This window comes from Vairimorpha necatrix, chromosome 7 (assembly GCF_036630325.1).
Source record: "Vairimorpha necatrix chromosome 7, complete sequence".
Taxonomy (NCBI): Eukaryota; Fungi; Microsporidia; family Nosematidae; genus Vairimorpha; species Vairimorpha necatrix.
Genome location: NC_088822.1, coordinates 299,271 through 371,359, shown reverse-complemented (window position 1 = coordinate 371,359; position 72,089 = coordinate 299,271). Strand labels below are relative to the sequence as shown.

Sequence of the window (72,089 nt, the reverse complement as noted above, 5' to 3'; positions counted from 1 at the left end):
CCTTTACTGTTATGCTATTCAGACCTCTATAGTCTACGCACATTCTCCATGTTTTGTCAGGCTTCGGTACCATCAGTATTCTGCTACACCAGGGACTTCTGCTTTCCCTTAAAATTCCAAGTCCTAGGAGTTTGTTGATTTCTTCATTTACGGCCTCTTCTTGTGATACTGGTATTCTTCCGTTCCTTTGGCAAATTATCTTCGTACTGTTCGTCTGTATACGATGACTACCTGCAGTGCAGAGGTTATAGTCGCTTATTTCTGTTTTGAAGACGTCCTCGTACTCTTTCAAAATTTTGTTCTCTTCTAAATCACATGCTGAGTTCAACATTTGGTTGATTCTATATTTTGGTGCATTTAGAATATCTAAAATCAGTTTTTTATTGTCGCATATTACATTTGCTCCTATTATAACATATTTTATGTCTTTGATTATTAAGGGTGAGAAGATCACACCTTTTCCATTGATTTCGATTATACAGTCTTTTAAATAGCCTTCTATTTTTAATATTTCTTTTCTCATACCTTTTACTACGCCATTATATCTAATAATCTTATTACGTTCTTCTTGTGGAATATCATTGTAATTTATGACCGAAACATCGGCCCCAGTGTCTAGTAGTACTTTCGTATTTTTATTAAAGAGACGGCTTTCCACAAAAAATGGGTTAAAACTATTTTGTATATGATGTAAATAAAATTCAATTTCTTTATTGTCATGATCTTTCTCGTCACTTTCGTATTCTTCCACGGCATTTATATTTTTTCTCTTCAAGTTGTTTCTTTCTCTATTGAGTATTATGGTAAGTGCTTTGCAATCTTTTGTGGAATGGTTACATTCCCCGTGGAGTGTGCACCGTTTATTAGCATGCCGCGGTAGTTTTTCATGGGTTATGTTTCTTTTAAATCCTTTTTCTTTGTAAAAATTAGTGTGGGGCCCTCTGCCCGCGTCGTCGTGTAGCTTAGTCCTAGCTAACATCTTATCGGGATATAAAATCCACGATATCTCCTCCGCCTTTTGTATAAATCCTTGCCACGTCTGGACCATAGTTTCGGTCTGGTATACAGAGCTTTTATCTCCATTGGTGATTTATTAATTACCATTTGGCACAAAGCGTCCAAATTTATAAGAGATCTCTCATATATTACAGTAGCTCCCTGTAGCATCTGCGAGTAATCTTCTCTCGTCTCCGGGACCATTATTGAAAGGAACCTGATTAGTGTTATATCGTTGTTCTTATACGATCCAAATCTTTTCTTTATTAAATGAAGTATTTCCTCTAAGCTGACTGTCTCCATTTTCCCGCCTAATGTCTGGGAAGCCCATGATAATGCTTTTCCCCTGAGCTTGCTCACCAATGCCGTTTTGAATTGATCATTGGTCCATTTCAAAACTTCCCCTACCAACATTATGTCTATCAGCCAGACATTTATATCCTCACCTGCTTCTCCTGTGAAGCATCCGACATTGTTTGTCGTTGTCGCCATGTCAAATGTTTTATTCGAATTTTCCATCCCCTCTTTCGGAAATGTTTTTAAATACTTTTTGTAGCCAATCAAATCTGTCCATTTGTAAGAATATGATTGGTCAGTATTTGATCGGCTACGACAATAATGTTATTTGTAAGAAGCAAAACGAACATATTCGACATTTTGTTTTTTTGTTCATTTCCGTATAAATTACGCCCTTTGTTAGTAATATCGTGAATTTTTGGTTTGCAACAAATAGATAGAAGTATTATATTCATTGCATGGTATCGTAGAATTTAACCGTAAGCGGATTTAAATTTTTTTCATTTCATATTGAAATTCGCTATATAGTATTTTGACTATAGACACATAAACTTAATTTCGTGCTGTATGCTCTATGAACATTCATTAAGTATTTACTCATGCATAGGTCTGTTAATACAAAAGACGAACTTTGTATAAATATATTTGATTAATATGTAATTTTTGTTTCGCAAAAACGTTCATTTATGTGATCACATTAGTTTTTGCTACTATAAGTTATTTTCTGAATTTTAATAGCAAATACATATGGTATAGATCAGGGGTCGGCAACGAAGCGCCCGTTTTTATTTTTCACATTGAGAAGAAATTATAAAAATTTAATATTTCATTTTTTGAAAATAAATTTGGCCAATTACATTTTTAATGCTAAATATTGGGATTTCATTATAAGGAGTTGATGTACTTTTCGTTAAGCAAAAAGATCTTTCAACAAAAATTTTCTTACATATTGTGATTATAACAATAATATTTTTATTTCAATTATAAAGTTCTTTAAAATTTATTTTGACAATAATTATGCCATAAAACATGCTAATGCAAAATTCAATAAATTTTCAAAATTTATTACAATTTTTTTTGCCCCTTTATGGAACCTTAAAAAAAAGAAGAAATTATCAATTCAATAATTTATGGGAAGAAGATTTTTTCTTTATAGAATTTTAAGGATGGTGTATTTGTTTATTGTACAACAAAAGCATTTCAATTTGCAAAAAAGTAATTTATAACGACACTTATATAGTTTGCATGAAAATATAAATATTGAATACCCACTGAAGTCAGAACTGCGAAAAAGTAAGTTGATATCTTTAAAATCAGCAATTGTAAACAGCAGAGATGTTTTACAAACCAAAAGAGCTTTCAAAGGCGGCCACTGTAGCTCCAATAAAAGTTGCACATCTCTTGGCTAAGAAAAAAACCCCCTTTACTGATGCAGAAAATATAAAAGAGGCCATGATAACAGCGTTTGATTCTCTTTTTTAAGATTTTGAAAACAAGACAGAAATTTTAAAAGCTATTAATATGTTGCAGTTATCAGCTAGAACTGCATCAAGGAGAATAGAATTAATTGCTAATAATTTAGAATCAGAATTAGATAAAGACTTAATAAATTGTATGTATTTCTCTTTTCAGCTTAAAAAATCTACCAATGTAGTTGACACAGCACAACTAATTGTTTCTATAAAAATGGTATATAATGACTTTTCAACTAAAGAGGAATTTTTAAAAATTCTACCTTTAACAAGCTCGTACAACGGGAAAAGACATTTTTCTATATTTAAAAAATTTATTGTCGATAAAAATATACCGCCTCGAAAACTTTCTTCTATTACTACTGATGGCGCACGAGCAATGGTCGGAAAAGAAAACGGATTTTTTGGTTTATGTAATAAAGAAGTTTTGTTCCCAAACAATTTTTCATATCACAGTAAAATTCATTAACAAGTTTTATTTTTAAAAAGTGTTAATTTTAATCATATTTTAATAATTGTTACTAAAATTATAAATTCGATAAGAGCCAAAGCAACTCAACATAGGCTGTTTAAGCTGCTTATGAATGAGGGAAATCAAGATTTTAAAAATTTAGTTCTTCATACAGAAGTGAGATGGCTTAGCCGAGGTAAAGTTCCGGACCGCTATATTAAGCTTTTACCTCAAATAAAGGATTTTTTTTGCAATGAGAAATGAAACTACTATAGAATTAGAAAGCAAAAGTTGGCTATTAGATCTTGGATTTTTAGCGGATATCACAATGAAATTTAACGAACTAAATTTAAAATTACAACAAAAGAATTCACATATTGCAGATATGATGAGCTAAATTAATTCTTTTGCAAAAAAGTTAGAACTTTTTAAAATACATTTAATGAAGAAATCCTTATCTCATTTTCAAAATACTAAGTTAATAATTGAAAAAATATATTTAAGTATTCATGAATTCGATCCTATATCGTACATAGGCTCAATAGATTTATTACTGATCGAGTTTTCATGAAGATTTATTGATTATTGATCATTTGAGAAAAATAATTCCATTTTTTGCTAATCCTTTATATGTTTTTGATTCTGATTTACCAGTAAAAATTTCTAATTTTTTGTATATAGTTAACATGGACGACTTAAAAATCGAAATTATTAATTTGAAGAATGATATAGTTTTAAAATCACATTATTTAGACAAGTACTTTCGGAAATTGGTTTCAGATAATAGTTTTCTCATTTTAAGAAAATGTGTACTAAAAATATTCATATTGTGGAACCACATATAATTGTGAAGCTCTTTTTTCGAATATGACGTATTTAAAATCAAAATATCGATCACAACTTACGGACAAACATTTAGATAACTGTTTAAGAGCTGCCAATTCATCTTATATCATTAATTATGACCAAATTGCAGATGACATGCAAAATCAAGTATCTCATTAAAAAGTATTGTTTCTAAGTATTTCTCTACACGTAGTTATTTTTTGTAATTTCTTCGAGATATAATCGAAAACAACATTTAAACCTCTTTTCGTAGTAATTAATAAGAAAATTGCTTCGCATTCTTGTTAAAACAATGTCTATTAAATCTATATAAAACCATTTAATTTTTTTTTTCGATTCTTCTAACCACTTAAGAAACTCTTGTAAAAAAAGTTTGATTATAATTTTCGTTTTAATATAAAAAATTTGGATCTAGTTTGTTATACGCCCGGATAGGGCGTATAACAACTAGGTTTTTAAAAATTTACCCTTATGAGAACGAGTGTGTCGCAGTTTGAAAGTTACGTACAAATTCGTAGAATGCCACCTAGAGAGATGATTTCTGTTCTGCGAGAACAAACCCTTCTTTTGACCAGTATGTCCTGTTCTGAGTGTTCATCTGGCATGGTTGAGAGATCAAAGAAAGGCCCGGACCTTATATGCTGGACTTGTGATAATAAAGTGTGCAGGCTCTACAGGACCACATAGAGCATTAGAACTGGATCCTTTTTTGAGTGATTTAAATTGCCATTGTCAGAGATCTTCGCTATGATTATGCTTTGGAGCGAAGGAAAACAGATTAAAGAGATTATTTTAGACCATGGATTCAGAAGAAACAGCATCGTGGCGGTTATAAACAAGCCGAGGACTATCCTTAAAGTATACTTTGAGGCGGATCCTATGAGATTGGGAGGTCCAGGTATTATTTGCCAGATCGACGAAAGCCAGTTCGTCCACAAGATCAAACATCATCATGGCAGAGCACCATCTAGTGGTGTGTGGGTTTGGGGGAGCGCAGACACCTCTTTCTCTCCTGCGAAGTGCTATATAGAGATTGTCCCAAATCGATCAGCTGGTGTTTTACTTCCGATCATTGCTAGGATATGTAGACCTGGCACAATCATTAACTCAGATGGCTGGGATCATATGCGAATATTGAAAGAGAGCTCGGGTTCCGTCATCTGGTCGTGAACCACAAGACAAATTTCGTTGATCCGATAACTGAAGCCCATACCCAAAACATTGAGTCGTTCTGCAAAAGATGAAGCTTGTGATTAAGAAAATATATGGTGTTCAAAAAGCACAACTTCCCGGTCTTATAGCTGAACTGATGTTCAGAGATGAGTTTAAGAAGACTGCGTTCATCAGAATTCTAGCTTTACTAGCCATAAGCTAAAAATAAAATAATTCTAAAACAAGCCTGTCTTTTTACAATGCTGCTTTTTTATTATCATGCTATAAAAGTTCTTTTCTCTTAAAAGCCCTAATTTTTTATTTTGGGCGTATACAAACTAGGTTTGGCTCCGGGCGCGTAGCAAACTAGATCCGAAAAAAGAAGGTAGATCTAAAGAAATTTATTTATAATTACTCTGTTGCAAAATTCGAGGATATTGGGACTACGCCATAGAAAGCGTCCTTAAACGATTCATTTGCTAAGTTTAAAGTGCTCACCGTTTCTGGAGCTGAACTAAATCATATTAGACCAGAGCTTTTTGTAAACAAACCCGTTGTTATTTTTCTAAACAACAGCTTTGGGCAGCCAATGGATCGAAAATAAAGATCATTGGAGAAAAGGTAATTAAAATAAAGATTGATGGGTGATATTAAAAGAAAAATTTATATAACAAGAGATATTACTATTCCATGTATCATAGGACATGCGTCACTGGATAAATACAAAATAAATTTAAGATTTGGGGATAATAGAATGGAAATCGAATCCGGCTTAGTGGCCAAAAATAAAGCCATGGGTTACAACAAGATCATCACAAAAGATGATAAACCAATACTTACACAGTTATACAAGTTAGGTGGTGCAGAAAGAAGACATATCCTCTAAAATAGTAAAAGAATTTCTGAACTTGGGAATCATAAGACCTATGAAAGTGCATGGAAAGTCCGATAATAATTTTCAAAAAAAAAAAATGAAGACTACAGGTTATGTGTGGGCTATAGAAGTTGAATGATGCGACTCTTAAAGATGCATACCCAATGCCACGAGTAGAAGAATTTATTAATGCATTAGAGGGCGCCACTTACTTCACAAAATTGGATGCAGAATCGGGATATCATCAACTTGATATGGCCTTGTATGATATCGAAAAACAGCCTTCGCCTGTAGAGAAGGATTATTTGAATTTACGAAAATGTCATTTGGGCTTGTCAATGGACCTGCTACATTTCAGCTGGTGAAGAATAACATTTTAAAAGAGTTCTTATATAAATTTGTTGCAGTATACATAGATGATATACTAATTTATAGTAAAACGAAAGAAGATCATAGGAGAGATGTCAAAAGGGTACTAGAAAAGCTTAATCCATATGACTAAAACTTAATAGGGAGAAGTGCGAATTCAAAATACACACTTAAAAATTCTAGGTTATGTTGTTTCTAAAGGGGGAATAAGTGTGGTTGGAGAAAGAGTTAAAAGCATTCGAGGATTACCAGTTCCTAAAAGTAAAAAGAAATTACAATCTTTCTTGGGGCTTGAGGTCGTCATGAGGGATGAATCCTCGTTTATAGTAGGCTTCTAGCAAGCTACTTATAATAGACTCCTTGCCTTGTTTGTTTATAAATAAATCGTTTATTGTTTGTGTCCTTTGTCTGCATCTCCTTTCCCTTTTTGTTGGGGTACAAAAATAATTTCTTGAAAAAATATTTAAGAAATTCCATTTGGGGAAATAGACGTTTTCATGTGATTGTAATGCCACATCCTGCCACCCCCTCCAAACTTTAGTGTTTTTACGGGGTTTTGCATTTTTTTAGTCCAACTTTTGCATTTTTTTTAGTCCAACTTTTGCATTTTTATAGTCCAACTTTTGCATTTTTATAGTCCAACTTTTGCATTTTCTATAGTCCAACTTTTGCATTTTTATAGTCCAACTTTTACATTTTTGTAGTCCAACTTTTGCATTTTTATAGTCCATTTTTTTTTATTTCAATGGCCTTTTTTTTGAAAAAAAACCCCCCCCAATGCCTAGAAAAGCGAGATCTTCGGTCACTCCTGATGTCTTAAAGCTCATTGAAAGACATATAAAAAACGAAAACTTGACCCTAAAAGATATTTCTACAACATTAGATTTAAGTTATAAAACAATTTATGGGATCCATAGGAAAATGTTAGAGGGAGAATCCATTGTTTCTACAGGTACAACAAATCGTTCTAAAGTTTCAGCTCATGGGGTTTTAAAGCCTATCGACATTGTGCTTAAAAACGTCATTGCACGTAGTAATGACAAGACTCTAAGTGAAATCAAGGAAGAACTTTATACAATAGCAAATGTTTCAATGTCTTTGTCAACTATTTCGAGAAAGTTGAAATATCTAAATATTACAAGAAAAAGACTGTCTCTAATTCCTGCAGAGCGTAATTCGCAGGACAAAATTGATAAAAGAGCAGAATATGCTATGGAAATATCGATATTCACTAGAAAATTCGATTTTTTGGATGAAACTGGATTTAATGCTCATACCACAAGGCATTATGGGTTTTCATATTGTTGATATTTATTTTTAAATTTTATAAACCCTAAACCCCTAATTTTTGATGAAGGACAACAATAAATCCATTGACATGGTGGAGAATGGGACATCAAAGCCCATGAACATGGTTATAACAAAACGTAACCTTCTTCAAGAATGTAAGAGACTTGGAATGATGTCTTTCTTCATCAACAAGAATGACGAAGATAAAATTGAATACATCATAGGAAGAGCAGAGTACGCCGTTATAGAATGGCATGAGGAGTTTCTAGAGTCGCGAAGAAAGTGCGCTCTAATGTATGAAAAATGGTTAGAGTCCGCCAAAGAAGTATTTGGTAAGAAAGAGATTTCCCTGGGTGAGATATACCGATTAAACCAGGATGAGAACGAAGGCATTGTAGCCTTTATAGAAAGGGTAAAAGAAAAGGCTAGTATCTATAAGTTGAGCGATTTAGATATTGTAGACATCATCGCAGAAGGACTGAATGCAGGTAATAACGATATAAAAAATATCTATGGTCAGTTAAATCAATAGGAGCTCGAGAACTCCAGAGAATTCATAGCATGGAAGAAGAAAAGAAAAAAGAGAAACAAGTAGACAAGAAGAACAACATAAATTCTCTTTTAGAAAGATTAAATGCTTTAAAAATTAACGAAAATTCTAGGTCTACAGGATGTTATAAATGCGGACGACGGGGTCATTACGCTAGGTCATGTCGAAAGTACCCAGAAAATGTGAGAAATAACGGAAAAGAGACCGATAGATCTAGGAGAATTAATGAGATAAGCGAAGATATTGCAGAAATTTTAAATAAAGAGAGTTTTATCTATGTTAAAGACGTAAAAGTTGCAGTTTTATTTGACACTGGTGCAAGATATAATTTTATGAGTTACTCAGTGATACAAAGACTATCACTCATACCTAAAGAACTGAATGAGGAAATAAAATTCTGGACCTGTTTGGAAGAACAATTTAGTATTAAACAATATGTTTCACTAGAATTTAAATATAAAAACATTAAATGTACGGCCGATTTCTATGTCCTCCCAAAGGTTAAATCTGAGAAAATTCTGATAGGAGTAAACACGATAAAGAAGGTGATGAACAAAGATAAATTTAAATATATTTGTGAAATAAAAACAAAAGAAGGATGTAAGGTTGTGGAAAAGGTATACCCTTTACCAAAAAAGCTAGAAGTTGAAGCGGATAAATCTATAAAGACACTCATTGAGAAAGGATACATTCGTAAGTCGAATTCCTCCTGGCTAAATAATCTTCGACCAGTAATAAAGCCTGATGGAAAGGTTAGAATAACGACTAATTTGGTGGCATTGAACAATCTCGTCGAACTGGATCGTTATTCGTTACCAAATATCGACGAAATATTATGCAATTTAAGAGGTATGAAGTTTTTTTCCACGATCGACCTGAAAGACGGATTTTTTCAGATACCATTAAGTGTTAGAGATAGACACAAAACAGCATTCCGATACAAGCATGTGCTATATGAGTGGACAGTAATGCCACAAGGATTTAAAAATAGCCCAGCTATTTTTCAACGATATATGGATCATGTTCTGAATAGTGAGCTCGGTAAGTCATGTTATTGCTATGTGGACGACATTCTAGTTTTTGGTAGGAATGAGATAGAACATGACGAGGCATATAAGAGAGTTACAGATATACTTAAACAATATAATTTGAATATAAATATGGACAAATCAATAGTCAAAAAAGAGGAAGTAAAATTTTTGGGCCACAAAATAACCTATAATAAAGTACTACCTTGTGTGAAACGAACACGGGCGCTCGAAGATCTAGAGCCTCCGAAAGATAAGAAGAAAGTACAGGAATTCCTAGGGCTGATAAATTACTATAGAAAATTCATCCCCAATTGTGCATTAATAGGCGGGCCCCTTTATGATTTGTTAAAGGGTGATAAGACGTTTTACTGGAGAGAAGCAGAAAACAATGCATTCCTAGCCCTCATAAATTCACTTAAAAATAGTACAGAATTGACACAACCAGATTTTAATAAGCACTTTAAATTAGAGACAGATGCGTCAAACAGTGGGATAGCTGCGATATTATCCCAAGAGTTCGAAGGTGAAGATAAAGCCGTAGCTTTTGCATCCAGAAGACTGCAGGAAACGGAAATAAAATACAGCATAAGTGAAAAGGAATGCCTAGCAATACTATGGGGCATGGAACATTTTAAGTATTTTTTGTATGGTACTGATTTTGAAGTCATAACGGACCATAAAGCCCTAGAGGCACTAAATAAAGGAGAAATAAAGTCGTTAAGAATACAAAGATGGTTGGAGAGAATTGCTAATTTTAGTTTTAAAATAAAGTATAAAAAAGGAAAGGAGATACCACACGTAGACTGTCTGAGCCGAAACCCTACCAATTGTTCAGCAGAAATTAGCCCTCTCCCACAATTAGATTCACAGCCTACGATAAATGAAGTTGAAAGAACAGTTTGCCTTGAAGAACAGATAGAGCAAATCCATAAAGAGCTCTTGCATAGAGGGATACAATCTATGAAGTATGAAATCGAGAAAAGGGGATTTAAGGTAAAAAACGTGGAAGAAGTGATAAGAAAGGTTATTAAAAGATGCACTATTTGTGCAAAATATAATCCAAAAAAGGACAGAAGATTCTTATATGTAACAGCATACGAGAAGGGGGAGAAGGTTGCCATTGATATTATTGGCCCTATTAATAACCAATACATTATCACCGGAATTGATTATTTTACAAGATACGGATTTGCTAAGATAATTAAATCGCGTGAAACCTCAAAAGTCGCAGAATTTATTAAAGAGATCAATGAAAAGTTAAAGATAAAAACATTAATTCTAGATCAATCTAAAGAAAATTTGGGAAATGCAGTTAAAAATTTATGTGCCGACAAAAATATTAGTCTGCATTATACCTCACCATTCCATCATCAATCAAATGGAAGGGTAGAGCGTTTTAACAGGACTTTACAGGACCTTATTTATAAGAATATTACCGGTAAACTACTGACACGAAGATTAATACATGCCTTACACGTATACAACACCACATTTCACACTGGAATTATAATGACTCCAACAGAAGCATGTAATGAAGAAAATGCTGAGAAATTGAAACAAACACAACTACGGCAAATATTAAAATTCAAAACAAAGCATGAAAGGAAACCAGCGGAATACAAATTCGAAAAGGGGGATGTTGTGATGATAAGGAACGAAGGCATAATTAAAAAAGGTGCTCCAAAATACTTAAACAGAGGAATGGTAGTTGACTCCCTTGATAATAACACTTACCTAATTGATGTTGGTTGTAGAAGATTTAAAAGGCATGCTGCACAGCTGAAATTAATAGTTGACGATATGTTTTAAGAAGGGGGATGTTGATATTTATTTTTAAATTTTATAAACCCCTAATTTTTGATGAAGGACAACAATAAATCCATTGACACATATAAAAATAAAAAAGCATTTAAAACAGTCCCTGCAAATCGAGGCAAAAATTTAAGTTGTCTTTGCGTAATTTCAAAATCGAATATTATAGCATACGAAATGAAAAGGGGCGCATATAATTCTGCTCTATTTGTCGAATTTATTGAAAGGCATCTTGTAGAATTTTTCCAAAGAAATTCTCAAAAGATTTTAATCATGGATAATGCTAAATTTCATCATTCAAGAGAAGTTTTAGGTAAGCTAAGAGAATTAGGCATATCTTATGTTTTTTTGCCTCCGTATATCCCACAGCTTAATCCCATTGAAGAGTTTTTTTCTATGATAAAATCAAGGTTTTGTGCTATAAGGAACTCAAATAATGCTGTTGAAACGGATTTGGAACAAGTGCTGAACGATGATTTCAGCCTTTCGTGTAATGGATTCTACACTAATATGTTAAATGGTTAGAAATGGCAAGGCAGAAAAACGAGTTTATCTAATTAAATGAGTTTGTAAATATTTTTTGCATAATTCTATTGATTTTTGATTTTTTATCAAATCTTGGTTTTTTTTCAAAAAATGGACTATAAAAATGCAAAAGTTGGACTAAAAAAATGCAAACCCCTGTAATATGAGTCCATCTACTATTCCCTTTCGGTTTAATCTAGTACCCCTTATTGCCGACACAAAATACTTTCATTCTCTTGCTCCATTTTGGTCCCAATTTTTTAGCATTATATATTCTTTTCCTAAAAATGTCTCCAACTTTTACCAAATAGATTTTTTCTTCGTTTAAGATACTAATATAATCATAATCTCTCTGTAATGGGTCATAAATGCTAAATCCATTAATGATTGAAAATGGAGAAGATTAAATCGTTTTATTATAATTATAATTAATTGCATTTTCTGCCTTTATAACTACTTCTCGTATATTTATACCTTCGTTGAAGCTCAGAGTGAATAAAATTCTTTTATTCGTTGATTCTTTAAGCCATTAGAGCTTGGTTATATGTGGGTATCAAGGTATGTAGAATTTTTTCTTTAATTAAATGATCTTGCGTTGTTTTACTTATGAACTGGCGCCTATTGTCTGATATTATAGATGCTGGTTTTCCAAAAGTTTTAATCCAATTTTCAAAGCATCAAAACATTGATTCTGAATTTATAGTGTATAAGAAATAAGGTTTAGTATATCGGGAATATATATCCGTCATAGTAAGAATATATCCTAACTCTTTCCTTTCTGAAGTAATTAAATTATCAAGACTAAAGGGGCCGAAAATATCATACTCCCCTTTTCAAATTTTCTTTGTGCTACTATATTAATAGTGATATACTTTTACGGATGCTTATTTTTATAAATTCCACAAATTTTACATTGGCTAATGGTATTTTTTATTTTTTTAAAGATTCGTTTTATATAGTAAAAGCGCTTTATATTGTAATATAGGGTAGAAATTCAACTATGAAATCCAAATTCATGCATAAATGATATAAATTTCTTTACATGATTAAATTTAACTATGTAGCGCTTTTCTTTATCAACTATAAAGTTACCACTTTGTCTCTGCGATAACATTCTTGGTTTATTTGATATTTTCTTCGTGATTATTGTTTTCATTATTTCCGATTCCAGTGAAATCTCTTGATAGGTAATCTGCAATACAATTTTTTTTCCATCTATATGATTTAGTAAAAAACTAAATTCATTTAACAACAATTTCCATCTATTAATTCTTGATGTTCTATATTATTTTCATAGATACAATTTTTACTATCAGCATAAATCTCTACATAAGATCCTTGGATTATGTTTTTTAAATTGAGCATAGATAAAACTATTGCCAAAAATTCCTTCTCAACAATACTGTAATTTAATTCTGGACCAGAAAATATTTTACTACAATATCTAATGATTTTATTCTTTTGTGTAGCGTACTTCCTAACCTATTTCGCTTGCGCCAACTTGTAATGTAAATTTACTATTGTAATCGGAAAATAATAACTTGTGATTACCTAGAATCCATTCTTTGATTTTGTCAATTTCCTTTCTCATTTCGGTCGTTACTTTGATTTTATATTCATTCTTGTTCTTTGACATATCGGTTAATTTATTAATCTTTATCGATAGATCTGGAATAAACTTTCTGTACCAGTTTATTACTCCTAACAGTTTTTGTATATCCTTTTTCGTTTTTATTTCTTTCTTAAATATTCTATTATTTAAATTTTAGTTTTTAGGAAAATCCCTTCGTGTTTTATTTTGTAATCCAAAATTCAGTTTATAGTTGATAAAATTTCGATTTCTTAAATTTATTTGGACATTTTTGCTGTATAATCTTTCTAGTATTTGTTCTAAGGAAATTAAATGACTTTTCTTTGTTTTATTATAAATCACAATATAATTTATAAAAACAAATACATTATCTAAATCTCCTAATATGTTTGAAATATTAATTTGAAATAATTTTGAGCGGGATTAATCCTAAAGGAACTTCTCTTGCATTTCCACTATTGTCCTAACAAAAAAAAACAATGTATATTTCTTGCTTTTTTCATCTATTTTTATCTGATTAAATTCGTTACTTAAATCAATCTGCATAAAAAATTTGTTAGATTCCAATATTGTTATACAATCCTCAATTTTGGTAATATGTATGGGTCATCTTGCAAGGCTTTAATTACTTCCTTATAATCTACTACTAAACGTAACTCCTTATTTTTCTTTTCTATGAAAAATGTAGAGCTCATTATATCAGAAGAACTCTTTTCAATTATATCTGCATCTTTAAGTCTTTTAATTTCCATTTTCGCCTTTTCAAAATATTTAAATGGAACTGTATAGGTAATCTTCTTTGTTTTTAAAACTGGTCGTATTACGTTAAACAAAGCTAGGTTTGCTTTCATAAAGGTTAATTTTTTGTTTTTTAATATAGAAATCTAATAGTTTATTAAACTGTTTGTTTTCGCTAACCTGACACAATTTCTTGACTATTTCTCTATCTAGCAATTCTTCCGCATTTCCCTACTTTTGTACCATGTCAATTCGTAGTCCATCTAATTCTACCGTTCCTTCGGCGTAATCTAACTTCGCACAATGAATGTCAAGAAATTCGTTTCTTAGAATAAAATTAACGGGTAATTTTTTCTAAAACGCAAAATTCTACTTCAAAGGGGTTTTTTTATCGTAACAATAGTATTGACCATTTCTTTTGATTCTTCTGCAACATTAGTTCCAATTATGATTTTAATTTTAACACATTCTTCTTTCTTTGAATTAAATTCATTAACTGCGCTTTATAAAATATGATTTCTCCTTGATCCCCATCTAGATTATTTTCACACTATTAGTACCTATTTTTTCTATTACAGTAATGTTTTCGAAACCTTGGCTACGTTGTTTTATAATCTCATTCTTATCCTTATTATCTGCAAATTCAGGCAATCTTTTTTTATTCTGTAAGGCGTAGCAACGCCTGGTATCATGAGTATAGTTACTCTTATGAAGTGAACACCATTTCGGGCTATTAAGTTGAGTATTTCTGCTATTATCAAAATTCTCTTTTTTCATAATGGGTATTGGGTTTCTCAGCTTAAGTTACAATTTCATTTAATATTAGAACAAGGTAATTATAAATTTCATAGATTTCCTTACTGATCATCTTTTGTCTTGTTAATTATAAATGCGTAAAATTTCCTAGTCCCTCGCAAAATACTTCTTTCATTTTATGCAGAGCCTCTCTTTTTTTAGATCATTATAATTTGAATAACTGTTTAGTCTTTCCTCATTTGTTTCTTTATATTCTGCGATACTAAAAAACTTATTTGGCTTGTATTATCTAATTCACGTATAGCATGTCTTTTTTGTTCCGGTGGGTAAAAAAATTTAACAGTTTTTCTTAATGCAATATAAGAATCTGATGGTAAATATTCCTTTCTTGGTTCGTGTGTACAATTTATGTAAGTCAAAGCCATTTGTTCGTTATTCCTATCATTTGCTTTAGCTAATATCTCAAAGTTTTGGAGTTATTTTATGGTTAAATCTTGTTGATTATCCTAAATGTTATCAATTTTTACTTACTCTTAACTGCAGTTCCTTGTTATTTTTTACAAATTCTGGATGTTCTTTTTCTTTCTTGTATTCTTTGACATGAGTTTTCTCGTTAAATTCAACTTGAGGGTCATGAGGGATGAACCCTCGTTATAAGTAGGCTTCCAGTAAGCTACTTGTAATAGGCTCCTTGGGCCTTATTTGTTTTTAGAAAAATCGTTTATTATTTGTGTTCTTTGTTTGCATCTCCTTTTCCTTTTTGTTGGAAAGAAAACTAATTTTTTCTAAAAATATTAAAGAAATTCCATTTTGGGAAAAATGGAAAATTATATGTGGTTGTAATACCACAGGGTTTTCAACTATTGCTTAAAGTTTATTAAAAACCATTCCACTACTAAGCAAGAGTTGCTAGCAGTTATAAAATCGATTCAATACTTCAGAAAAAATCTATTATTAGGAAACTTTACACTAAAAACGGATTATCAGGCTTTAAAATATTTGCTTATGTCTATGAACGTAAAAGCTAGGTTGGCTAGATGGTCATTACTGCCACAAGAATATGATTTCTATATTGAATACATTACATGATTATCAAACTATGAAGATCACCTAAGCAGAGAATTTGAAAAACATGAGGAGACTGTTTTAGAAATAAATTCAATACAAATGAAAAAAATTTAAACAGATAGGAGGTTAGTATTATTAAAGTTTTAACATGTTTTATTTGGGCATGGATTAAAACAGAATATGAAATATAATATTGGTCGAAAATTTACTTGGAAGAATATAGGCAGAGACATAGAAAATTACGTAGATAAATGTGTAATTTGTCAAAAAGAAAAGCCTCAGAGGAAATTTAGAGATATGGTGTCATTAGTAACAAAAACAATAGGAGAAATTCAGGAAATAGACATATTAGGGCCCTTGAGAGAAAACAAGCAAGGATATAAATTCTTATTGGCAATGATTGACCACTTTTCGAAAGTTGCTGAGGTGGTGCCGATTTATACAAAAGACATGAACACGGTTATTTATTTGGTTGATAAACATATAAACAGGGGGTATGGTATTCAAAAGGCCATTTTTTATAATAATGGCATAGAATTCAAAAATAATATATGTGAGGAATATGCGAAGACCAAAAAAATTCTATGGAAATATGGCTCCCCTTATAAACCTACAACCACGGGGCTTGTTCAGAAGTTTAATAGAAGTATAGCCATAAAATTAAGAAAGATTACAGAATTTGGGGAATTTTATTTGGGTAGAATGTGTCCCTAAAGTAGTCAGAGTCTATATGCAATCATGTCATGGGGCTATGGGGTGTGCACCGATAGAACTCTTAATAGGAAGAGCTTTAAATAAGATAGATATACAAGAAGAAATGCATTCTTTAAAAGATAAAAAACCCAAAAGGCGCAAACAATTAAAAACTTGGACGTTTTTAGACGAGAATACGCTACTAGTAAAAAAGCTAATTCCGGTGACAAGGATGCCATTAAGGTGGGAGATAGAGTTTGGTATTATTTAATTCTACCGTTTAGAAAATACTCAAACCAAAGTGGGAAGAAAAAGGAACGGTTGTAGAACCGCGATTCAATTCATTTAAAGCGTTGACTGAAAATGGAAAAAACGGTTATGGCAAGTTGAAATCACGGCAAGCTTTTAAAGGTATGTTAGTGTAGGAAATGTAACACATGTCAAATCCGGCAGTGGCCATTCTGAGATATTTGACATGTTGCTCTTTAAATATTTTATAATGAATGTGGAGCGCGAGCGTTGACCCCTCTAAAAACGTAAAAAAATAAGAAATAAAAAGAACACAAATAAATTTTTTAATTGAATGTTTAATATTAAATTTATTTTAAGCCTAGACATATGGAAAATTTGAGTACCTTCCTCAGTTTCACATTTCACTTTGTTGTTTGAATGAATTTCTATAATCTTAACTTCTTTAGAAAAAAATGAAGGTAATTTTAGTTTTTTTGTTTTGATATTATTATCAAAGTCTTTGGCTACAATGATTTTGTCACCAATTTCAAAAGTATATTTTGAGATATGAACCAACGAATGACGATCCATTCTTGCAAGATAATTTAATCAACTGAACCAGTTTCAGTTTGCTCTTTAAAAACACTATTCGACAAATCTCTTCCATTTTCTGTCTTGAGTATCATATAATTTCTTTTAAACTATCATCTGAAGACTCGTTCTCATCTTGCGTAAAAACAGAATTAAATCTTGGTATTTTTAAGACTAAATTAAATAGACATGCTTTGTCGCACTATGTTTGGCTAAATTGTAGTCGTAAACGACTTCATTTAGATGTTTGGCCATAACTTTTCATCTTCAGTTTTAGAATTATCAACGGCTAACAAACCTTCTTCAAATACATGTTTTTGGATTGTTCACGTTAAGGTTTGGTTAAACCTTTCTATTTGCCAGTTTGATTGTGGGCGACGGGGCCTACTATGTTTTTAGATAATAAAAAAAGTCTGAACAACGTTTATTTATATAGAAAGTGCAGAATTCCTTCCTTATCACTTTGAAGGATCTTGGGCAGACCAGTCATATTGTAAAATAAAAATTTAAGATTTTTTTGTAACCTCATCACCTGTTTTACTTTTCAATAAGAAGGCCCATGCAAACTTAGAATACACATCTATTATTGTTAAAATTCAACAATGCCCATTGTTAACCCCTTTTAAAGTGTCATATCGATGAAATCGATCATGGGTCGTTCCATCTGTTTAGAGGCCGTAATATATAATTGGCGCTCTTTATTTTTTAACGGTTGTGATTGTCCACATGTGATGCATTCGGAAACGATTTTTCTTATATTGTCCCTTAAAATTTTTTTAAAAAAGCTTATTGCATGATTCTTTGAATCGGTTAACGCCCCTGTGATGAAGCTGGTGAAAAGCTTTACATTAACTTCCATGGCTTGAAGCTGTTGACTATGAAAAACTTTGAGGTGGTCTCCATTAGCCTCGTCCCTTATATATAGCGCCCCATCTATAAGAAGGCAATTGCCAGCTTTTTGTTTCAACCATTTTTTTGTTGCTTTTCTAAAAAAAAACTTCATTGTCCCTGCCTTGTAAAATTAATGTTAAATTATGCATTCACTAGCATTTCTGGGGGAAAGAATCATTTTTAAGGGATAAGAAAAAATCTTTTTATTCATCAAATGTCATTTTGCAAGTGTTTTTTTATTGTTTATATTTCACATTATGTAGTAAGCTATGGCCGAGTGGTATGTGCGCTTGTTTCCTTCACATAGGCCGCAGGTCCGAATCCAGTTTAGTGCGTTTATTTAATTAAATAATATTAGATTTAGACAGGGGTTTTCGTCAGGAAACTCAGGGCCAACGCCTGCACGGCTTGTTAATCTTAGGGTTCAGCGCCGGCACAGGATGGAATCCTAGGGGTCAACGCTCGCGCGCCACAATAAATAACCCCGTGTTTTCATATCACCAATAAGATTTATATGACATGGGAAATTGACTTTGAACATTCTAATTATTCCTTATAAGTAAAAAACAATCAAAGTTTTCATAGTATTTTTTTAATACTCGTATATTTGTTTTAGGAAATTTGTTGATTCAATTGTTTAAGTTTGTTAATTTACAGTGTTTTCTTGTAGTGTAAATAAACATGTAAAATATAAATAAAATTTTTATGAGGGTAAATAAAAATGGACCTGCAACTTCTAGTATTCATATTCAACAATGTTAGTCTTAGTGAACAGCCGGGCATACACGTTGAAGAATTAGTCAATCTAAAAGACAATGTGGCCTATTCTATAAAGACTGATGGTCGAGGAGGAATAGAAATAAAATCAAAAGGGCCAAATGATATTGAATGGAGTGTGCCTAAGAAAATTGCTGTACATGAAAACGCCGGAGAATTACTTAATAGTGGAGCTCTTATTGTCAAGACAGAAGGTAATGAATACATACTTGCATATGCCCCAACGCCGAATGATTTTCAATTAAAACCAGAAAAAATTAATTATAATATACAAGAATACAATAAAATGTCTAATGACGAAAAAACAATCAAAGCTGTCTATAATTCCAAACCTAGATTTATAGAAGGAATACGGACCGACAAAAGGTCTACATTTTATGAGTATAAACCAACCATTCAACAAAAGAATGCAGCTTCTAGCCCGCAAACGAAAAAAAAGAATACGAAAGTAAAAAACGACGATAAAAACGTTGATGAAGATTCTGTAAGTAGCAATGCAGACAAAGTATTGGTGTCTATTCCTGTCATGGGATTTACTCTATTACTAATCGCGTTATAAATAAATTCTTACAAATGATTTCCTCCAATTGTATATATTTTTAATATTCTACATTTTTTATAAGACTATTATTTTTTTGAAGAATTTAATATTATAAATGTTTTTCAGTTTTTATACATATAATAGTTTTTTTCGGAACAAAAATCTTAAATTGTAAAAAGCCATTAAAGTTTTGGTGCAATAAGTCGTATTGTTTTATTTATGTTGTGTGATGTTTTTGTATTGAACAATTATAGGCAAATTAAATTTAATCTATATGTTGCTGCATGCAGATTCACATTTTTTTATAAATAAAAAACAGAAAATTTTTTAGTGCAAAATGTCCTACCAACATCTAATAAAATTAGAACGGAAATTTGACTAAAATTAATATTTTTACTTTTCATAATGGTTTAGATTTATAAATTACAGAAAATGGTATCGAATATCTTCCACCAATATACTACGATATAACATCAAGTGATACCTAAAGGTCTAAAACTTTTAAACCGGAAATATGAGATCGTCGTAAATCAATTTATTCAAAAATCTGTCTCTAAAACAGTACAGTTTTACATAAAAATTATAGATCGGCGTTGTTTCGCATTAACATTACAAAAAAATTGAACGTATTATATCACTAAGTTGAATCCAATCGACACAAACAATCCAAAAAATACATAGAAGATATTAGTGAAATAATAACCAAGAACAATGCATGCATTGATAACTTTTAACAGAAAAGGTATAATATCAAATCTATTAGTCTCTGATATTTTTCTTTGAAGCATTTAGTACAGATTAAACAAAAATTAAAGTTATTTTAAATTAGTAATTTATTATTTTAAAACATGAAGGGTAAAAATGAAGAAGAAGGAGCTGAACTAAAAATAGCTGAAACAACACCAGCAGCACCGAACAACCAAAAAACACACGATATAAACTCAGTATCATTAAGTACAGAACCAGGAGGACCCAAGAGGTCTAACAAGTTGGATTCTCTAATGGCCGTTCTCGGGGAAGTTGAGGGCGCCAAGTATGATTGGCCTAGGAAGTCTTTCCAAGCCATTTTAAGTAGATGGAATCAGATGCCAAAGGGAGGATGGAACAAAGTACTAGAGTTCTATTATGCAAAATTTAAGAAAAAAATATCTATTGTTAGAATAAAGAAAATGGCGCAAAAAGCACTTGAAAATGAAGCAGGGACGCTTACAGGAGTAAGAGAGTTAAAAGAGGAGAATACAACTTAAAGAAGAAAGACTTTGGACGAGATTGCAAGAGTATGCTCCCCAAAAGATGTAGAGCGACAAAATGAAATAGATAAAAGATTTAAAGAGATGTGGACTAAAATTAAAGATACGGACGTTTGCTCTGTACAAGGAACAAGAAAGATATCTTCTTTAAAAGCTAATTATGAAATTATAGAATCTTTAAAATTAGTGGTTGAAAATTTTTACTAAAGAATAAAGTCAATAATATGAATGATATTGTCAAAATTATCCAAACTGCACAATGGGTGTATCAAGAGATAACATGTAAAGAAATTAAGAAAAGTGTTTGAAAAGAAAGTATTGAAGATAAAATAAACGCAATGGAACAAAAGAAAGCGCTTTTTGATACAATTTAAGTTAGAGAAAGATAAGATAACTGAGGAAGAGAAAAAAGCCCTAAGAAAATGCATGAGGGAAAGAAACTTAATACTTTCAAAAGCAAATGATGTTATTAAAATGGAATTATACCTTAAGGAGAGGATCTTGGTATACAAGAAGAAGATAGAAGTTCACGAGAAGAGAAAAGCATATAGAAATGAAAATACAAAATTTGAACTTTACCGTGGAAGATACTACCGAGACCTAAATGCAGAGGAGAAGAATGATCATAAATGTGGTATTATAAATACCACAAATTATTTATTTTTATTTTATCAATTTTCCCTTTTTGGAAAATAGACCGTTCGACCGATCTATTCCAAAAATCGAATATTTATTTAAATTTATTTCTCACCCCCACAATTCGAAGGATGACAACACACTTTAACAACAACCATCCTAATTACCATTACCCTTGTAACCCAATGACAAGGAAGAACAACCAAGCTAGGGAAGACTTAATGCCCCGTACTCATGGCCCAACGAGCCACAACAATAATAAAATCATTAATATCATAGAATTGTATTTGCTCAGAGGTAGCTCCTCTGGGTTTCGTCAATAAAGTTGGGAAAAAAGAGATTGAAGATTTTTGGTCGAAAATGTGGGAAAATGCAAAACAAGAAACACTGGAGAATGAAGAAGAATACCTATGGAAATACAAAATAGAACAGCCCAGCATCAATGCTTTCCCGACAGAAAAAGAGTTTAAAAATATAATAGGATGGCTGCCCAACTGGAAAGCAGCAGGTCCAGATAGAGTCTATAATTTCTTTATAAAGAAAATGTCTTGCCTACATGGATCTCTTTACAAAGTAATTAAGAAAATATGCCTGGAGAGTTATACGGAAGAAGAATGGTTTTACAGAGGAATTACTTATCTGATACCTAAAGGGCAACCAGTGGAAGGAAAAGACTTTAGACCCATTACATGTATGTCTAACTTGTACAAACTTACAACAAAATGTATTACATACGTACTCCAGGAACTAGTGGAATCAAACTCTCTTTTAGCAGATAACCAGATGGGAACAAAGAGGAAAGTGCAGGGAGCTAAAAATCAGGCAACGACAAATAACATGCTGAATAGAGAATATAATTATAAAATCAAAGCGGCCTGGATAGATGTTAAGAAGGCGTACGACTCAGTAAGACATGACTATTTAGAAAATGCATTATAGCTCTGGGACTACCAGAGTGGATATGTAAGACAATAGAATTACTGGCCAGCAAGTGGAATCTAGAAATATTTGAAGGAAATGAGAAGATCATGGAAAAGAAGATCAGAAGAGGAATATTACAAGTAGATAGTTTGTCGCCGTTATTGTTTGTGCTGTGTATAGACCCGCTAAGTCGTAAATTGAATAGTATATACCCCAAGTTAAGCATCCGTTGGGAGAACAAGCATTTGTAACTAACCATTTGTTGTTTATTGACGATCTATATTACTTGCAGAAAATGAGGAAGTATTGAAAGAGATAATAGATAAGACAAGAAATTCTTTAATACTGTAGGTCTAGAAATCAACGCGGAAAAATCGGCTACAAATAGTATAAAGTGTAAAGATGAAGGTAAATTGCTAGAGGGGCATAAGGGGTATAAATATCTAGGCATTACAGAAAGCCACGAAGGTAAGATAATGAAGGAAACAAAATAAAAAATATGGAAGGCCATCTTATTAAGAATCGAAAAGCTATGTAAGACTAAGTTGAATGCGAACCATTTGTTTAAAGCAAACAAGAACATGGAATAAGCCTAATTAATTACTATATAGGAATAATAGATGCCGAACCAGAAGAATACAAGATCATAGACATTAACATCAGAAAATTATTGATTAAATTTCACGTCCATCATTCAATCTGCAACTAAAGAAAGATTATATCTCTCCAGAGCCGAACTTGGAAGAGGGCTCCAATGCGTAGAACATAAAAGTGAAAGAATGCTTTTACAACTAGCCAAAGAATTTGAAAGCACGAAAGAATCTGTTCTAAGACGCAAAGCGTTTTTCAACTCCGAGAAAACAGGCTACGCTTATCTATCCACCATAGAAGGATATATAAAAGAGAAATATAAACTTAAGGAAAACGTAACAGCTAAAATATTAATAGAGGCACAAAATATTTCTCTTTATAGCGATATAAAAATAAAAACAAACCATTCAAAGCTATTTAGACCAAGAGGCGATCCACTTATTGATATAAAACAGGCTGCCACGTGGCTCACAAAAAGAAATTATAAGCCCGAGAGAGGAAGGCAATTTTTGTGCATTACAGGACCGAAATATTTTCTTAGAGAAACAGATAAAATGTCCACACTGCCATGAATATGCAAAGATAGTAGATCATATGGCCGCCCAATGTGATCGTATGCTTTCACATGATTACATGAGACGGCACAATGAGGCACTGCGATGCATCCACCTGCAGTTGTGTAAGACGTATGGTCTATCCCATGCCAAAAGAATTAGAAATCATTCAGTTAGGAATGTGTAGCAAATGAGTATGTTGAGATACGAGTCGACAGTAGGATACATTCCAGTATTAAAATAAAGTATAACAAGCCTGATATACTAATTGCAGACAAGTTGAGGAAAGAAGTGATCGTTGTAGAAGTTGGAATCACAAGTTTTAACAACCTCCATGCAGTAGAAACAGAAAAGAGACATAAATACGACTTGCTCGCAAATCATGTGGCTTCTCTCTACAAATACAAGCCGAAAATTATTCCTTATGTGATGACGTGGGATGGAATAGTAACTAATTTTCACCGTACGCATTTCAAAGTGCTCAGATTAGAACCCAGAACGGAAGCATATATACAGTCAAGAGTCCTTAAAATGACTTTAGAAAGCCTAACTATGTCAGCCAGACATGGGCTTGATACAGATCAGGAAGGGGTCTTCGAGAGCCCAATGAGTGAATCTCAGAAGGAAGTCCTGGAACTGCCAGATGAGACTGTAAGCGTATCTTGTGAAAAGTAATTAATAAGCCGAATATTATACCCAAATAAATTATATATTATTATTTTATATGATGATGTATGGTCAATAATACAGCGTTTTTACAAGTATGTTAATGCACAGTTCACAATACGATTATGTGTATTTTTTCTGTCGTTATTGACAAAATTTATCAAATTTAGGAAACGACTTTAAATATCAATTCCCATTATAACAGCAGTAAAACCTCATTCTTGTCTTATATTGTCAACTTATCTCCATATTTATATGAGGAAATTGAATTCTAAAACGTCGCACTTACTTAATTGTTGAACTTTTAACAGGATTAATTGATACAATTGCTTAAACTTATTATGCGTTTATGATGTTAACACCAAAAATTTCATTTTACCATTATATTATGTATTTCTTTCAAAGGTTTGTGTTGATATTATTTTTTATATGTATATATATGTCAAAGGCCAAAAAATATGTTCTAAACTTTGTTCTCGTTTAGAATATGAATAATGTCCTGATAATTGTGTTCGTCCCGAAAACCAGGTACCGATACATATATATATATATAGCAATAACTTGCCGGATTAGGACATATCTTGAAAACTCGCTCTCAAATCTCTTATTAAATATTATATAATTTTCCAAAGACGATTATAATATCATAACCACATAGTAATGGGCGCGAATGTTTTTTTTTCAAACGAATGGTTTAGAAAAAAAAATATATTAAAATCTTACTTATTAAATTATATTCTGATTATATGAGAAAATTTATGAAGAAATATATTAAAAAATTTAACATCTATTTAGAGCACTAACTGAAATAAATAGGACAAATTTTGAATTTAAAAAAATTTACCCTTATAGAACATCATAAAGTTAATTTGGGGCTGTATTGTGCACTGCCTAAGAATATAAGGCATCAATTTCGACAAGAACAATGACCATGATACCTCATAAATTTAAATCTATTCAACTTAGTTGATTTTTTATATATCGGTATAACAACCCCCCCCCCCAAAAAAAAAAAAAATGAAATAACAATGTTCTATTGACTTAAAACCAAGAACTAATCACATAAGATATTATATACCTTTTTTGATATTTCTATCTCTTCTTGGATCGTATATAAATTTAAATGGAATATAAATCGGTTGTATCTGTATTTTTGAACAAATCATCTTTAATATGACATTAATATTTATTGTATATTTTATTCTACTAATATTGGTATTCCGGTTGTAAAGTAATTTTGGACTTTATCTTATCCTTCAACAAGCCTATAAAATATTTTTGTTAAACATATAGTACTTTTGTTTTATATTAGAGAAACTGTTTTTCTAGACGCGTTTATTAGAAATGATTTAAATAAAATATAATTGGGTTTATAATTGAAAAAATCTATTCAAAAAGAAAATATAATAATTAAAGATTATATAAGTACAAAAAAATTATGTTTTTTGAAATAAAAGAAACATCTGGATTGAAACCGCACAATTAAAACTTAAAAGCTATAACAATTTAAGAAATAAGATGGTTTAATTTAAACCTTCTTTTCACTCTGTATTGTAATCTCCCTGATGGTATAATTTGTAATCTATTTTGGCATGAAAAAGAACTTCGTACTTGTAATTCGTAACAAAAGTTTCAGATCTAACTTAAAGCTTATATTCGTAAAAAGTTCTTGTGAACTACTGCAAGCATCAGTTTTTTTTATTTTTTCTATAAAAAATTACTATATTTCAAAGGCATTCTCATATAATTTCTGGATAAATACATCATTATAAAGATAAACAAAATAATATGCGCAGAAGCAACTTTTCTATAAATCTATGATTTTTGACTCTATAACAACTCTTGATTCATTTTTACACAAACTCGTAGTCCGTAACGTCTGATATAGAAATCGATCTCGATCTAACTAATATCTTTATAAATATGAAGTTAAGCAATAATTGAACTAATTTCAGACAACTAAAGATACCAATGGTGATGAAAACATCCATATCTTTTATAGCATTATCCTTGGATATAGTAGAAACAAGTTTGTTTATTCGTGCAGCTTTCAGGCTTTTAGGAATTTTTAAATATATAAAATAGTTAAATAAAATATTGTTTTCCTGAAATAAGAATAGTAGTTGAAAATAATAATTCTATTTAGCTAATTTACAAAGCCATCGTTATAGAGAAGAGATGTTTAGATGCCTCTATAATATATATACAGGATATAAACAGATTCTCGATGTACACAACCCATATTACTGATAATTATTTAGAATTCAAAAAATAGAAGAGATATTAGATAATATTTCATATAATAAACCCGAGTATGTTTTTATGTCATTTTTATAGTACTGTTTTGATTATATTAAATTCTAATACAAAAACTAATGACTAAAGCGTAAGTTCTTCTCTTTTAGCGTAAAGTTTTATAAATAAATGTTACTTATAGACTGAAATTCATCTCTAATTTAATATGAAAAGTTTGCAGCTAATAAAATTTTTTTATGTTGCAGATCTATATCTTATGAGAACATAAAAATGAAAATAAATATTAAAGATAATTATAATATACATTTGAATAACTTCTATGTAACTGCCAAATCATGAAAGCGGAAATCCCTTTATGAGCTAGATACACTAGACGAGAGGTAGGACATCTAATATTTTGAAAAATTAAATCTCAAATTATATTTAAATTATCAAAAATTATATAATAGAATTGTCAAAAACAAAGCGATATTTTCTTACATATATAATCCTTTTTCTGCCACAAATGAAAAGATAGGAATTTGTTAGGAATGGCAAATGAAAAAAACAAAAATACTATCTATGATGAAAGTTTTAAATGTTTTCAAAAAAATTACTATTATAGATCTAAAAATTGCAAATAATTTCCATAAAACCAAATTAAAAAAAACATGCGGTTCGAATATTCGATAAACCCCTTTTATCTATTATTAATCAATGTACTGATGAGTCTTTTTTATATTTGTTTCGTTTAAACCTGATTTACCCCCGTTTTATTCATTAGAGACAAAAATATAAGTTATTGGGCTCAGAATTAAAAATACATCGTACTCTTTTTTACCGATATTTAATCATAAATTCAGGCGACCTTTATAAATAAAATAATGATTGCAAAGTTCTTTTATAAAACATATAAAATGAAATAGAATATAATAACGTGTTCATATTTGTGAGACTACGATAATATCATGGGAATACGGAAATATAGCGTGAAGTACTTGATTTTAATCTGGGTATTTATCAAAGGGGATTTAATATGTAACTTACATTCTTACATTGCTTTGTAAGTGGCCATCAAATTTTAAAATTCCAGAGTTGATTAAAAAAATATACAATAAAACACACAGAAAAGCAAACAAGGCAATTAGATCCCGTAAACGATATAAGCTTTTGTTAAAGATATTTTCCCCGTGATTGTAATACAAAATCAAAAAGGAACACGCCAACGAAGTAATAACAGATACTAAATTACAATTATTCGTATCACAATATCAAAGATGGAGAAGATGAATTTTTTTGTATTAGACAAGTGATAATTTGAGAAATTAGAGATATTTGTTAAGATTTGGATAGTTCAAAATTAACATAAATGTTCTTATATAGTATAAACAACCCGCATTATATTAGAGATTTGAATATAAGACGCAATCTGTGGCAACATGATAAAACCCCTATCGCTGTTTCAACTCCCAAATTTATAATGATGGAATATGTTTCTTTTTTTTAAATCTAATGAAAATTATCTAAGAATATACTCTCTAAGATTTTTTACATAAAAACAGAAAGATCAACATTTAAAGAATTAAGACACCTCTACTCTGTATGTATTAATGTCGTTACTCGAACATATAATGGCCAATATGCCAAAATGCTCTTTAGAATATTTTTATTAACGGATAATTTTAATTCTTCCGTTTGAATTCAACCCAGACACTATCGCGATTTGGGCAGGAGGAATGTAAAATCTTGTTTTGATGAGCTCCCGTCATATATTTGTATAAAACAGATAGATATTCAATAAAATCGGTAGCAAAATCTAACAATCTGTGTAAAGACAAGAAAGCTATTCATTGCAGTAATAATGTTGGGCTTAATATAGAATACAATAACAGTCAACGTTATTAAATAAAAAATCATAACTATTACTTTTGATCGATATTCATAAAAATGCAACAGCCAAAAGACTACAATGCAATTGTGAGAAAGAGAACCTTTTCCTTGCAAAAAACCTCCATTACTCTTAAATGCCAAATTTAGTGTTAGTATATGAAAAGGGTTGTGACATATCTTTTTTTCAAATGTAATTATATGCAATCATCTTGTTTACAAGGCTACAAATTGTTTTTATTTAAACGATTTTGTATGTTTTTACAACTATTACTTTAAATTCTTATGGGTATTCTTCCACAATTTTTTTATAAAATATTTAAACTTCATTTTCGGCAAATATCACTTATATTTTTTATAATCTTTTCATTAGTTTGTTTCAACTTTTATGATTGCATGTTCGCATAAATATTAGTGCATAAATAATATGCCCTACGTATTTTTAACATAATGAACAAAATCAGTCCTACAGAAATATTCTAAATATCTATGTATTCACCAAAAACAAAAAATCAATAAATTATTGAATATTCTTATTCGATCATACAACTATACCTAAACATAAATAAAGCAGGCATAATTTACAATATTAACTATATGTAAAATCTTTTTCTTTGGGAACAATTCATTAAACTTTGAATTGAACCTAAAAAAACTAGCACACTAATAAAACATCTTGTGCAAATAAGTTAATATATAATTAAGTCATGTTTAAAAATTAATTACATTATGTAATTCACCTTTAAAACAGACATAAAGGTATTTTAGTATGCCTTTGGGTATTTAACTTGTGTTTCGACTCTATGCTCCAAAAATTTACTTTGTTGTTTTTGTTTTCATGTAATTTTTTACTGTTTTGTAATTTTAGAGTCAAAAATCAAAAACAATAATTAATTCTGTTTAAGCGTACACGATCATAGTTTTTTGAAATTCTTTTACAAGAATATTTAAGTATCATTTTTTTTTGCAATCCATCCTAATTTAATCTAGCAAAAAAAAACCTCGATTTTTATATATTAGAAGAACCCCCAGATTCCATTTTTTTCTATTATCATTCAGGAAATAATGTAAAACAAATTGATAGATAACTATATTGTAAATAGAGCTACGATTCTCTTAATTTTGTAATTCCTATGTGATAGAGCTCTTTAATTTCTTATTAGAGCTTGAAAAATACATATATAATTTTTTATCCAGTGTAAGGTTAGTAAAACAAATTTCTTTAATAACATGAATTTAAAGGCTTAATTATGTTTCCTAATACTTATAAAATATGATAATATAGAAATGGGCCAAATAGACTCTTACGGCATTTTTATTATTATCTATGAAGCACGTTGGTGAATTATACTTAACTAACGTACCCTTGTAAAATAATTACAGATGAGTGTAATGTGACGTAAAAATGAAGCACTGAAAAGAAAAATTCGTCATATTGAAAACATTCGGCAGGAGGAATTATGTGGATAATATCGATATTTAAATGATTTTGAAATAAGGCTTGAATGTTTGAAGAAATGCAATATTTGAAGGTCTACATAAACAGTTACAAAAAATAATTACTGGTGCCATTACTAAAGGCTTATTCGTAGTTAGCTGCTATTTCTTGGATGTACAAGAAAGTAAATGAAAGACATTATGTACGATATTGAGTATTTGTTTGGAAAAAAAAAACATTATTTTTGGGCTATAACTACATCTAACGTTCCACAAGAATATCACGTAAATATATGATGATCTAAAATATCACGGAAAATAGTTTTTATGAGTTCTTAATTTTTGAAGAGTTTGTTTTAAATAAAAGAAATTCAATACTCTAATTTGAAAAATGAATTGAAAATTGATTTTAAACATCAAGGGGGAAAAAGATGATTATTCAAAGACATAAACTGGATAAAATTTTGAAAATCTAATACAGAAAAAAGCAACTTTCATAAATCCGCATAAGTTGATTTTTTATATTTAAGAATAGTTCTAAAGTTTTCTAGGCTACCAACGACGCATAAAGAGATAATCTGATATACATGAGAAATTGAAAAAACAAGACATATCTTAATATGAACTGGTTCAGATTTCATTTGTAGTATACATTGCATCATATAATAGCCCCATGCTTTTACTGTGTCATGAACATTGATATCTAGACTCTGACCCTTTCATAATTTTTGATAATTTTTTTCTTTTTATACTTTTTAAATTCATGGAACGTTCGTTAAACAACAAAGTCCTCGAAAAAAACCAACCAACAAAATTTTTAATTTTACTTTTAAAACTAAATTACCAAAAAATAAATAAAAATAAAAATGTTTATTGTAAAAAATAAAATTATAATATTTATGCAAAAAAGACACAATCAGCTAAGAAAGAAAAGCTCCGAGTAGATAAAAACTTATCATAAAAAAGAAAAATCATTAATAATTGCCTTATATGCCAGCATGCCTTCACGGCCTCTCCTGTAGTGTAGAAAGTTATTCCCGTGGTCTGTAATCCTAAAAATAAAATAAAAATTTAAAGTGTAAAAAACCGAATTAGCAAAGATAAGAAACCCCACCGGACATTAAAAATTCATGTTTTTCTTTGCTTGTAAGAGGTAGATATAACCCATGCCCTGGACCAGAATTATTTGAGTTAAAAATAAAATAAAATTGTTTATTGTAAATGGCGTAATTGCCGGGAATTGTGCCAGAGGCAAGAAAGCATTCTAAGATGCTACGGTTATTAGAACCGTTGATTCCCAAGGTAGAGTTTTGTTTAGTGTAAATAGTTTTATTTGAGGCGTCGTTGCCCTGTTGTGAAGGATAGGAGAGCGTATTAGATTTCTTGTGCATCATATTAATGTTCATAATTTCTTTATTTATAGTTGTTGGTAACCAATAAGAATATATTGTTTCATGATAGACCAATAGACGTCGTGTTTCAAGATGTGATAGAAACATCGTTGACGTGTTGTTGTCCTATTGGTTACTTATGATCCATGTGGTAGATATTATACCACATACTGCCACCTTCGACTAGCACTTTAGGTTTCGGACGTGCGTCCAAGATTCTTCATTCTTTAGACGAACCCAATTCCCTTTACTTCCAACTTCTTCTATGCTTTGTTTATGTCCATACTTACGATCGAGTTTTCCTGCCTTTAGATTTCGCTTATATACTATATCTCCCACTTTAAACTTTGGAGTGTACGATAAATTCTTTGTATTTATTCTAAAGTTTTGAAGCTTATTTTCGATATCGAAGAAATCCTTTTTGTGCGTTAAGAGATAGGGAGAAGTTCCAATACCTCGATTATAATTGATATTTAATGTGTTCTCTGCTTCTTTGACGGTGTCGTAAATATTCCTATATTTATTAATAGATATGATAAAAGCAATGGTTTGATTAATTCTCTCTGATATACCATTGGATCTAGGTGTATACGTTGGTATAAGAATATGGTTTATATCCTTGTCCGTAAGGTAATTAGTGAAGTCGGTTGAGGTGTATTGCCGTCCGTTATCTGAGATCAAATGCTTTGGTTTTGCTCTACTAGAAATCCAATATTCTACGTCGTCTATAAGTTCTTGTGTCTTAATTTGCTTGTGAAAAACTAACTGTGTTTCCCTTGAATATATATCTGTTATTGTTAAGATATATCCTGTCCTCTTTTCGGAATTAGGAATGGGAGTATAATATTGAAAAGGCCCAAATATATCCGTTGAGATTCGTTCGTATAGCTTGTCGGAGTTCATTCTTACTTCTTGTTGTTTCTTGTTATTAATAATCTTATAGTTTCTGCAAATGTTACATTTATGGACTATTTTTGCTATGTTCTTCAGAGCATCTTTAACGTAAATATAATTTTTTATATTGTTATACTGCGTTGAAACCCCTCGGTGTCCTGATATTTTGTGTATAGTCTTAAGAAACGACTTGATCTTGTCATGTTTAACTTCTAGTTTACCTTTGTCATTTATTAGTAATGCGTCGTTGTTTGACGCGCAAGCTCTTCTTACAGCATTGTCATACTCTACTTTTAGCGATGTTGCTTGAGATATGAGGCATCGCGATAGGGAGTCCGCAGCAATATTATCTGCCCCCTTAATATGAAAATTTTTGTTTTTAATGGTTAGACAAGTATTTTCTGCTAATACTTCATCTAGCATCTCTTCTGATGATTTTTCGACACCAATGAATGGAATTATCGTTCCTTTGTCCACAATAATAATTTTCTTTTTAATGTTTAACACTGCGTCGTTTGCAGCGAGGAATTCATAACCTAAAATTATATCTTCTGGAATTTTGTGTAATACATAAAACTTTATCAAAAATGTTCTACCACTGATATCTAATCTTGATTCGACTATCTTATTAGTTGTTTCTTTTGTACCATTGCCGAATACCATAGTAAGTGGTTTTGTTTCAAATATTGGCAGTTTTAATATATTGACAATGTTCTCATGTATATAATTGCATGTAGCCCCTGTGTCCACGAATAACTGTAACATAGTGTCATTAATTTTCCCATTGATTTTAATGCCTTCATGACTATCAGTTTTTTGTTCCGATATAATAAGATTTTTATTATCGTTAGATGGGGTGTTCTTATGAAGCAAACAATCTTTGGTGTTATGGAATTTGGAGTTATGATACTTGCACCACTTCTTGCTTGTAAAGTTATTTGTAGTTTTGGTAAATCCTATGTCTTTTACAGCACGTTGACTTGTCTCTGTTGACTGTGCTAAAATAGTTTCTTCAAGGTCTACTAGGAATTGTATAATTTCTTCAAATAACGCCGATTTAAGTTTCTGGTCGGCTATTTTAATTGTTGTGTATTTGCCTAATCCTCTAAAGAATATTTCTTCTTGTTTTCGTTCTAATTCTTTTCGAGAAAGTTCGTTAATATGAGTGTATCCTTCTAATTCTTTACTAATTTCATCCATGTATTCATTTATGGTAAAGTAATTGCACTGTTTAATATTATCAAGTTTCTGAGAGATTATTCGGTGTTGTGTTTTGGGGTATAGTATATTAAGAAGTTCTTTTCTTAATGCTTTATAACTTTTATTTGTTAATTTTGATTTATATGTGGAATCATAGATTAGACTATGGTAGATTTGACCGGCTTGTGTGTCATTCCACTTATTATACTCGGAAAGAGTTTCGAACTCTTTGAGACCTGCAGTTGTTAGGTCGGTTTTTATATTAAATATTTTGAGTATATGTTCGATGATGGGTACGTCTGTTCCTTCAACTATTCTTTTGAATTCCGCGTAATGATGTTTGTTATCAGCTGTAACTGCGTTTTTACCTTTAATGCCATTTGAGCTCAAATTGGCGTAATTGCCGGGAATTGTGCCAGAGGCAAGAAAGCATTCTAAGATGCTACGGTTATTAGAACCGTTGATTCCCAAGGTAGAGTTTTGTTTAGTGTAAATAGTTTTATTTGAGGCGTCGTTGCCCTGTTGTGAAGGATAGGAGAGCGTATTAGATTTCTTGTGCATCATATTAATGTTCATAATTTCTTTATTTATAGTTGTTGGTAACCAATAAGAATATATTGTTTCATGATAGACCAATAGACGTCGTGTTTCAAGATGTGATAGAAACATCGTTGACGTGTTGTTGTCCTATTGGTTACTTATGATCCATGTGGTAGATATTATACCACAGTAAAAAAGACAGAATCAGCAAAACGAAGAAAAGCCACCAAGCCACCAAAAACTCCACCAACCAGAAAAACATCAATAATTGCGATTACACGCCAGCATACCTCAACGGCCTCGCTTGTAGGAGAAAAATTTGTTCCCGTAGGTAACAGATCCTTAGTCATCTCTGACTACATATTTCGCGGACCTGACGAAAACACAACGCCTGGTTCAATACACCATTTAAGAACACGACTCAGTTCAGCGGAACAATACAGCTTCAGTATCATGCCCAACCTCTCCCAGGTTAAAAATATGAAGAATTACTCGAAAGTTAACGGTGTTCTTCTCACCAGCAATGGGTCTCCCACCCCTAGAGTATAGATGACCCTACTTACCAACCAGCAGCCGAAGGTTGGTAAGACTTAGAGATCTGCACCTAAAAAAAAATAAAATTGTTTATTGTAAAAAAAAGACAGAATCAGCAAAACGAAGAAAAGCCTCCAAGCCACCAAAAACTCCACTAATAAAGAAAAAATCATCAATAAGTGCGTTTACACGCCAGCATACCTTAACGGCCTCGCTTGTAGGAGAAAAGTTTGTTCCCATAGGATACATCCTTAGTCATAATATGACTAGAGACCCACTTTCATGAGTCTGATGAAAAACGAAAACGCCTGGCTCAATACACCATTTAAGAACACGACTCAGTTCAGCGGAACAATACAGCATCAGTATCATGCCCGACCTCTCCCAGGTCAAATATAATTAAATATAAGTTTTCTTGTTAGTAAAATAACATCTCTTTCTTCCATTTCTAGATTTTATTGTTTTTAATTATTCATATTAATTATCCTGTTTTGTTATCTCTTTAAGTTTCTTTTCAAATATAATTCTTCTAGAGACAACCATTCTATCTAAGAACTCTATAGTCCAACAAAGTTCTTTTATCTTATCTGGGTTATTTTTTAGTCCGATTTTATTACCAAGGAGTTGTTTGGTTTTTTCTCGGATATTTGTTTTTGAACAAGTCAGTAGAGGCAGTTTATTTTCAAAAGATGTTCTAATGTCAGTAAAACAGACGCACTCCAACAGAAAGTGTTCTAAATTTTCTTGTGGTCCATCACACAAAAAGCATTTGTTTCTATAACTCATTGGTATTCTTTTTGAATATGCTATTGCTGAGGACCACTTTACTAGATTACATCTCAATCTAGTATATGTTCTAATTTTTCTATTGTTTATTTTGTTCATGACATATTTTATTTGTGAATTTCTTATGTCATATTGGTTTGCTATTGATGCAGCTAAAGAAGTATTTAGAGTTCTTCGACTTCTTAGTACATCAATTATTTTTGTAGTGATAAATCTACTATCACTTGATTCGTATTCGTTGCCAACAAATCGTTTTAACCATCTTTGTGTTCTTGAACACCAGGTAGTTTTTCTTTCTTTCGGATTAATTGAGATTATATCCGATATGATTGTCTTATTGTGTTTCCACTTGTTGTATGCTCTGAATCTACTCAAAGCTGCTTGTATATGAATTCGTTCGATACTGAACTCGTCCATTACTCTATCTAGTGGAACTAATACTCTTTTGAATATCATTCTGATAGATTTTCTTAAGATCCTGTTAATCTTACCTGCTCTTGTACTTGACATTCCCCACAATTCACTGCCATACATTAGTGTGGGTACTAGTACACATTTTATTAAGATCGCCTTGAAGTAGAGATTGATGCTGCTATTCATCAACTTGGGCATCAAGGCGTCCAAGGCTTTCTTGCCACGCATTGCTGCGTCTTTAACCAAGTGTTCTTCTAGCGTGTTTCTTTTAATTAAGACACCTAGATATCTGTATTCAGTGACTTCTTCAATCACACCAAAGTCTGTACTGAGAGAATATAAACTTCGGAATTCTTGTATGTTAGAATGAGCATTCCATTCTAATACTCCGCTTTTTGTGCAGTTAATCTTCATTCTGTTATTAACTGCCCACTTTGAAATTCTATTGATCTTATTATTAAGATCATCAATGTTGTTTCCGAAGACAACAATATCATCTGCGAACATCAGTCCCGGAACTCTCGTATTTGATCTTGGGATCAAAACTCCTTCTATGCCGTCAAAAATATCATTGATGAATATATTGAACAGCATTGGAGAACAAGGGCACCCTTGTCTCACTCCTTTTCTGTAGCTATAACCACTTGACGTGTCACCACCAATTTTCACACGCATGGTGGTATATTTATAAATATCCTTTATTGTATTGATTAAATACAATGGGATATTAAGTTTTGTAAGCTTTTCAAATAATAAGTCATGACTTACATTATCATAAGCTTTTTCAAAGTCAATGAAACACATTATTGTGTTCAAGCCTCTGAATTCTCTTCTTCTCACTATTTCTAGTAGAGATGTAATCTGATTCATACACTCTTCACCTGCTCGGAATCCTGCTTGGTATCTAGAGAGTATATCTTGTTCTTCGACAAATTGAGTTAACCTGTCATTTATTATCTTGAGATAGATCTTACTAATTGTGTTAATTAAGGAGATTCCCCTATAATTATTCAGATCTGTCTCATCTCCTTTTTTGTGAAGGCAAATCATGTTTGCCATGCTCCAATATTCAGGAGTACTATTTCCACAAATATATTTATTAAATTCATGTAGCATGAATTTAAAGAATTTATCTTCTACTGCTCTAGTCAGTAAGTATTTGTATAGCTCGGTTGGAATCTCATCAGGACCGGCAGCTTTGTTATTTCCACATTTCTTCAGTGCGGATAGAAATTCTTCATCTGTTATCTCTGGGGGAAGATCAACAAGATCTACTTTATCATAGACATTGACATCTATATCATTCTCTGACGCCAAATCAGCGTAAAAATTATTTGCTATTTCTAGCTTCTTTGCTCGGCAAGTCTGAAGAAGCTTATTGTGGTCAATTAGAGCCACTTGATCCAAACGAATGGAAACACTTCTATTTTTCAGCCATTGCCAGAATTCTCGGGATCTGTTACTTTTAAAGAGCTTTATTCCTCTTAAAGCCCAAAGTTTCGATCTATCTTTGCGAATCAACTTTTTAGTTTCGTCTACTCTCTTTTTGAGATATTCGAATCTAATTGAGTTGATTTCATTGTAATTTTTCATAACAGCTCTTGCTGCTAGACGTTTTTCTTTGAAGACTTTTAAATATCTCCATCTCATTGTAAGTCCAGTATGGACTCTTCTCTTTTTGTAAATCTTCAAAGATGTACAAACTTTCTGAATAATCTCGGGGAGATTATTCATGTTTAATTGTTGATTACACAACTTCTTTTTTAGCTTTTTAATCACTTTTGGATTTTCCAGCATTTTCTTATCATAAACTAGTTGATCGGAGATCTTATCAACGGCAAGTTTAATACTTCTTTTGAGCACTAAGTGATCACTTAATACCCAAGACTTGGATATAATGATCTTCTCATTATCATTACTTTTTAGTCGAAAGATGGTATCAATTTTCCTCTTAGATCTTTTACCATCTTTGAGGATCCTTGTACCATCGTTGCTGTTATATTTTATTGTAACTGGCAAACCAACTACATTTAATTTTTTCTTGAGACTAGAACTCTGCATATTCATATCTCCCATCACTATGATCTCACTATAGTTATTTCTGAAATTCTCTTTTTCTAAAAGAGAAAATAATCTAGCCAAGGTCTCCCTTTTGAGATCCTTGTTTTGTGGTATGTAGACATTTAAGACTAAATACTTAATCCATTTGCCTGCTGAACTAAACTCAACTACAGTTTGCAGAATGTTTGAGTCGGTTCCTTTTTTGGAACATCTGATCGCTCCATTATTTCTAACCAGAGTTATTAATCCTGGTTTATTTTTTCCACCACTAGGTGTTTCAACTGTAGTGTATTTTTCAAGTTTTAAAGGTCTTGTAGATTGTCTCCAAGTTTCTTGTAAACACATAATTTCTGGTTTCTCCTTCTTAAGAAGAAACTCAAGTTCTTCTCTCTTATTAGAGAGATGATTAATGTTTAGACTTAAGAGTTTTATGTTCTCTTTGGTCTTTTTATTTACTTTACTAGATTTCTCTAGTTCTTTTCTATTATCATTTAAAACTTTAAAGCCTTTAGCTTTAACTGTCTTAATCAATAAATTTGCGTATAGTTTTTCAACTATTATTTTTGTAAAAGACGTGTCTCTTCGTCTATACTTTCTTGCTGTAATGATGGAATTCTCCAAAAGAGAGTTCTTCTTACATAAGTCTTTGAGGAGATCTTTCACTCCATAAGGAATTCTTTGTATCTTGACAATACAATATTGTTCTTGTACTTTCTTCCACCACATATTCTTTCTAATAGAAAAATATTTGAGACTATTCAATCTCGTTGTCGTTTGGAAAGTATTTTTAATCTGAGTAAATCCAATTGGATTATGCGTTTTTTTATTTAGAGATTTGAAAATATCACTCTTGTTATAGGAAAATAATTTCCTATAATAACAGGACTTTAACAAAGATACTTTATTCATTGTTAAAGTCCTTAGATTCTCGGGCAGGCTCACCCATCATATTTTCTAAAATAATGAAAGAACCATGGTTTGGGTTTTCTTTATTTAATTCTTTAGTTATGTACCAACATGCTTTTACAAGCGGTACAAAATTTTTATGCGTTCCAGAGAGTCTTTGCAGCTCTCCTAGAACAGTTGTTTTTGTTAAAGACATAAAGTCGGTGAAGAAATTAACTTCATCGCAGATATTAGAACCTCCGAACTTTTCTTTAATTTTGCTTAGTACCTTTTGGCCCACGTGTTCTCTAATCATCAGAAGTACTACTTCCGAATCTTTAAATTGTTTTATAAGTGGTATATCTTTATTTTCCACATCAGCTAAGGCTGCCCAAGCGTCTCTAGATTGAGGTTTCCCTTTCAATCCGAGTCCAGACACAAGAGCTATCCTAAACTTACACTTGGAAATAATTCTACCATCCTTAATAATTTTCATAAGAGCTTCTTCAGATAGCTCTTTGGCCCAGTTTTTCTTTGGTAAAACTGGAACTCTTTTTTGTTGACATTTCTCATTTTTTCTGTCCTTCGTTTTTTTTGTAAAATTTATTCTCTGATTTTGTAATCTTTCCTTTTCATGATCTTTTTTAGGAATGATATTCTTTCTCTTTACAGCTTCATGATTAATCTTTTTGGGCACTTTTACATTGCCACTAGTTTCTACTTTAAGTGATTTAAATCTATTAAAGTTGGTTTTATCTGTGGTTTTACCACTTCTGTTTTTCTTCAAGTCTATCTGGACTTTAGGCTTGAATGTGTGTTTGACAGATGTCCATCCGTCTTCGTTTATATGGAAAAGCTTGACTCCATTCTTAGGAGCTTTTCTTTTACCAGCTATAATAGCAGAGATAGTTGACAGATGTCTAACTACTGCTTTTTTATTAATGAAAGCTAAGTCTAGCTTAACATCTTTTGTTTTAATATTTTTATTAATTATAATATTTGTAGACGCATTTGAGACACCTATACATTTTCTTTTGCCATCATCTGACAATCGATCTTCTTCTTCTACTTTGACAGCAGACACGATATTTTTGACATTAATTAAAACATCTTCATTTATGATTTCTAATTTAGAAATATCATTGTTTCCAGTAGCTAACTGAAGGGTTTCGCTACTGGTATCATTTGGAACATCGGAGTTATTATCCTTTTGTTCTACACATTCTTTTGAGTGATTCTCAATCATCATCTCAATTTTATTTTTTGTTGATTCTGTAAATTGATTACTGTCATCCATCAGATTATTTTTAATCAAATTTTTTAATTTGATATTTTGTTTTTCTAGCTTGTCATGGAAGAGCTCCAGATATGTCTGCTGAATCAGTAATAATTCAGTAGTGCTAGCTATGTATCTTTTAAGATCACTAAGATCTTTATTGTTTTCTTTTTTTGATGTGTCAAAAATATCATTTTTATTAATTCTTTCCGAGAGAATTTTTATTTTCTTGAGAAAATATTTCATTTCTCCATCATTTTTGAAAGTAACACTTGGGAAACTTTTATTAGCATATACATGCTTAGTTTGTTGTTTTAAATACATTTCTATATCTAAATTGTTGTTTGGACCACCAAAGTGGTCACTTTTTGCTCTACTGAGCTCGCTCCTGCTTTCTCTTGCTTTACCCTTCATATCAAATTTTTTAATTTGATATTTTGTTTTTCTAGCTTGTCATGGAAGAGCTCCAGATATGTCTGCTGAATCAGTAATAATTCAGTAGTGCTAGCTATGTATCTTTTAAGATCACTAAGATCTTTATTGTTTTCTTTTTTTGATGTGTCAAAAATATCATTTTTATTAATTCTTTCCGAGAGAATTTTTATTTTCTTGAGAAAATATTTCATTTCTCCATCATTTTTGAAAGTAACACTTGGGAAACTTTTATTAGCATATACATGCTTAGTTTGTTGTTTTAAATACATTTCTATATCTAAATTGTTGTTTGGACCACCAAAGTGGTCACTTTTTGCTCTACTGAGCTCGCTCCTGCTTTCTCTTGCTTTACCCTTCATATCAAATTTTTTAATTTGATATTTTGTTTTTCTAGCTTGTCATGGAAGAGCTCCAGATATGTCTGCTGAATCAGTAATAATTCAGTAGTGCTAGCTATGTATCTTTTAAGATCACTAAGATCTTTATTGTTTTCTTTTTTTGATGTGTCAAAAATATCATTTTTATTAATTCTTTCCGAGAGAATTTTTATTTTCTTGAGAAAATATTTCATTTCTCCATCATTTTTGAAAGTAACACTTGGGAAACTTTTATTAGCATATACATGCTTAGTTTGTTGTTTTAAATACATTTCTATATCTAAATTGTTGTTTGGACCACCAAAGTGGTCACTTTTTGCTCTACTGAGCTCGCTCCTGCTTTCTCTTGCTTTACCCTTCATTTAGAGATCTGCACCTAGTTAAAAAACATCGGTCCCACCCTCCGCGACGTGGACGCTCTCTTATGGAGGGTAGCAGAAAGTGTTCTAAATTTTCTTGTGGTCCATCACACAAAAAGCATTTGTTTCTATAACTCATTGGTATTCTTTTTGAAGATCCTTAGTCATCTCTGACTACATATTTCGCGGACCTGACGAAAACACAACGCCTGGTTCAATACACCATTTAAGAACACGACTCAGTTCAGCGGAACAATACAGCTTCAGTATCATGCCCAACCTCTCCCAGGTTAAAAATATGAAGAATTACTCGAAAGTTAACGGCGTTCTTCTCACCAGCAATGGGTCTCCCACCCCTAGAGTATAGCTGACCCTACTTACCAACCAGCAGCCGAAGGTTGGTAAGACTTAGAGATCTGCACCTAGTTAAAAAACATCGGTCCCACCCTCCGCGACGTGGACGCTCTCTTGTGGAGGGTTTTTTATGGGTCTGATGAAAAACGAAAACGCCTGGCTAATTCACCATTTAAGAACACGACTCAGTTCAGCGGAACAATACAGCATCAGTATCATGCCCGACCTCGCCCAGGTCAAAAGGTTGGTAAGACTTAGAAATTTGCACCTATTTAAAAAACATCGGTCCCGCCCTCCGCGATGTAGACGCTCTCTTGTAATGGTACCAAATCTAGATATAAAGTACCATCTCTTATAGTATACAACACCTACTATACATACAAAAAAAGCAGTAACCTCAAAATGTCGGCATACACCTTCATTCTTACAGTTCTGCTTAAAAGAGTAGTATTCTCCTAAATATATCTTTGAGCTACGCTTCAGGCTTAAGAGGCTTTCAGCCTTAATCGAAACGACGTAGCTAAGCAACATAACTTAATAGTTAATCGCACTACCAGTGGTCATCACTTAGAGTTCCTCTCGTACTATCAAAGTTCACTCAAAAATACTTACAGTAGGGTAAAACTAACCTGTCTCACGACGGTCTAAACCCATCTCACGTTCCTCATTACCGGGTGAACAATCCAACACTTCGTAACATATACACTACGATGATCAGAAGAGACGACATCGAAGAATCAAAAAGCAGAGTCGCTATGATCGCTTGCCTGCTACAAGCCAGTTATCCCTGTGGTAACTTTTCAATCACCCAATACATAATGAATGTAATTGGGATCGCTAGGCCAAGGTTTCCCTACTAAATACAGTCATATGTATAAAGTAAAGCAGATTTATTCCCTTATAATAAACTGATGGTTACCATCCATCATTCATCTACCTTAGGACAGCTGTGTTACTTTTTAACAGCTGTACCGCCCCAGCCAAACTCCCCATATATTCTAATAAATAAATATTCAAACATACTAGTTGGTTTCACAATACTTCTCCCACCTCTCTACAATATACCGAATATTTATTAAAACATACTAAAGTCAAGCTCAACAGGGTCTTCTTTCCCCGCTGATAAATAACAAGCCCGTTCCCTTGTCTCGTGGTTTCACAAAATTGTAAGTAGGGACAGTAGGAATCTCGTTGCTCCATTCATGCGCGTCACCAATTAAATGACGAGGCATTTGGCTACCTTAAGAGAGTCATAGTTACTCCCGCCGTTTACATTCGCTTACACAACTTTAACAATAAATGCACTGGGCAGAATTCACTTCTTGTAAATACAAAAAGCTATGTTTTTAATAAACAGTCAGATTCCTTACATAGTAAAAGTTCTAGCATGCTAGAGCCAATCTTTATCCCAAAGTTACAGATCTAATTTGCCGAATTCCCTTACTTACTTTAATTTAAAATATTTGTTATGATACAAAGACACCTGATGCGGTATAGGTACGGTTAAAATTATTTTATTTTTATCAAGTATATATATATATAATTAACTATTTCTTATCATGACAATCCATAGTTAAAATTAAATTTAATTCATTTATCTTAAATTTATTGAAATATACTGTCATTATCAAGTTACCTTATAATAATTTAATAAAGAATTATTAATCTTTTTTGTTTTTATAAATAACACCGATTCACTTCAATAATAATTGAAAACCCTAGTCTATATCTATACAAATATATTGTTACTGCCTCCAAGATCGGCTCATTTGTTTCTTCTATATATACTCACATATATACTTCAATACAAACAAATTGCACAGCTACCTAAATATTTATTAGAAACATCTCATAAAAGTAGTAATCTTCTTCCATTTTATACAATAATACATTCGGTAGGTACGTTGTAACACGTTTCTTAGCGGATTTCTACTTCCATAACAACCGCCCTACTGTCTCAATGTATTCATCATATTTATGGTATAATATCTACTATTTAGAATATTTAATGTTTCATAAGGTTCATCCCTTTTTGCACATCATTCTTACAATCATGTGCCCACTAGTTATACAATAGATTCATTATATAAATTTAATTTATATAATTCCATAGAATTAAAGATTTCTCATAGTTAAAAAACTATAACAGTGTCCTACATCTATGTCCTATACAATAATAACTGCTGTCCTGAGAGACATTTCGCTGTGAACCAGCTACCACACAGTTCGATTGGTCTTTCGCCACTATACACATCTTAAATCATCGATTTGCACGTCAGAATGATTATGGTCTTCCAATAAACTGTTGCTTATCTTCAACCAGAACATGTATAGTTCACTGTGTTTCGGGTCTTATAATTATAACTAATCAAGTTAATAAAGATTAAAAAATTTAATTTTTATCTTGCTATAATTATAATCTCCTTGGTCCGTGTTTCAAGACGGGTCCTTAAAAATAAGGCTAAACTCCACACATTTTCACAAGTTCCTTCGCAGTACTTATTTTCTATCGGTATACCATCATATTTAACCTTAGATATTTCATTCTACCTTTATTCAAACTGCACTACCAAGCAGCTCTACTCAAGTACATTATTCTATTCTATTAATAACGAATATAATATTCTCTATAAATATAATTAATAGAATAAACCATTTACAACTCCAATTAAGGATTACAATGGAGGGTTATTTCTTGTTCACTCGCTGCTACTAAAGAAATCCTAGTTAGTTTCTTTTCCTCCTTTTAATGATATGCTTAAGTTCAAAGGGTTATCAATACATTATAAATATATTAATTAAGTAAATAATATACTTTCGTATTCTATTACGACCTTCATCGTTATGGTATCCTATTGATCCCATGTGTGGGTAAATTTAATAATTAAAATTAATTTAAATTTAACTTATTATGATCCTGCTAATGGTTCTCCAACAGCAACCATGTTACGACTTATATCAGATCTAATACATATTGTTCAAGTAGTTTTCACTAATTTCACAACACATATCATCTTAGATAGCGACGGGCGGTGTGTACAAAGAACAGGGACACATTCAATTCTACTTATTTAATAAAATTTACTAGCAATTCCAAGTTCAAATATCTCTTACAAAATATTATCCCATAAAGATTATATATCTATTGTATTGCGCGTGCAGCCCAAAATGTCTGAGGGCATAACGGACCTGTTTTAATCCTTTCCTTCCTACACTGATTGTGTCTGTCTATTAATAAAAGGGTCTCACGTCTTGTTGAAATTAATCAAAACTTCACAGCATCCATTGAAAACGGCCATGCACCACTATTATCATTCTCAGATCGAAAATCTTCTCTGAATAATAAAATATTGGTAAGTTACCTCGCGTTGAGTCAAATTAAGCCGCACAATCCACTCCTTGTGGTATTCTTCCGTCAATTTCTTTAATTTTCAATCTTGCGATCATACTATCCCCAGAGCCAAAAAACTCAAATTTCTATCATCTAATACAATTAATATCATATCACATCGTCGGCATAGTTTACTGCTGGAACTACAATGGTATCTAATCATCTTCGCTCCTCCAGCTTACGTCCTTGTTCAAAAAATACATACAAGTGTACAGCTTTCGCTTCTGTTCGTCCAGTCAGGGTCGTCACATTTCATCTCTCTCCCAACTATACAGTACACCTCATATTGCTTCTTAAATATAAACTACGGACTTTTTAACTGCATCAATCATCATACACACTCTTGGAACAAGTATTACCGCGGCTGCTGGCACTTGATTTGCCCTCCAATTAATCACCTCATATACTTTTACAATATGAAACAATAGAATATTACTTCCCATAACTGCCTCAGATAAAATCCATAGGTCAAGTTTCGCCCCTGCTGCAATCCTTAGACTTAGTAGCCGTCTCTCAGGCTCCTTCTCCGGAATATTACAAAGTAATACCGTTACCCGTCATTGCCTTGTTAAGCCATTACCTTAACAACTAGCTGATAGGTCTCACTCTTACTGTATATGTCTTATGCTACACTTTAACGCAGTTATACTAATTTAATACATTAAATAAAGTGAGTATTACTGAGCAGTCCATTTTTCCATATCAAAAACATGCATGGGTTAATCTTAGGGAATAGCGTCTACGTCAGGCAGAATCAACCTGGTGTTGTGTATTAAAATCAATATATTTGATTTTAATCAGTATTTATGAAAATATTAGAAATAAATATATTTCTTAATACAAATTCTTATAATATAAAATATGAAAACTATAATTGTTTAAAAATACTTAATAAATGATATAATATCAGATTGGATGAAATAAAATTTTACAAGGATAAAAAATTATTTTAATAAATCAGCAAATGATTGATTAATCACTGATTCACTGATCAAAATTGTGATCTGAGATTAGCAACATTTATAATTGTGTAAATAATGTAATAAAAGAAACATGGATTTTAAATGATGCTTTATAAAGAGTTGAATCTACATGATACTACAGTATTATACATGAACACACTTATATTGAAAATTTATCTTAAATCATGATAATTCTAATAATTAAATGATTTAATATCTAATTCTCAGATGTAAAATTATATTGTCCAATATACATTTGTTTTGTTTATTTGTTGGGTCAACAAATAAATAAGTAACTTGGCATCTATATGATGATGGATGACAATTTGACGTCGATTTACACATAATTATAATATTCTAAACCTTTTCCATGATGAGTTTGTGATGTATAATACAAATAAATACATCACGTATAATTGTATCTTAATTTATAGAGTATAAAGTAAATATGTTCTTATAAATATATTTTTATTGCTTCACTTACTGATAGCTTCATTGGCCTTGTTTCTGTATGATTACATGCACTTCTTTTATTTTTGATGTCTATTTGTTTAACAAGAATACTAATTGTTTGTATCTTACATTATAAATATATTTTCAAAGTTTTTTTTTGACGTTTGCCGGTCAGTGAAAGATGTTTTACAGATTTATTTTATGTGATATGTCATTATGATATGACAGTAGCCCTACAAAAATATATAATTATACAGGTCTATTTTGTCAGCTTTTGATAAATACAAACAAAATCATTAAATTTTCTTAATATAAACATTGAGCCACAAAATTAATATATGAAACGATGAAACACATAAAAAAATGATATAGCAACATACCATCATGACCAGGCCCTTTATTTGGCCGCGACAGAAAAAATAATATATTTTTTGAGAGGTAATTTTTTAAACATTTACATATAATTTTACTTAAAGAGGAGGAGTTGCAACTGTATATTAACATGGAAAATCGATGTAGCTGTTACAGGAATTTTAAATATTCTAGTGTGATATCTCATCCCCTTTTGAAAATGTTTATAATGTATATGCATGCAAACAAATCTCTTCTTGTAAAAATATGTTTCGTCGATAATTGATCGGATACTACAGCAAGAATATATAAAAAAAACATATATTTCCAAAATATTTAGTTTCTCATTAAACAATATGTTTTTAAACCCAAAAAACATAAGAATAACATTAAATTATTTAACTCTCGTGGATCTATTTAATTTGACTGTAATTAACAATATTTACAAGTACCCCCCCCCCGTTTAGTAAAAACTTCAATTTAAATTTATAAGATTATGTTTCTGAATTTGTCAAACGTCTTTGCGTTTATCAGGACATATTGTCCCCAACAAAAAATTATGAAAATATAATACAAATATAAACAAATGAATTTTAATGTCTAAAAAAAGAAAACAAAATTTTTTTTAGAGAAAAGGCTCTTGATTTAATAAAGAAAAAAAATTTTATCAAAACAGTCGTATAAATATAAAATAAATAGATTCCGGTTTTAAATAAAAAATATAAAAATTATTTTTGCATTAGATCAGCAAAATAAAAAAAATTTACAATTGAGAATTGTCTCATGGCTTTAGATTTTTTTGCAAAGCGATCCAAATAACTCTAGAATCGGGTTTGTTTGGATTATTTACATTTCCGTATTTTGATATATAATTTCTGCCTGGGTTCCAAATTCATTTAGAGTAATTTTGTCTGTATAATGCCTCAGTGCAGTCTTCTAGCTCTAGTTCAATTGCATATATACTGTGGCTGTTTGAACAATAACATATTGCGTATTTTACAGTTCATACGTTTTCTATAAGCTTTATTTTTTTTACCACAAACAATGACTACTAAATATGGTTATAATATTTAATAAATCATTGAATCATTTTTCTTTTTGTTGCAATATATGAAATATGGATCTTACAACTGAGGTTTGATTTCTAATAAAACACTAGCAGAATCGGATTCTTTTTTCATATAAATTAAAAGCTATATAAAATGTTTTTAGGTCTTTACTATCATATGATAATCTAATACTTAATTTTGAACTATAATTAATTTCATTTTTTGCGCAATTATTACACGCCATATAAAATGTGTTAACTTCGTGCTCTCCTTAATTTATACGTCAATATGTTACATTATAGTAGAATTTGAATTATGAATTTTATATTATAAATTATAATTTTTTTCTGGATTATTTTTATATTCTCGATAATTATATTATAGATATTTGGCTTTTGTGTAACATATCAATACATTGAAATACGAAGAAGTAAAAAACAATGACAGAATGTACATAGTTGTTTGTCTAAACACCCTATCGGTTTCAGGCATTTAATGGGATGCTTAAACTTCCTATTTGAGTTCAGATTTATGTGGTTCTGGTTAAAAATCTTTCCGAAATAAAAATTACTGCAATATCTTTTTTATCTAAATTTTTTCAGACATACAGAGCCGATTCGATTATTTTTAAAAAAATATTTGTTTTAGAAACAGAATCAATTTACATTGTATTGTGCAGACAAACATAAACACCTTATGTTAGACTTCCAATATCTATTTACATAAAACATTTTTGCTTTTTCTCATACTATATAGTTCTTCTTAAATATAGTAGTCATTATTCATCATATAAAATCAATAATCGTGTAAAAACCTACCGTTACTAGTAATTTAATTCTCTTTGTACAACTCGACTTCCATCATCTTCAAAAAGACCTTTGCATACTTTTAAAAAATTTGAAATTTCCTGGATAAATTTTTAATTTGTTAATTTCATATTAATTTATGATAGTATTATTGTTTTAATTTTCGATTTAAGTTTTTTCTAAATTTTACAAAAGTACACTAGCGTATGTATTCTTTTATTATAATGCTATCAACTTGATTCGTTCATCGGTGTTTTTTTATATGAACTTCGACCTATGTTGGGTGAATTTAAAAAAGAAAGATCGTGGATTCTAAAAAAATAGAAATAACATTTTAAGCATAACTTAAATAAAAATTAAATCACACCAACCTATAAACAATAATGTGGTATCTTTTAAATATTTTAGGTTCAAATTGTTTTATACTTATTGTCGATATTTAATAGTTTATTAAATTTTTCGTCTCTTTCTTCCATCTTGCTTGGGGTAAAATATAAAAGTTTAAAAAATTAAAATATTGAGAAATGTCAAACATGTCAGATATGTAGAAGCCCTTGAGCCTATACGACATCTTTCTCCCTCAAAGGAAAGGTCTTGTTTGATATAAGCTTTATTAACTCTAATTAAACTTTTGTTGTTTTTAACCATGAACCCATCCGGTAGTATTCTATACGTTATTTCATAACCAGGATGCCAATTGGCTTTCATTTTATTATTTTTGCTTTCTCTGTATATGAGAGCTTTATGACCAATTGAAAAATTTGACTGGGCCGTTATCGTACCCTTTTCTATGCTTTTCCCATATTTGGTTAAATTTTCATTTCTCTTCTTAGTCAGAGATAATCTTTGGAATTTTATGGGGTTTCTATCAAATTTCTTGTCAATCTCAAATTCGGGGGATCTTGCGTGTTTAAAAATAAATGGGGAAGTTCCTATGGCTCTATTAAATGAAACATTTACGGCGGGAGTTGCTTTTTCTAATGCACTTATTCATGAATAATCTCTCTAATTGGTGAGTTTTTTTAATTTGTCCAAAGTGTTTGGTTCACTCTCTCAACACATCACACCGTATTATGGTGTTCTAACGATGAGTATTTCCACTCAAATCCATATTTTGCTTTTAGAACAGTTATTTGTTTATTTCTAAACTCGAGTCCGCAATCCGACAAGATTGTTTTTGGAGTACCATGTTTCTTAATTATTAGTTTTTCAATCGCATCTCTAATGGTTTCAGCTTTCTTGTTTCGCAAATGTTTTGTCTCTATCCATTTACTGTAATGGTCGATTGCTACTAAAATGAAATGATTAGTGCCATTATATGGTATTCGTACTATCAAATCAACCCCCAGAGTTCATTATGATTACTAGTTTTAATTACCCTGTGTTTTGTATTTCTTATTTTATTTCCGTTCTTTAAACAAATGACGCATTTAGAAACAAGCTTTTCGATGTCTTTTTATATGTCTTCCCGGAATATTTTCCTTTGATTGCGAATTTCATGTTGTTAATAGATCCATGCCCAGTTTCTATATGATAGGCTTTAAGTATATTCTCTTTTTCTTCTTTTGAAAAGTCTTTTATGATACTTGAAATTCTTATTTCCTTGCTAAATATTCTACTACAGCCGTCCGCAATATTTCCTTACCCTTATTGTATTCAACGTCAAATTTATATTCTTGTAACATCATTGACCATCTTAGAATCCGGCTTGTAGGATTTTTTTCCCCATAAGTACGTTAGCGCTTTATGGTCAGTTCTTAACGTAAATTCTTTCCCCAGAAGGTAATGTCTATAGTTATTTATACCTTTAATGACAGCTAGAAGTTCTTTATCTGTAACAGACTAATTTTTTGACAATCGTCGAATCTTTTACTGTATAATGAGATCGCTTCCTCTACACCATATCGTCAGCTTGTGCAAGGACAGCACCAATTCCAATTTCAGAAGCATCCGTGATTAAGATAAATATCTTTTTAAAGTCTGGTTGTTTCGATTTTATCTCGCCTCCGAGAGCTTGCTTTAACTTTGAAAACTTAATCTGTAAATCTTCTGACCAGTGTTCACTTTTACGCTATTTTTCGTTTCTCCTTTAAGAAGACCGAATAATGATCCTGTTAACTCGGCATAAGATGCTACATATTGCGGCAGTAATTCACCAACCCCAAGAATGACCGTAAGCTTTTAAGGTTCTCTGGAAAGGGGTATTTTTGGATTGTCTCAATCTTTTTAGGGTCGGGTTTTAAGTAACCCCTTGAAACAATATTCCCCAGTATTTTAATCTCGTCTCAAAAAAATGTGCATTTTGGTTTCTTTAAAACTATACCTGTTTCCTTTAATTATTCTTGTTGAAAAGAGTAAATGAGTCTGAACGAAATTGCATATTTATTTAAGAACTTTTTCTTTTATACTGTGTCTGAGACAATGGTTTGTGATAACCATGTTTGATTGGACCAACTTGTGTTGAAACAGCTTGGTATGTGATGAATAACAATGATTGGTAACTAGAGTTACAACAATTCTAACACAATTAAAAGATGTTTCCCGTGTTCCTTTCCATTCTTTGAGAAAATGATTATATCGTCTAGATAGGGAATAACAAAGTCGTTGCACGGATTTCCGATTAGTCTATCCATAGCTCTTTGGAATGTAGCAGGGGCATTACATAACCCGAAAGTCATTCTGTTGTATTAATATAGTCCGCCCTTCCATGCAAATTCCGTTTTCTGTTTATCTGATTTGTTCATACCTATCTATCAGTACCCAGATGTTGCATCTAGGGTAGAAAATGTCCTTGCTCCAGCCAATCTGTCTAGTATTTTATCAATTCGAGGAAGTGGATATTTGTCTTTTATCGTTATTTTGTTTAGAGCTCGGAAGTCAATGCATAGTCTTAACGATTTATCGGCTTTTAAACCGAGACGAGTCTTGAACACCATGGGCTATTAGATTCTCTTAAAACACCCAATTGTAAATCCTTTTGAATGTCTTCGCTATTTTCTTGTTCATAATGTATAGGGATTCTATAGTTCTTTTGGTTTATTGGAGGATGATCTCCTGTGTCTATAAAGTGTAATGTTGCTCCTTTGATGGATTCTGATGCTATGGTTTCTAAAAAGCATCCTGAAAATTTAGTAATTATTGTCAAGCGCCCAGGGCGCACGTGCGCCCAGCCCGCACAAAAACGAAGTTTTTGCCGGGTTCGAGCGCAGTGAGAACAATTTTTTTTTTCCGAAGGAAAATTAAGGAATAAAAAATAATAGATTTGTTTTACTTTAAAAAGATAATTAAATTGTTTAGATTTACAGAAGTTTTTTTTGCATGGGAATATTTTTGATATTGGAATCTTTTTAAACTCAAGATAATATGTTGGGTTCGGGAATCCTTATAAGTAAAAGTACTGAAAAAATATATAAACTAATTTTTTATTTTTTTAATCAAATTTAAATCTACTATAACTTCATTTCCTTCTAAATTTAACTTTACTCGATTGTTAGATAAAATTTCTATTACTATAGACTCTTTATGATAGAAAGATTCAAGTTTTTTTTTCTTAGTTTTTTTATTATTATCAAAATCTTTTTTCAATAAAACAGTATCACCTACTTCAAAATCATAAATAGAATTGTGTACCGCGCGTCTATCCATTCGTGCAAAGTATTTTTTTTGGTAACTCGAAAATACACAGTCTTCTTTAGATTTTTCTTCCTTTTTAACACAATCGATTTCATTATCAACAGACACAGGACATATTTCTCTATCTAACTCTAAAGACACTTTATTCTCAGGTTCAAAATTTTTACGAACTACTGTGTTGTAACCAGCTCTGTTAAACATTTTCTCAAATGGAGTAAAAGAAGTCGCAGAATGAACTGCTTGATTATAAACACTAGTAACCTTTTTTAGACAATCAATCCACCTTTCACTTCGTTCTGATGTTTCTTCGTCCATTAATTTTTTTGATAATAACCTTGTGATTGTTTGGTTAAACCGTTCCACCTGACCCTGTGTCTGTGGATGTCTAGGTCTCCCGTTTATTAGAAGGATTTTATATTTTGATGCAAGATCATACATCAATTTGTTCCTAAACTCCTTACCATTATCACTTTGAATGATCCCAGGTACACCATAATGTTCAAATAAATCCTCCAAACACTCTATAACACACTCAGCTGTCTTACCTTTTAATGGATATGTTCTGGCAAATTTTGAATATACATCCAAAATAGATAATATCCAGCAATACCCATCGTTAAACTCCTTGTATGATCTCATATCAATAAGATCTATCATTAGGCGTTCCCATGGAAATTCTGCTGTAATATGTTTCATTTTTTCCTTTGTCTTCAAAGGCTGACATTGAGCGCAAATTTTACATTCACGTACAACATCACGTATCAATTCCCTTGGGATTGAAAAATATAAACATTTACTTTTTAGGTATAGGGCATTCTGACCTAAATGCCCATCTACGTGAAGTTTTTGCATTTCTAACTTCATCGCACAAATATCCGTTTGTGCAAAAACCTTTAAATGTAGATTGTCGATACCTCTTAAGTAAAGATGATTATCTACAATTGTAAATTGTTCAGCCTTTTTCCTTAATCTCGCCAAAGAAAACCTCGAAATATCTTTTACGACTTTGTTTTCTACAATAATATCTAGAATATTTTTATATTCTTCCGAGTTTTTCACAGGTAAGACCATTTGAGGGATGTTATGAAATATTTTTTAAAATGGTGTTGTTTTTAACTTATTTATATTTTTAAGGTTTTTTTATAACTGAGTTTAGCTCGGCGGTCAGAAATTCTGAAACGAACTGGTCAAATTTTAAGAGGAAGGGTTCGATCCCCGCGCGAGCCATTTTTCATAAGCACCCTTAAAAAAATGAAAAATGGCTCAAAAAGCAGGAATTGGGCCGTGTGCGGGCTGGGCGCACGTGCGCCCCGCGCGCGCGACAATTATTTAGTTCTCTTGGGGACGAATTTCAGAAGTGATTGGTTGGCCCATACTCTCACATACATGACTAGTGTTAGATCTAATATTTCCTTCTGTAAAATATGTTTTAGTTTCTGCACTAGTCTCCGGCTCGATGGAATTTTATTTATTCTTGTTGAAGGTAAGAAATTTCATAGAATTTTTTGAAATAAGCGTGGATATTTTATCATAACATCAGTTCCGATGATAGAATAGTCAGATAGTCCTTTACAAACCAATGGGGAGTAAATAATTTCTAGATCGAGCACTCTTAATCTAAGGTCCTCAATTTCACCTATTATATTGATGAAAGCGCCCGAGGCTGATCTAATTTTCGCACTTGTAGATGTTATCTTATTTTTATCTGATATCTGATTCATGTTTATCAGTGAGATATCGGCTCCTGTATCAATGAGTGTTAGATGAGGAGCAGCCTTTGAACGAGTAGAATATATAAAGAGGGGATTTCTTTTAAAACTAAGTAAATTTATTGAGTTGATGTTAAAGTCTAATTGTCTTCGTCAATGTTTCTTTCTATGTTTTTTATTTCTTCCAACACATTAGCCGATTTTCCTTTCTTCCATCCCTTTTCTTCCAATTGCTTAAAAACGTAGCAATTCTCTGTTGTGTGACTTCCCTGCTTGTGGATAATGCAGAAAGGCCCTTTTCCTTGAGTCTTCTGAGTTTTTGATCTTTCTGATAAACCGTCTTTGCTCCAGTAGATGCTATTCTATTATTGATTCTCTCGGGAAAAGCCATCCAGGCCGCCGCCTCCGCTTGTTGGACAAAGTGATTCCAATCTGAAGCGCAACATGAGTATTGATATAACAAGGCTTTAAGTTCCTGTGGTGACTTCGAAATAGTCATCCTTATTAGTGATTTTTGTTATATGCATTCTCTTTCAAACAATGTAGTAGCTTCTTTAAGCAGTGCTACATATTCTTCGTATGAATTTACCGTTTTGGTGGCTAGAAAACGACCAAGAATCTCGTCTGTGTTAGTTTGATTACCGAACAATTTTTTAAATTCATTATTAAACTTGTCAAGGTGATATTGGCAATGTTCCCATTTGTCAGAGATATTAAGTACGTTTGGGCAATTCCAGTCAGTTTAAATATGATCAACCCCAAAATAGCGTTCTCTGATAATTCTGCAGCCCGCGACAAGATGTTCACTTTCTTTAGCCACATCTCAATGCCCTTTCCTCCATCTCCACTAAAATCACTAATAGCTCTTGATATTGTCGCCATGTCGATATTTAGTCTTTTATTTATTTTTATCTCCTTTCTTTCCATGTTGCTTGGGGGTAAAATATAAAAGTTTTAAATATTAAGAAATGTCAAACATGTAGGATCCCAAGATCTCCTACGACAATTTATTTTTAGTTATTATCTTGTTTTATTGAAATTTTTGTTTTGAGATCTTTCTCTTTCTCGTTCTGTCTGCTTTGAATTTCAAAAGCTTGGGATATTTTTTTAAATTGGTATTTATATATGTAGGGGTGTAAAGTGGAAATGTTCTCATTTTTTTTAGCGTACGATTAACTCTTTTACTATTTAAATTGAGTCTATCTGACGTCTTAACCGTTAAATAATGTGGTTGAAAAATGAAAATATAATATTAGATGTCAATTGTCATTGAAGTAAAAAAATCTTTCTAAATTATAGTTTGGGGGTTTTAGTTTCATAAAACTTTTATGAAACTCATTTTGTTAGAAGTAACGAAACTTGTATGCTAAGTATTCGAATCATTATTTCGCGTCAAGCAGAAATGTCATATTGGTAGGAGTTCAAATCTTTAAGTGTAATTTTCGGTATTGTCGATACCACCTTATACCGGCAAAAGAATATTTGAAAGTCGTAACTAATAGATCTAAGGAAATTCTGTTACCTATTATTAAAAATTATCATAAATATAGGAGTATTTTATACAGCGATTAAAGGGTCATCTACATAAAAATCTAGAAAATATTAGAAGTTAGAAATCAATAGTATATCATTCTCTCAATTTTATGAATCTTAACACAGAAGTCTCTACTCAACATGTAATATCAAACGGGGCCAAGCAAAAATTTAAAATCAATAATGAAAGGTATTTAAAAAAAATATTGCAAAATAATTTTATAGAAATTAAGTTTTGAGATCGATATAGAAGGTTCAAAATCAATTTTACTATGGTTGTTGAATATTTTTAATATGCATCATGATTTTTTTTGTCTCTTAGTCTGCCAAATCTTTATTTTTTATATATGTCGTATAATACTCATGATCCAAAAAAAACCTAAAGGTGCCTATGAATTAAGGAGTCTTGAAGGTGGATTGGAACATTTTATTAACAAAAATGAATTTGTAATATACAAACGGTTGACAATCTACTGGAAATATAACATCTTCGGGAAGTGAAGCCTTGTTCTAAGTATGGGAGAGTGTTACCGGCTGCATTGCACACGCCTTAAATCAGACTGAAATTGAAAGATGAAACAGTTGCTAATGATTTATATCAAAATATTTAAAAAAACTTTAATAGAGTATAATTCCAATAAAAATAGTTCTCATTATATCAGAAATACTTCCTAAAAAACCAGTTTTTCCTCTGGTAACAGTCTCCTTAAGATTAAAAATCAAGGATACTATCTTGGAAATGAATATCTGTGAAGATATGTGCTTTAGGAACATTGAAGCAGCAATTAAACTTTTTAGTAAAGGGCCTTCTAAAATGATTGTTTGCTTGCAGACATTGTTCGACCTCAGAACGACGTGTTCTTATGAACGTATGGATGTTCCAGCTTTACTGACAGTAAAGCTTATCGTTTTGTTAATGAAAATCGTAATTTAAATAGGGAATTTCTTAGGGATAAGCTACCCATTCCACAAACTTCTCAGAGCATTACATTGCTAGGTATTGAATTATACCACTTAATAATCAATAGATTTTTGTAAAATATGTAATTTATCTGATAAAATCAAGAATACAGTGATTGAAGTAATTGCCTTGCATAGTGAAGCTAGCTACTAAATTGGAGGTCCTTCTTTTTGACAACAATTTGATAAATTCGCCATATGCAACGGGATTATTGATCTAATTCTACTTTAACTTTGTATTCTATGCCCGAATTCAATGGATCTTAGGCGTTATTATAAATTATAAAAAATTGTTCTTGATTTCTTCAAAATCGACAATCTACTACTATTGAAGATTTTTTGAACTTAGAGTATAAGCTAGCCTGTTACTGATTACCGTTAATTTTCTTATTCTTCGGCGTCAGGAAATTTCGTAAGCGAATAATACATAGTAAATCACTCGCTTGGCTTTATAGAGGCGAAAGAAGACAACACAAATTATATAAAAAATTTATGGTACCATAAGAGAGCGAATATAGATCAAGATGTTGGTTGATAGGAAAAGAATTCATTTATTTTTAAAGAATTTTTATAAAAAAAAACAACCAGTCAAATAATGAATCATTATATTTGACGCAATCCAGAGGAGCTACCTCTGGACAAATATAGTTCTATTAAATAATACGTTTTATTTATTTGATTAAAGCCTCGTTGGGCATCCGTAATGGGATACTGGTCCCTGGCTCTGAGGCCCTTCCTTGGTCGTGGATTCCAAGGGTACTGATCTTTGTCTTGTCTCATAATTTTGTGGGGGTCAGGCCAAAAAGGAAATAAATATTTGATTTTTGGAATAGACCGGTCGAATGGTCTATTTTCCAAAAAGGGAAAATTGATAAAATAAAAATAAATATTTTGTGGTATTTATAATACCACATTCTACCCTCTCTAAAGTTTTATGTTCTTGACATGTATCCACTCAGAGATTCCATTAACCTTTACCCATTTTCCTTTGGCTCCTAATTGCGTTACCTTTCTCTTTCTTAAGTACTTCCGGTCTAATTTCGTAGCTGTCAAATTCCTTACATATACTTCGTCGCCTAGCCTGAATTTGGGAGTAGTTAATGTTTTTTTTATATTACGCATTTGTATTGCTCTTTCTAGTGGATCATAGTATTCTTTCCCATTTAACGCAGCATTGGGGGAACATCCTATTGATCTATTATAGTTATTATTGATCACCCATTCGCACATATCAATGGCTGTGATTATATTTTCGCCTTTCATTATAAACAGTATGAATGTTATAGTGCGGTTTACTGACTCTGATATACCATTTGAACTTGGGGTATATGTTGGAACGCGTAAGTGCTTTATGTCCACTTCGTTTAAATATTGTTCAACTTGTTTGCTTGTATGCTGCTTTCCGTTATCTGATATTAGTATTGTAGGTTTACGTTTTGTTAATTCAGTCCAATTGCTGATTGCGCTTATAATCTCTTCTCCTCTTATTTTATATGCTAAATATAGTTTCGTGTATCGTGTCTTTATGTCTGTTACTGTAATAATAAATCCTTTATTATACTTACCCGCGTCCTTAAATTTCTCTAAATTAAATGGACCATATATGTCCGAGCTAATTCTTCCAAGATTGTTTTCGGCTGACATATGGGCTCCTACCTCTCTTTTGACATAAGTTACTTTGTAAGTTTTGCATTTTCGACAATCATTTACTATTTGTTTGATCCTATGGAATAGATGTGGAACATAAAAAAAATTCTTTAGATTATTATACATTGTTGTTATTCCTCTATGGCCTTGTTCATGATGTATTTTATATAACCAGTGTTTTACTTTGTTTGGTTTCATAAAAAATTTTCCGTCTTTATTCATTTTTATCCTTTGATTTTTGTCCTTTATCATTGCATCTTTGACCATTTTTATGTATCCATCTTCATTGTTTTTGATAATTGTGAAGCATCTCGATAAACTATCTGCAATTACATTTTCTTTACCTATGATGTGTATTAATTTATGGTTAAATTCATTAATGATTAACTTCCAACGACACATTCTTGGGGTTTCTAGTTTCACGTTGTGTAAGCAATTTTTACTGTCTGTTCTGACTTCTACAAAATTTCCTTGCAAGATGCCTTTAAAGTGTATGAGTGATAAAAGGATTCCAAGATATTCCTTTTCTACAATACTATAATTTAGTTCAACCTTTCCAAATTTTTTACTAAAATATCCAATTTGACCATCCTCTTGGTAAAGTACACTACCTATCCCCATATCAGAAGCATCACATTCTAAGGTGAATGACTTTGTGTAATCTGGGCAGATTAATCTCGCTCTATTTTTAATAAATTCGCTTATGTCCTTAATAATGTTCTTAACATGCTGAGTCGATTCTATTTTTGCTCCTCGCTGCAGCATGTTTGTTAATGGAAGTAATTTTGTAGACAAATTTGGTAGGAATTTTTTATACCATCCAATCGTCCCTAATAGTTTTTGGACATCTCTTTTAGTTTTTAGTCTTCTCTCTAATATTTCTTTAGGAATCAATTTGTTCGCTGGAAACACACCATCAGCATTTATTGTATTTCCTAGTACCGTGATTTCATCTTTCATAAAGTTACTTTTTTCGAAGTTTATTTTGACATTTTTTTCTCTGAGTTTGTTCAGAACATTTACGATTAATTTGTTGTGTTCTTCCTTGGTTTCTGAGAATAATACAATATCATCTATGTACACGAAGCAGTTATCCACTTCGTGTAATATTTCAGTGATGTATCTTTGGAAAATTTTTGGACCCGGTTTAATGCCAAAGGGTATACGTTTGTATCGGTATTGGGCTCCCATAATCATAAATGAGGTCAAATCTCTGCTTTCTTGCTGAATTTTTTTCTGGTTGAATCCGTTCTTTAAATCTATTTGAGAAAAGTACTTATTTCTTCCCATCCTTAGTATACAGTCATCTATTTTTGGTATTGAAAAAATGTCATCTTCGATGTGATCATTTATCTCTTTAAAATTTATGACCAGTCTTAATTCACCAGTTTTCTTTTCGATAAAATATCCTGGGCTTGCGAAAGTTGCTCTAGATTTCTCTATAATATCTTCATCAAGTAATCTTTTAACCTCCTTTCTTGCTCTTTCATAATATTTAAAAGCTATATTGTAGAATTTATGTCGCGTGATATTCAACTTCTTTATAACCGTAAATCGAGCTTCATCCATTTTCATAGAGTAAAATTTATCATTTAGTTTCTTATAATTTTCAAGGTGTGAAATATAAATTTCCTTCGAAGGAGACACATAAAGTAAATTGTTAAATCGTTCATTTAACATCTCATCCGTGTTTAGTATCGCGTCCATAAAGGGAATTTTTTCATTGTTGATAACAAGTGATTGGTTAGCAAAATCAATTGTAGCTTTATTCTTCCTTAGCCATTCAGATCCTAGTAGTAAATCGACCGGGCAATTTTTAATAATATAGAATTCAATATCCATGATAATATTTGGAGACAACCTTATTCGTATTCTAGCTTTAGTGTTAATCATTCTTTCATCTCCATTTCCAAATATAGTAGTGAAGGGCTGACACGGTTCAGCTATATGATCATTCATGTTGACCACTTGTTCACTCACAAAATTCAAGTGTGAACCTGTATCAATTAACAATAAGTAATTATTGGAGTCTAATATTCCTACTATTTTTACTTCTTTCTGATTACTTGTTGTTCCTAGCTGAATAACCATATTATTTCTTTTTGTTTTTTCTTCAAAATGTATCGTTTTATCTTTAGTATCTTTGAGATTGTTCCGAAGTCTACAATCTCTTGTATTGTGCGAAAAGCTCTTGTGCACACTACAATAGGGATTTCTTGATTTGCAAATTTTGCTTGTTTCTTTAGGTACATATCCATTCTTGTTTCGTCTTCCTATTTGAGAAATAATAGTTGATTCTAAAGTCTTTAGATAAGCAATAACGTCTGAAGTGGTCCGCGTATTAACCTCATTTTTGCAAAGTTCCATCTCAGTTTGTTTACCTAGTCCTCTAAAAAATACTTCTGAAAATTTTCTCTCAGCTTCTTGCTTAGTTAAATTATTTGAGAAACTGTAGGCATCTAACTTTTGGGAAATATTCTTAACATAATCTTCCAGATATATGTGGTTGCACTGCCTAACATCTTCGAGCTCCTGTGCAATTCTAAATCTCATGTTTCTAGGATAGGCAATTTCTAGTAATGCCGCTCTTAATTTTAAGTATGATTTACTATACTTGGCGTTTAAAAAGTGATCACCAACTAACATGGTCCCATATATTCTTCCCATCTGCTCATCATTCCAGCCATTGGCCTCTGCTAGATTCTCAAATTTCTGTAGCTCCACCATTGAAATTTCTGATGGTTTTTTAATAATTTTTAATTTTTCTTTACTTATCACATCTGTTCCAGTGATCTTCATGTCGAATTCTCTGTATTCGAACATGGAATTTCTATCTTCGTAATTACTATTTAATTCGTCTTTGAATTCAAAATGACGCAATCCAGAGGAGCTACCTCTGGACAAATATAGTTCTATTAAATTATATGTTTTATTTGATTGATTAAAGCCTCGTTGGGCATCCGTAATGGGATACTGGTCCCTGGCTCTGAGGCCCTTCCTTGGTCGTGGATTCCAAGGGTACTGATCTTTGTCTTGTCTCATAATTTTGTAGGGGTCAGGGCAAAAAGGAAATAAATATTTGATTTTTGGAATAGACCGGTCGAATGGTCTATTTTCCAAAAAGGGAAAATTGATAAAATAAAAATAAATAATTTGTGGTATTTATAATACCACAATATTTATAATCAAAATTGAACTTTATATGTTAGATTGAATAATAAACTTCTTGTGAATAAAATTTTTTTTAAGAGGACAAGAAAATGAAGTACCGCCTATTTATATTTTATTTGCAAAAAATTATAGTGAATAGTTATCAAATACTTATAATAGTTACATTTTAAATAGTAGTTGACGATATATGAGAAAACAATAGCAGTAAGTAAAATTAGCTTTAGAAAACTAACTGGTTAAATAAAAGAACCGAGATTTGGGTTTAAGATATAATTTAAATTTAGTAATGTAGGAGGTTTTGGATGATACTATGTAGATGGTGTCTAGAAGTTGGTAATGGAAGTGAGAACTTGCGCATGGAGAATTATAATTGACTTCTTAGTAACAGATGAAAGTTCTTTTGAAATTTCATAAGAAATCATATGTGCTCTGATTGCTTGTACTTCAAAACCTTTTAAATTCTTGATTTTGCTTAAAAAGATAATTTGTTTTGATATAAACTACTAATTTACAAAGATTTTTAATGAAAATCTAATACTTGCGGTACTAATGCTGTAAAATAAAGTTTGTACGAAGCAAGAAAGAAGACTTAGGTTAGACACAAAAAAGATTTTAACTACTGCCTCATTAACATGATTGATGTTTAAATATAAATTGTAAAGGTGTTTATATATTTTGGCTTTTGGTTTTATTATTACTTTTGTTCCCGTATAAATTTTAAAAAGACGTTCTTTAAAACTAATGTTATTGTGGCGAGCGAGGGTTGATTTCTCTTCAGAACGTACGAAAATAATAAATAGAAAGAACATGAATACATTAATAATTGATTGTTTTGTATTAAACGGGTTTAAGACTAGATATAGTGAAAATCTCTGTATCTTCTATAGTTTTACGTTTCACTCTGTTGTTTATGAGAATTTCTGCAATAGTAACTTCTTTAGAAAAAAACAAAGATAATTTTTTTTTTTTGGTTTTGATATTATTATCAAGTCTTTAGTTAAAATGAACTCTTCACCTATTTCAAGTGTATATTGAGATATAGACTTAAGAAATACGATCCATATATGCAAGGTAGGTTAAGTTTCTAACACAGTTTGAATTGTTCTTTAAGAACATTTTGACACATCTCTTTTATTTTCTGTCTCAAGTCAAAATTCTATTTTTTTGCAGACTATAAATCAGAGACTCGTTCTAATCATGCGTAAAAACGAAATTAAATTCTGGTATTTTTTTTGAAAAAAATAAATGAACTTGTTTTTTCCTTTATGATTGTCTAAATTTAATTTGTATAGAACTTTATAGAATGTTTAAGCCATTTATTTTAATTTTCGGTTCTAGAATTGTCAAGGGCAAGCAACCCTTCTATAAAAACATGTTCTTAAATAATACTAATTAATGTTGGTTAAATCTTTCTATTTACCAATTTGATTGTGAGTGATAGGGCACACTATGTTTTTGATCAATAAAAAAGTCTGCAAAAGGTTTAATTATATGTGAATTTTAGAATTTTTACTCATTATTGCTTTAAAGAATCTTGGAGAGACCAGTTATATTATAAAATAAATAGTAGGTTTTCTATAACCTCCCCTCCCGTTTTACATTTTTTGAAAAGGCTTAGTCAAACTTAGAATACACATTATTATTGTTAAAATCCAACAATTTTCATCGTTAAACTTTTTATAGCGCGTAATAGCGATTAAATCGATCATATTAGCTTCATCGGTTTAGAAGCCGTAATATAGACTTGGCTATTAGTGTTTACAGTTGCAATTGTATAATACGATGCATTCGGAAAGAACTTTTACAATATTGTTTCTAGGGATTTTCAGAGAAAACCTTATTGCATGATGACTTAAATCTGTTAACGCCTTTGTGACGAGGCTAGTGAAAGCTCAACATTTGACTTCGATGGCTTCAAGATTTTTACTATAAAAACCGGTAGGTGGTTTTCATATGTCTCATACCTTAAATATAGTGCTTCATCTACAAGAAATAAATTAGCGGCCTTTTGTTTTTACTTTTTTTTTTTACTTTTCTAAAACAACTTTATTATCTTTGTCTTGTAAAATGCATGTTTTTTTTTCGTGTTTAACAGTTTTTCTGAGAGAAAGAATAATTTTATATAGGAATATTTATTTTGGCCAAAATGGTATTATGCCAATATTTTCTTTTTGAAAAATTTTATATATTAGAAAATTAATGTTCTGGTTGTATACTAACGAGTTATCGTACGAGTCGTAAATTCGAATCCAGTTTGGAGTGTTAATTAATCTAAATGAGATATGATTCAGACAGGGCCTTCCGTAAGGAAACTCAAGGGACAATGCTTGAACCAGGCAGGTTTCCTCTGGAATAAACGCTCGCGCGCCATATTAACTAGCTATAATTGTGAGTATTTATTTAAAAATGCTTTATGTAGATAAGTTATAATCTTTCTTCGTATCGTTTTTCTTTATTTCTAGAGTTCAAAAACTGATTGAGAAGAAAATATTCATTTAATTAAATTCAACGAAACAAAAGTGAAAATAAGCATTATGAGATGAAAAATAGATGTAATAAATGGATAAAAAACGTATGAGTTTTAAGCTAATAAAAAAGGGATGGAATATGAAGCAACTGAAAGAATTAGAAGAATATCCGAACCACTAGAAATAATATCTAGAGTCAATAGGACAATCAAGAAGGAGCGAGTATTTTTTTTTAATTTATCATGCTGTACAATACTTTTTGATAATTTGGGGAAATATAAGGCCGATGTATGGATGATAGTAAATAGTCTTACAAAAAAAAATTCTAGATATTTTGGAATTGATATAGAGAATAGTTAAATTATAACGAGAAATTTAAGCTTAAATTGTAAATATAAAAAAATTGACAATTTAACAAACTCCGTTTTTATGTGGGCTAATATGTTGAAGTGTATACAAAAGATTCTTATAATGTTCTTAAAAACGAGGAACATAAACTAACAGACACTATGAATTTAGGAAAATAGTAGTTAAGTATATTTATAGGAAAGGGTATCGCATAGGGAGAGGTATTGTTATTTTATGTTTAACCCTTATTAATTTAATAGCAATATTTAATTAGATGTTACAGCGAAACAACCTTAATTAACGTCGCTATGATTTAATAAAATTATAAATAAAGTAAATTGTTACAGTTTAATATTAGTGCGAGCATACTTTAACATCTATATAAAATTTAAATCATAATATAGGTATTGACGATTTTTCTAAAAAAAATTAGCTTTTGGTTCATACAAAAAATACGTTCTAATATTATACTTAGCATATATAAAAAAAATTGAAATTTCAATAAGAAAATAAGTTCTATGGCAGCCCTAATCATAAACAACGTTCAGATAGTCAAAAGGTTTTTTATAAGGGTCTAATATTTTAATTGTTTGTTAATCTGAATTTTTTTAATGTATGCTTGAAGTTGCTTACAGCAAATTTTTGTTTCGTAAACTGCGTTTAAGTTTTTTATAATAGTGCCAATTCCCAGTTTCGATTTATCATGAAATTATCTTTGTAGATTTCTAACTTTGTCTGTTTTGTAGACATCTATTAGAGCAACTCATAAAGTCATTTACAAATGGAAAACACACACTTAAAAGCCATAGTTGAATTTTTTTTGCTTAATTAACAAATAGTCTTTAATGACAAATCAATACAATTACACCTCAGAAATCTAGACTATCGCAATACCATGTTCCTTCAAGAAAAGCACCCTCATACATATACTATAAAATATCCTAATTAATGCACACTTGACACTAGCTTCTTTTTATATTAAATTTAGCAAAATACTATATTTTTTAGGTTCTTGTTATTTTAAAAAGATTATTAGATAAGTTTTTGGTAAATTAGATATCAATTAAACATTTAATATAAAAACAACTTATGTCTATGAGGTATACATAGTTCTACACACAAAAAATATTTAGTTCGTGTATGATATTGATCTTTGAAATACTTATTCTGCATAATGTTAGTTTCGATTTCGTCATGTTTGTTTATTTTATTTACTGTGGTGCCAGAAACATTATCGGTGAGTAAAAACTCTACTGTTTTTTACATAATTTTGTAAAAAACTCATCTGTATTGACTTCTAATTTCCATTTCTTTCATTTGGTTTTTTTTGTTCCCCTCTTTCTTAGAAAAATGTTTGTAAAATTAATTTTATATACAATTCAATTTTTAATAAAAATGAGAAAATTGACATGTCGTAGAATTGCAGTCCTTAAAATTTACACAATTATAAATGTTAGCAATCTTCATTAGTTCTTTTGCACTGTAAAGCAGTGACTGACCTATCATGTCTTGCTTTACATAAATAATTTTTTACCCTTAAAAAAAATTATTCATCCAATTTGATATTATATCATTTTTTAAGTATATTATGCCAAACATAAATATATAACCAAACAATAACAAGAGAATCAAAGAAAGAATTATTCTTTATATACTTTCCAGTCGATTGAATATTTTGTTCATTAAAGGTGTTTGTTTATGCGCAAATTGGTCCGAAGCACTATTTAAAAATTGTTACTCGTTTACATTTTTTTGCTTAAAAATGCCTAAAGGCTGTCATGTCTACATGATTCATATAAACATTTACTTATTGATATAAATTTTGTATTGAAAAAGAAGAAATTTATATAAAAAAGGATTTGTTTAGTTTTATTACTCATATTTTTCTATTATTTGTAATTGTGTCTCTAATATATTTGTTTTTTGCCTATTTTTTAATAGTATGGTGGTGAATATGACCATATTGAAACAATTAGATATTTTTTCTGCCGTGTTTACTCTCATGTGTTATTGTAAATATCTTTTTAAGTTATTATATTCGTAAAACACAGTTTCAAAATAAGTATTAGAATCGTTTTTAAAATTTTTTTAAACCTTTTAAAAATTGAAAAAAACTTTATAACCATCGAAAAATGAAAACGCAAAGATGTATAAGCAAAAATGAACTTTTAATGATTGTTTGAAAACATTCGTACAGTATTTTATTTGCGATTTAAATTTTATTTGACTATTGATATGTTGCTTAGAAGTACTTTCTAAATTTCATGTTTTTTTAAGGTCAATCTTGTGTTCGGATTTTGTTAATGATAATGCGTGTATGCAGTAAGTGAAAAGGGGGATGCTTTAAAAAACTTCTTATGTTTTGAACTATATATATATTATAAATTATATTTTTTGTGTTTTTTACTTTAAATCGATGTTCTTTTTTATATAGTTACTAACATATATTACTTTCATCAATTATATTTTCATTAGTATGGGAATAAATTCAAAAGTATAATTGATGATGGTGTTATATACGTCATATAATAAAGAGAAAAGATAATCGTTATATAGAAAATAAACACAAAAAATATAATTTATTGTATATATATAGAAAAAAAAGATTATAGATATAGATATATACAGAAAAAGATTATAATAGATATAGATATATACAGAAAAAAGATATTAGATACATACGAAAAGATTATAGATATATTATACAAACAAGAATATAGATTCTGTGGATATGTGAAATAAGATTAAAGATATATAGGAATGGATAATAATGAATATTATCAAACAAATTCAAAAGATTACGATAGATTACGATAGATGGCCAATGTAAATTAATAGATATAAACCAGGCAAATATTGATTATGAATATAAGGGGTTTTTATGGTAACATTCTTCTTACTTTACACATACACGCATTAATATTAACAAAATCCGAACACAAGATTGACATTACAAAAACATGATATTTAGAAAGTACTTCTAAGCAACATATCAATAATCAAATAAAATTAAAATCATAAATAAAATACAATACAATTATTTTCAAACAAAAATTTAAAAGTTCATTGTTTGATCAATACATTTTTGCATTTTTCGATGGTTAAATGTTTATTCAATTTTTGTTACGGTTTAAAAAATTCTAAAAACATTTTTATACTATTTTAAAACTGTGTTTTTACAAAGGTAATATTTTAAAAACATATTTACAATAATACATGATAATAAATACAAACAAAAGAATATCTGTTGGTTATATTATGGTCATATATATTTCTACACTATTAAAAAAAACCATGTAAAAAGTAAGTATAAGATTGATTACACACTAAAAAAAATTGTATATTGAGTTAGAAAATAGTAGTTTAAAGATATTAATGACAAATCATAATCATTCACTCGCATAAAATCATTTTTTCCTTGTGTAACTTATAATGCTTGCTAAAATTATTTTTTTCTGACAGCTGACATTATTACGTTTTTTCCATATTAAACCCTTAGATCAAGATTAGTCACTAATAATTCTGTGATATATTGCAAGCTCTTAAGCTTTTAATTTTTTTCTTCCTATTAAGATGAGTGATTATTATTTTTAGCTTTATAAAAACAATTACTGTATCTGATTCGACTATAAATTTTAATAAAATATATTCCTTTGTAATATTTCTACATATCTAACCTAGCAGACGTTAACGCTAGGTACTTTGCTCATTTTTAATAATTTTAAAATAATTTTTATTGAAGGCGACGGCTCCTCTGGCTTGCATTGGTCTTTGTTTAGTTTTGACCCGTCATAGCTTTGCTTAGAATTTCACCTCTCGCAGCTAATACCCTTCTTTTCTAAAATATGCATTTATAAAAAATAAAATTCTTGTTAATTCATTTTTTCTAGAAAAGTTTTTGCAAGAAAAAAAAATTTTCTTAACATGCGGATAACATCACAGTTATAAATCTATATTTTAATCGTGTGTCAAAATAGCCAAAATTGATGACCCTCGATATAAACTTAATTCTTTTAAATATTGCATTAACCGTTTCGACGTAATTCAGCTGTTTTTGATCGTTCTCAGTGCATTGCCGTTACCTGGTTTTGTATTATATCTTCTGTAGTCGGATTATCACTTGATAATCTCTATCTTCGGTTAAATTGCGATGTTACCCCCCCCCCCCACCCCTAAAAAAATAAAAAAAAGGGGAAAATAAAAAAAAAAGGGGAAAAAATAAAAAAAAAGGGGAAACAAAATTTATTCAATCAATTCAAAATCAAATTCGGGCGCTAAATCGTAATTTAAAAATGATATATTATCAATCTCAAAAAAGCATAACATTCTTTCAAGTAGTGATTCTCTATAAATTAACTTAAAACGAGCTATATAAAGTTTTCGAATGAGATTCATTAAAGAACCATGGCTTGTTCCTTCTTTGCGCAATTCCCTTTTAATTACAGACCACATTCCCTCAATTGTTTGGGTGTGGGCGCCTGTTGTTGGATTTACAAAATTTTGGCTATGATTTACAGTTAAATGTAATAGTTATAATCCGGACATAGTTTCGAAACCCCTTCATAACCCCGCCAACAATCAGTAATAATTGTAGACCCAGGTGCGATTTTTCGTTTTATTAAATCGACAAGAGTAGCTCTTGATCGATTTTTAACAATTTTGAAAAAAAAAAGAATTGCTGTCTCCTCATACAACTCCACCAACGGCTCAAACTTGGTATTGAAGGATTCTACCGTTATGGTTTTTACTTTTAACAAGCAATGTCTCGTCTATTTCAACTACGCAGTTTAAACCTCCTATGGTTTTGTTTTTTATGTAGTTGAAATAGGATAAGAATACAGCGTTATTAAAACGCGTAAACCAGCGAGATACGGTACTACTATCTATATCCAATTCGATAGTAGCCGAAACATTGCTTACACCTTTAACCCATTCACACAGCAAAATTAAAAGATCTTCGATATCTAATCTAGAACTTTTTAAAATGCTTTCTTTGTAAATGTTACCTTCGTTTGAGCATTTTCTCCCATTTCGTCGTAAGTAACAACGATATTTGTCCAAATTATTTCTAATTTTGGTCATGGGAGTCATGCACTTATTGCACATTGGTACCTTTAATATATTTTTTTCAAGAAGAAATAAAAATAATTCCTCTTTTTTATATATTAATTTTCTAAAATTTTTTATGTTCATTTTGGGGGCATAATTTTATTCCTTTTTTATTTTTTCCCCTTTTTTTTATTTTTCCCCTTTTTTTTATTTTTTCCTCTTTTTTTATTTTTTCCCCTTTTTTTTATTTTTTTAGGGGTGGGGGTGGGGGGTAACATCGCAATTTAACCAAAAAACAAAATATAATAAACCTGATATTGTCGCAGTAGATAAAAAGAATTAATTAATTAAAATAATTGAAATAGGTGTCACATCACAAGAGAATCTACAGCAGGTAGAAAACGATAAGTCAAGAAAGTATGATGTCCTTGAGAACAAACTGGGCTTAAATATGGTTTAAAAACAGAAATAATTCCCTACGTAATCACTTGGGACGGTATAGTGACTAAATTCCCAAATCATATACCACAAGACTTGGAATCCCTAAATAGGTAGATGCGTACATCCAGATGATCACGCTAAAGAAGACGCTAAAAAGCATTTCTCTGGACTACCGAAGGAGAGGAGACGAAGCCGATGTGACAAGGACTATGGAGCTACAAAGCTACCTACAAGCAGGAGACGCTAACGCGGAACCTACCCCTGTTAAACTATAAATATAAACTACAATAAGCACACCCTAATTAAATTCATTTTTTTGTAAAAACATATTACTATTCCTGCATGTTCGCTTTCTTCATATATGTATTTTAAAAACTCTTTTTCTTTACCATCTTTTGTTTTTCTTTTTCCTTGTTTGTCGAAGTTATTTTCTAAATACTTCTTTAGCTCTTTCTTGTACAATATTCTTCGTGTTTTTTCTATTCTAATCATTGCAAATTTGGACAAAAAGTCAGCAACGGTCTTCACAATTCCTTTTATTTTATTTAATGTAAAATTATAATCGTTCAGTAAGACCTTCCATCGTTCCTTTCTGGTCGTAATGCAACTTGTTCTCATATACGCAATTTTTATTATCCGTATAAATTTCTACGAAATATCCTTGAGCTATTTCTCTAAAGAACGTTAAAGCTTTTATTATCGCACAAAGCTCCTTTCCACTATAGAGTAATTTTCTCGGTGCTATTTAATTTCTTACTAAAATAACCGATTATTACACTTTCTTGATATAATACTGCGCCAATGCCAACATCGGACGCATCACATTCTAAAATAAATTTTTCATTATAATTGGGGTACACTAATTTTGTATTTTATTTATCTCCTCTTCAATGTTTTTGTGATGTTATGGACTACATCACAATAACAGGTGTCAATAATATCATCGGTCGAAAATTTCAACCATGACATGTCGAATCGTGAATAAATTAACAAACGAAAGTGTGGTATTGCAAATACCACAAATTAATTATTTTATCAATTTCCCATTTTTGGAAAATAGACCATTCGACTGGTCTATTCCAAAAATCGGTTAAGTTCTCGACTTACCCCCCCCCCCCACCCCTAAAAAAAAAATAAATTATTTGACCCATAATGAGAATTAAAGAATTCAGAAAACTCATCTATAAAAAAAATGAGTTAATGCAATTTTTAATTGCAAAAATCATTTTGAGGGTCCCTATGTGCAATAAATGCAATATACCAATGACTCAAAATCGGACCAACACCGAAAACTATCGTTGTTATTTAAGACGTGATGGTAAAAAATGTTCTAACGAAGGAACCATAATGAAACAAAGCGTTTTTAAGAACTCAAAATTGCCTATTGAGGATCTTTTAATATTGCTTTGCGAATGGGTAAAGGGTTCAAGTAATTTGGCCGCCACGTTAGAACTTGATATAGGTAAATGTACGGTATCAAGATGGTTTACGCGTTTTAATAACACCGTGTACGTCTCCTATTCAACATATATAAACAATCAAACGATTGGCGGCGTCGATTGTATTGTTGAAATTGATGAAACTTTACTTGTAACAAGTAAAAACCATGCGGGAGGGTTCTTCAATATCAAGTATGGGCAGTTTGAGGTGTTGTGAGAGGGGATGCGAATTCTTTTTTCTTTGAGATCGTAGAAAATAGAACAAAAGCTTCTCTTGTTAAATTAATCACAAGAAAAATTGCTCAGGGGACCACAATTGTGACTGATTGTTGGCGCAGCTATAGTGATATTCAAACAATCTGTGTAAAATATGAGTATCTACTTTTGACTGTGAATCACAGCCAAAATTTTGTTGATAATATAACTGGTGCGCACACTCAGACTATAGAGGGAATGTGGTCGGTTCTTAAAAGAGAACTAAGAAAAGGCGGAACTAGTCATGGTACTATTATGAATCTTGTAAGAAAGATTTACACTAATAGATTCAAATTAATATTAGTAAAAAACTATTAGATAAAATGTTAGAATTTTTTGAAATAAGTAATTTTAGCATTTTAGCATATGATATTATCCCTGAAATAGATTTTACAATTGTGGAATAATTTTTTTTTTTAGGGGGGATAAGTCGAGAACTTAAACGTTTTTTTATTTTTTCCCCTTTTTTATTTTTTTTGATTTTTTTTAGAGGTGGGGGAGGGGGTAAGTCGAGAACTTAACCCAAAAATCAAATATTTATTTCTTTTTTGCCCTGACCCCCACCGGATCATGAAGCAGAGAAACGATCAATTCCCTTGGAACACAAGACCAAGGAAGGGCTGCAAAGCCAGGGACCAGACTCCCAATGAATATGCCCAACGAGGCTTTAAAACTACAAATAAAAATATTAGTTTAATAGAACTTTATTTATCCAGAGGTAGCTCCTCTGAATTACGTCAATTTGAATTCAAAGGCGTGAATAACCAGAACTTACAAGAATCTAAAAATGCAAATGATTACAGAGAGTTCAATATGCAGATACCCAAAAAGAAGTGGTCTGCAAACAAAAAATTTCAATAATAAAAAAAAATATCAGACGTTTCGATGAATGAATTAGAGAAATTTGAAAGGTTAGCAAGTACTAACAAGTGGACCGATGAACAGATGTGCTTGATTTATTGCAGTCTGTTAGAAGGAGAAGTTTTTAACGACTTAAAACAAAATTGCAGTTACCTACAGCTGAGGAAAGAACTATTAGGTAAAACATATCCCCCGAATAGTAAATACAGAATAGCTCAAGAGCTGGAGAACATTAAACAATGCAATTATGCCTACATTAACCAGTATGTAGATGAAATACATAAAAAGATGGAAGGATATACCTTTATTAATTCTCTCAGCAAACAGGAAGCCGAACG

General features: G+C 31.0%; 1 protein-coding gene and 2 non-coding genes across 3 annotated transcripts; 1 reads left to right on the top strand and 2 right to left on the bottom strand.

Moving 5' to 3' along the window:
- Positions 1 to 20,390: 20,390 nt before the first annotated feature.
- VNE69_07018 (reverse transcriptase) lies at positions 20,391 to 20,999 on the top strand (the record flags this gene model as incomplete). Its single annotated transcript, XM_065474022.1, has 2 exons — positions 20,391 to 20,756; positions 20,799 to 20,999. The coding sequence occupies 2 exons, from the start codon at positions 20,391 to 20,393 to the stop codon at positions 20,997 to 20,999; spliced, it is 567 nt and encodes a 188-aa protein (XP_065330094.1).
- A 20,612-nt stretch (positions 21,000 to 41,611) lies between these two features.
- VNE69_07802 lies at positions 41,612 to 44,102 on the bottom strand. Its single transcript, XR_010574013.1, has one exon. It is a non-coding gene; the product is annotated as a 5.8S-23S ribosomal RNA (ribosomal RNA).
- A 33-nt stretch (positions 44,103 to 44,135) lies between these two features.
- VNE69_07801 lies at positions 44,136 to 45,380 on the bottom strand. Its single transcript, XR_010574012.1, has one exon. It is a non-coding gene; the product is annotated as an 18S ribosomal RNA (ribosomal RNA).
- Between the last annotated feature and the right edge of the window lie 26,709 nt (positions 45,381 to 72,089).